The sequence below is a fragment of the Hakea prostrata genome, chromosome 8 (assembly GCF_041222555.1).
Source record: "Hakea prostrata isolate BN-2017 chromosome 8, UWA_Hpros_2, whole genome shotgun sequence".
NCBI classification, from domain to species: domain Eukaryota; kingdom Viridiplantae; phylum Streptophyta; class Magnoliopsida; order Proteales; family Proteaceae; genus Hakea; species Hakea prostrata.
This window is the reverse complement of record NC_142607.1, coordinates 7,791,424-7,863,512: the sequence shown is the minus strand read 5'-3', so window position 1 is coordinate 7,863,512 and position 72,089 is coordinate 7,791,424. Positions and strand designations below refer to the sequence as shown.

The window sequence follows — 72,089 nt, the reverse complement described above, 5'->3', positions numbered from 1 at the left end:
CTGAATCTGTGCTTCTCGTGGTTGGCTTTCTACCTCTCTTCTGCTTGGTGCTCTCTCCTCTCATTTGCATCCTCTTCTCGCTCGGGTGTGCCTCTGCGCTTCATTTTGGGGGGCTCGCTCCTTCTTCTTATCTTCTTCGCTCGCTTCGTGCTCTTTCTCTGCTTCTCCCTGTATCGGTTCGGCAGTTTTGTTCATTTTGGGGGACTCGGTTGTCCTCGTTTGTCCCTCTGTTCCCGGGTCTCGTTCGCTCCGTCTTCGGGACTCCTTCTATGTGGTGGTTACTGCTCTTCATGATGTCCTCTTTGCTCGTTGCTCAATTCTCTCTTGGTGGTCTTTTGTCTGCTCCGTTGTGCACTCCGGGGTCTCGAGGCATCTCATCTTCTCGCCTTGCTTCTTCTAGGGGTTCCTTTGTTGGTGGTGTTGCGGCTGGGTGCCTGGGTTTGGTGTCGTTTGCTCGGTGCTGGTGAGGTGTCGTCTTTTTTGTCATTTTGTGTCGGCGGCCCACCCTCGTTTTGTTTTCGGGTTGCTTCGGTCTCCTCGTTTTGGCTCATCTGCTGCTCTCCCCCGTTCACATCTGCTGCCGTGGGTTCCGACTGGGGCTTCTCATCCCTTCTTCTCTTCTATTCATTCACCCGTGGTTTCGTGTTGCTCGTTATGTTGGGGATGGCTCGGGTTTGCCTTCGCCTTTGGTCTTCTTCTTTTCTTTATGATAGTTTGTTCAAGATGTGATGTTTTTGTGCCTTCGCTTCTCTTGTTGTCTGTGCGTTTTGTCTTGTTGTGTTCTTTTTGTTTCATTTCTCGCTTTTATATCAGGATCTGTCCTCGGGCCTTTCTGCTGGGTCTCTTGCTGGTGTTTATTCTCTACCTCCTGTGCGCATGTTATCTGGTTTGCCTTTCTCGCTGTTGGTGACCTCCGTTTTGGCATCTTAGGCTTGGTCTGCGCTTCCCTGTCTCAAGATTCTTAGTACTTTTCATTTACCTGTGTTGGTCCTCGTAGTGTTTGTTTGCTCCTCTTGTCAACTTGCCGTCACATAGTTGCCTTTTCTGCTGTTTTGCTCCCTCTGCTCCTTTGCAAATCATCTATTCGACTTTGGGGTCCTCACTGGGCTTCGTTGGGGTCCTCTTTCTCTTTTGTTGATGATTTTTCTAGATATACATGGCTATATACTATCTCTCATAAGTCCGATGCGTGGGTTTTTCACATTTTGTCTCTCGTGGAGATCAATTTTCAACTACAATTAAATCTTTTCGATCGCTGGGGTGGTGGTTTCTGTTTTTCTACTTTTGGACACTTCGGTTTGTCCTCGGCTCTCTTGTCCTTATCTTCGGTGGGGTTGGGCGCATGCATTGTGGAGTGGGTCTTGCTCTCTTGGTGTCTGGGCTTCCTTTATTTTGGTGATGCTTTCTACACTTCTTTTTTATATTGTCGGCTTCCTTCTTCTCGCTATTCGGTTTGCTCTCCATTTCATAGGCTTTATCACGGTGGTCTGTTATCATTTTTTGGGGTGTTTGGTTGTTGTTGTTACCCTCTTCTTCGTCCTTTTAATTCTCATAAAATGGATTTTAGATCAGCTCCTTGCACCTTTATTGGGTACAGCCCTAAACATCATGGATACGGATGTTTTAATCCTCCGGGAAGACTATTGTATCTCCCTGTGATTTTTGATGAGTCATTTTTCCTTATAAGCACGGTTGCCTAGTTTTTTGGCTTCTTCTTCAACTTCACAGAGCTTCCGCATCTCTTTGGGCCCCATGTATGTCGTCGATTCTAATTCACCGTTGTTGAATCTCCATGCTATTTCTCTCTCGTTTTCCCCATGATGTTTCTACTGCTCACCTCCGAATGGTGTTCCAAGAGTTTCCGCTACTATCCAAGACCTTACTCCATCCGAACCATTTGTTAATAATAATGAGTTTTGTAATAATAATTGTACTACTCTTGGACTGTATGATAAGTCTTCGACTTGGCGTGTAATTCTTTTAATAATGGGTCATGTACTCCTGCTGTTGGTGTAGAATTCCTAATGAATTGCTTCTGGGGTATTGCTGTTGGGCCTTCTATTGTTAATGATGGGCCTTCTCTGTTCTGTTGGGCCTTCTAATATTGCTGTTGGGTCTTCTAAAATTGATGTTGGGCCTTCTAATATTGTTGTCGGGCCTTCTAAAATTGTTGTTGAGCCTTCTACCTTTGTTGTTGGGCCTTCTAATATTGTTGTTGGGCCTTCTATAGTTGCTCTTGGGCCCTCTAACAATTTGCCAATCTGTTCTAGTACTGAGTTTTTGGATGTTGCACCCTCTTCCATTTTAGAACCGGATGGTTTGCTAGTTCCTCCACCCTCCACTACCAATTCTATAGTAGATGGATCTAATACTACTCGTACCCATTCTATGTTAACTCGGTCTCAAGACGGGACCCGTAACTTCGGTTCCACGGAGTTTTTATTCCACTCGACATCCTCTTCCTTATGCTTTGGTTGCCTCCGTCTCAACCACTTGTGAACCCACTTGTTACACACAAGCATCTAAGCATGCGGAGTGGCGCAATGCCATGGATAATGAGTTTCATGCTTTAGTGTCGAATCACACATGGACTCTTACTCCTCCTCCACCGGGTAGACGTATTATTGGATGTAAATGGTTATCCGTATAAACGGAAGTCCGATGGCACCATTGAACGCTATAAAGCGCGATTAGTGGCTAAAGGATACACCCAGAGTACGGGCTTGATTATGATGAGACTTTTGCCCGTCGTCAAACCAACTACAATTCGTATTTTGCTTGCCATGGCCGTCTCCTCTACTTGGCCAATCCGCCAACTCGATGTTAATAATGCGTTCTTGCATGGGCATTTAACGAGGATGTTTATATGCCAACCGCCCGGTTATATTGACTCTAGCTATCCTTCTCATGTTTGCAAGCTTCACGTTCTCTTTATGGGCTTAGCAAGCCCCTAGAGCTGGTTTCAACGGCTTAGTTCTTTTCTTCGACTCTTGGGTTTCATGGTTCTCGCGACTCTTCCTTATTCTATTATCATGGGCCCCATGGACCTCTTTACATATTGGTTTATGTTGATGATATTTTGATCACCGGTCCATCTTCTAAAGCTATTGAAGAGCTTTTGGTCAAACTTCGGGAAGGTTTGCGCTCAGGATTTGGGTCTGCTCGATTCTTCTTGGGTATTGAGCTTATACCATTCTCTAATGGTCTACTACTTTCTCAAGAGCGATATATTTGTGAACTTCTTCGCTGGTATGTCCGATGCCAGCCCATATCTACTCCTATTATGTCTTCTCATCACCTCTCCCGTCCGGCGGAATGCCCTTGTCCGTCCGACTCTATTTGGAGTCTTGTTGGTGCTTTGCAATATGTCACCCCGACACGGCCGAGTTGCATTCTCCGTTAACAGCTTTGTCGGTTTCTTGCTTCCCCCGATGATCTTGGGTGGCTTTAAACGTCTCTTCGCTATTTGAAAGGTACCATTCTTTATGGTCTTCATATCACTCCATCATCCTCTTGTTCACTAGCTGCTTTTCGATCTTGATGGGCTGGGTGCCCCGATGATCGAAAATCCCGCGGATATCTTATTTTCTCGGGATAATCTAGTATCTTGGCAGTCCCCCGTCCTGTTGCCCGTTCTAGTCGGGTGAGTATCGTGCTGTTGCTCTTGCTACTCGAGCTTACCGGATCCAATCTCTTCTTCCGAGTTAGGCATTTCCCGTCTTCTCCTCCAGTCTTATGGTGTGACAATATTGGGGCTACTTACAGTCTTCGGTCCAAAGTCGCCCCGCCCTTGACTTTGCGGGAGGGTGTTAGAGATACAAGTATTGTATAGTATTGTTTGTGTATTTTCTCTTAGATACCGTATCTGTATTATTCTGTCATACTATAAATACACATGTGTTATTCTCATATTGAGATAACAGAGATTTCACTCAATATTGTCTAATATGCAAGACTCCTAGAAATGAAAGATCCAAAACACTAGAAATGTTGCTCTAGGTTTAGGGTTCTTGTGCTCAGATGACCAAGTTTCAAGAGGACTTCTTATCCTTTAATTTTATTTAAAAGCCCAGCAGTTTGGCTAGCAATAGGAGTTTATTCTTATTTAGTTTTGTCGAATTCTATCCTAGTCTCCAAGTTTTGGAACCCTTTTTTTGCTGAATCGATCCCCCAATGGTTTCTGTGATATGCTGGATGTCAATCAACTAGTTTGGATTCTGGGCACTAACCTACTTTCCTTTTGTACTCTTTTCCCAACTTATGTGAAATTCCTATCTGCCTGATGTAGTTCAATCATTCTGAAAAGAAATTCACTGGCATTAGTGATTGCTCACCTGAATGCTGGAATCTGCAATTATCAAACTCTCAGCTACAACAAATCCTGTTATAGTGTTATACTTCCAGATACTGCCATCATCATATTGAAGAACCAATTTGACAATTGTCACTGTCCTTATTCAAAAGGGAGAAGATCCGAATTGGTTTTCAAATTGCATTTGACAAGTACAATCAGGTTACCATCAAATCTCAAAGTGCTGCTTTTAAGGAAACATTTTATTAGGAGATATTCCAGAACCTGTGGTAATGGTAACCTCTTTAGCTCTAAGGTGAAACTGTAGTCAAAAATTTCAGTATGGGTGAAAAAAAATCTACATGAGTTCTCAGCAAGGGCTTTTAAGAGATTTCGAGCTATGATTATTGGAAAATATATGGATTTCTTATAAAGCACCTCACTACTGATGCTAAGATTTCCAGCTATATAAAATTATCAGTTTTCTTTTGAGGTCTAAGGAAATCACTAATCGATTTTTTTTAATGAATCCATACATTTCTTTGGTTGCTTAAATGAGATGCTGATTCAATCTCATACATTTTTTTGAATTAGCTAATCTCTGACTACTCAATTCAATAGACAGATCCCCCTGATAGACTGCAAAAAAACAATGAAGATTTCAATGATGACAAACTGATTGGACTAGATCCATGAAGAACCACAAGGAAGGAACGAATAACCAAAGTAGTCCTTAAGGTTTTTTTACCCTTCTGTTAATGAACAATTTCTCTAGAAAATAAATTTCACCAAAGTTGCCAAATGCATAACTGCCTTAGCACTTCTTTTTCTCTTCCTCCAAGCTGAGCACCTTATCTTCTTTCTCTGAGTGTGCCGGATTCTCTTCTTGAACTCCCATTAATTGTTTGATGGTTTGACCCTGCCTCTCTACCATGGCAACAACCTTCTCTAATTCTGACTTATGCTTTTCCTGGAGATCTTTATGACTAGCTTTCATTTTTTCCAACCTTGTTTCAAATTCACTGATCATTTGGTTTCTAAATCTTACTTTTCTGTTCTCCCACTCAGGTTCCCTTCTCAGACACTCAGTTATCTCATCTTCAACAGCTATGTCTCTCAGGTACAATTCTTCCACATGTTTGATCATTTTGTCCACATCCCAACTATTACTCAATGATTCTTGATTCAGATCTTCAAGTTGTTTATATTCTGTAGTTAACTTGCAGATTTCATTTTCATGTTCTTTCAGCAAATTCTGCATATCTGAAACCATCCTAGTAAATTCTATGTTCTTAATATCCTGCGTCTGTCTCCCTGCAGCTTCTTGTCTTTCTCCTGCAACCTGCAATTCCAATGGGATCTTCTGGGAGTGTGAGGAGTCCAACCCCTGCATAACCTTAATCAGTGACGTTAAATCTATAATTCGAGCTGACTCTTCATTCTTGTTATCTTCTAGTTTCTTTAAGAGATTAGAAATCTCATCTCGTACTTTTAATAATACTCTGATCAAATTCTGATCATGAAACTCTCTTGTCGTGAGCTGCAGCAACTGGTTTTCTTCCCTCAGGTATGGTGCCTCATGACTATTATCTTTGATCTGTGCTCCCACTTTACCTTTCTGTGTCAATAAAGAGTTCACCTGCAGTTTAAGGTCAGCCACCTGAGCTTTTGGGAAACAATTCTCAAGGTGTAAATTTTCAATCTTTTCGTATTCTAAACTACCAGACAATGCTTCTTCAGAATGTTCAGCTTCATTCTCATTGAATCTCTTGCTCAACTGTTGATCCTCTCCCTGTGATATTCCCTGTTCTTGTTCCACAGGTTGTGAAATTTCAGCATTTTTTGACATCAGTGGCATCTTCTCCTCCTGAGCAGAACCCAGTCCCTGAGTCAAATCAGCAGGTCCCACATTCTCAACACACAATGTTGAATTCTCCTCTTTCAACCGAACAGTTCTGGTTTCAAGGCTTGATTTTTCAATCATATCATATTCTAAACTACCAGACAATGCTTCTTCAGAATGTTCAACTTCATTTTCAATGAATCTCTTGCTCAACTCTTGATCTTCTTCTATGATTTCTTGTGATATTCCCTGTTCCTGTTCCATGTTTTGTGAAATTTCTGCATCTTTTGAAATCAGTGGCATCTTGTCCTCCTGAGCGAAACCCAGTCCCTTAGTCAAATCAGGAGCTCTCACAGTCTCAACCCACAATGTCGAATTCTCCTCGTTCAATTGATCAGTTCTGATTTCCATATCTTCCAAGGATCTCTTCCCCCCCTCATCTACACTACTCAAAGCTTTGTGGATGCCTACTCCCGAAGCTTCTCTCTCTCCATATGCATCTTTCTGCTTCAGGTCAACAGCTTGGCCATTTACAGCTTCAAGTTCTTGTTTAAAGCTTCTGTCCAACTTTTGAAGCTTCTTTCTACATTTTCCGTTTTCAGAAGATATCCCCTTGGAAAAATGATCACCATCTTTTTCTTCTTGGCCATATAATATCTTCTTTATCTCTGTAGCACAACGATCATAATATCTGTAGCGTGATTCATAATATCTGTGTAAATCCCTGAGTTCGTCAACGTGATCTGCCACTCTGGTCATGTTCCCCTCTTCCACATCCTTGATAATCATCTTCACTTTATTCTCAAGATCTCTGCAATAGATAGGATGCTTCATACGTTACTAGACTATCAATCTAATTGTTACTAGACTATCAATCTAATTAATAAAATGAAACGAACAACTTGAGTTCTAAAGGAGCAGATAGTATGCCTCAATGTCAAACTAATAAATATTGTGCAATTTTGTAGACAAAGAATCAAAATTGAAATTCAGAGTTTTTTTCTGTAAAAAGACAAACTGTGTAACTTGAACAAGCAACTTATAAATTTAAAATAGCGGTTATCCAAGAAAACAAACTGAAGTGTTTCAACCAGGTGGCCTTGACACATCCGAAACAAATTAGTAAGATCAAAGTAAATCCATAATAAGAGGAAACCTCAATAGAAAAAACAAAGGGGTGATCTTCATACACAGCTGGAAACCCAACCATACAATCGTTCTTTTCTGCTCTTACAGGCTCATAACACTAAAGAGATGTTGAGAAATGATGATAACGAAATAAATTGACAAGCTTCCAAGTGGGATACAAGATGAAGCCCTGGATCGACAGTGAATAATCACCTGCGTCCTTTTCGTTCTGCCGCTCCATTAAGTGACTTCAAGACTTTTACCAAAAAATGTCAAGACAGTTCCAACCTTGAGTGCTAATTTCAGCTCTACTCTAGAATAGGAAAAGGACATTAAAAAAAAAAAAAAGAAGAGAAAACCAGAGACTCAGAGAGAAAAGAAGAAAACCAAGAACAAAAAGAATCTCAGTCTGAGCGTCATCAGAAAGGAAAGAACAAGAAGAACAATAAAAGAAAGGTATAGATCATAGCTAGGTCATATTTTTCTTCATCAAGAAAATTTAAAAGGGAAAGAGACAGACAGATTCGTGAACCTGTAAATCTTAATGAAACTAATTCATTTCTATTGAACTAAATAGGAATTGAATCAAAACCCAAAGAAATGCAATTGATGAGAACGACTATTCAGAGTAAACTACATTCATAAATCATAAACCTCAACGATTTCCGGTAGCAGCAACTTTCAATCAAGAATTCCGACTAGTTTATCAGAAAAGAGGAAGAACAAATTTAGAACCCAGTGATACCTGAGAGATTTTGAGCCCGGAGTGTTGGATATCGCCGCAGAATAACGAGTCGATCTTGGTGAAAATGAAGAAGAGATGACTTCTGTCTTTGCTTTTCCCCTTCAGTTGTTTCAATTGGAATTCATCTGAGAAGGATGGGGAGGTGGGTTTGAGGTCTTAGTGTTGGGGTTGAAAACCGATTCCTAATAACCAGGGATGACGGTTGAGCTAACTAACGATTCCTAAATACTGAGAAATTTGAAATTTGAATGCTTGGTTATGATGGCATCGCGGCCGTTTATTTTTCCCGCGCTCTTTATTTTGGTTTTAGCAAAGCAAAAGTTATTAAAACGGTTAAAGAATCAACCTCCCACGGGGAGGACTTGGGTCCGCAGCCATTCGGCAGAATTAATATTCTTATTCTCATCCAGGTATATAAGAAGCTCTTAATCCAAAAAAAAAAAAAAAGTCCGTACCTGAACCCCGTGGCCGATGGGTTTTTCACCACAAATACAAGTGGGTCCCATAGGGATTTTTAATTTTTTTTAATGTTTTATGATTTTTACCCTGTGGGCCCCACCTGTATTTGTGGAGTGGTTTTCCGCATACTCTACATGTGATTATTCTACATTTTGATTATTATATTGGTATCGTTATTTCCGCACTCTTGATTATATTATTTGTCTCTTGAATCTTATTTTGATTTCGCTAATTATTGTGGTATAACATTTATTGTCTTGTTTTTTATTATGTTATTGTAAATGTGGGATGATGGTTTCCTCAAATACTGGATCTTTGGGACTGTGGATCACACACTCGGGTATATCAGGTAGGGTACTGATTGGGTGGATGTGACACCGTTGGTCTTTGCCAACTAAACTAATCCTTTGAAGTTAAAGTAAAAATACTTTAATATGAGATAGATGCTACAAGTAAACCAATTGATATTGATTCCTATTCTGCAAAGAATTGCAACTTAGATCCTTTTTTCCTTCAAGAGGCTCTTCATAGGTTTGTTGCCGAAAAAACTAATAGGAGACACTTTTTTCACAGGTGTGTTTTTTTTATTCTAATCATATAATATAACTATCGCCTCGTTATAAGGAAAAAACAAATAAACAAACAAACAAAACCTAACTACATCAGACTCGTGACTTTTTGCTAACCATGCATTTCAGTTGATAAACCACCATTCAAAGAAATATTATTAAGATTAATCTATTGGTTTTGTACAAAAAACAACTTGAATCTTAATTCTCGGACTAGTTTTGTCATGAGCAAAGCCAAGGTTTAAAGTATCGGTATCAAATATCGTATCAGTCAGGTGATTTTAAGAGACGTATTGTCCTGTGTCGAGTATTGTAACGCTCTGACTAATGTATTTTAGTGTAATTCAATGGAGAGACGTATCGAGATGTATCGTATCGGTTGGGTCAAATATGGATACGTATCGGCTAGTATCGTATAGTATCGTGGGATACTTTAAACCTTGAGCAGAGCTACATTGGGGCCATCTCCCCCCTCCCACCTTACTCCAAATTTTTTGAACTTTCTTTTCTTTTTCTTTTTTCTTTTTTCTTTTTTCTTTTTGCTTTTTTCAGCTTCTGAAAATTTTCTTTCGATGTGTAAAATACTAGCATTCCTCCTTCCCAATTTTTTGAAAATTCCCCCATTCCCATTCCGAAAATTTTAAATATTTCCTCTAACCATGTGTGGGAAATGAATACTTGAGCCCTTGAATGGAGAAAATATTTAACGATAAATCTAACAAATAGAAAAATTCATTGTATTCAGTGTGAAGTACCATTTCTTGGCCCATTTTAATGTTAAATCTAGGCTTCACCCCTTAATTTAGTATAGCGAATTGATATACTAATTATGAATGGCCAAAATGTCATAACATTAGGCTTCTTTCCCCCTTGTTATAAGCATGATGACATCTTATACTCAATTTACAATCAGGCCACCCATCTAAAATGTCAAATACATCCCGGCCAATTTTTTTTGTGGATTTATAAATACTCATGCATTCAAGGCATAAAATTATTTTCCTTTTTATGGGAATTCAAGGTATAAAATTATATGCAAGAAAAATATAACATATACTATATTCCACTAGTAAGCCATTTTAACTTATTTGAATCTCACATGATCATATCTATCTAGGGCGAAACTCAAATTACTAGCTTGGATTACTAGGTGAACCAAACAAGTGCAATAGAGCAAACTTCTTTAGAAAACTAGCAAGGACTAAATATATAAAAGAATATTTATTAATTAAAAGAAATAATCCGGTTATAAATTTTGTTTTCAACATGATATAATGTTTCAAAAGAATAAGCCCTAAAATATTATAGGTCAAACGGATTGAATCGGACGAAGAAACAAACTACTGTCATTGTAGGCAGCTTAGTTGGTCGATTGGGTCAGTAGACCAACCAGTAGACCAATGGGGCAGAAAACCTAATTCGGTCATAACTTCTTCTTTTGAAGTCCGATTGCTCCGAAATTTGAAAAGGAGCTTCCTAGAAACATATTAAGACTATTTAAGAAGGTCTAAGTATCAAAATATGGTCAAAAATTAGAATCCTAATTGAACTATAGAATTAGGGTTTTCATTGTGTATGGTCCATGGCTCTCATGGAAAGATTAGGGAGAATAAAGATTCTCCCTAGGTAAAGAGAAACATAAAATATACAATCAAGAAAGTGTTGGGGAGGATCCAACGAATAAAAAGAGGATTAGGGTTCCCCAATTTGGATACCCTCTCATGAGGGTTACCCAATGATTTCCTCCCAAAATCACCCTACTTTTGGTTTCTCGTGGTAAAAAGGAAAATAGGGATCAACCCAACAATCATGGGGATATAAGGAAAGATTGTATCACTGTTGTGAGACCTTTCCCACAATCACCAAGATCAGTAGAAAATAGAGAGGGAGTGATCAAGATCTTAGGTAAGAAGTCAATTTCAAGAATCATCGCCATATGGCTTCAAGAACATAAGTGAATTGGGGGTTTCACTCTAGGGCTAAGAGAATCAGAGAAGAGGGGCCATTACAGTAGTGTAATAACTTTCGCAAAATCAAGAGATTAGAAGAATAGAAGAGAGAATAGATCAAAGAAGAAATGATTCGATTACTAACCTTTTTAGAAGAAGAATCGATGAAGAAACTCGAACGGACGCTTGAGGATCTTCCTTGGCTTTGGAGGAGAGGTTTTAGGGTTCTTCCCACGTTCTTCAAAGGTTTAAAACTGATTGTGAGTGAAAAACACGGAGTTCCTCCCTTTAAATAGCATAAAAACTCTTAAAAATACCAGGATTTCCAATTTTGACCTTAATGACCTTGTTGGTCGATTGGCCAATCGACCAATCAGTCGACCAACCGTGTCAGCAACTCTTGAATAGGGAATTAAGGGTCCTAACTTCAATATCTTTGGATGGGCTTCTCACAACTCATCAAACAATTTACCTAGTATGGAGGGATGCCTTCAAACCATGTCCAAAAAGGCTTTAGGTCCAATAACCAAGCTCTCCTTCATCAATATGCAGTTTCTTCTCCAACTCAAACAAGGTTTCCAAATATGGAATACTATCATCAATTTTCATGGGTTCTGGGTCAAACACCAATGTCTTCCATTAAGATGGTCCATAGTTGTCTTCTACCTTCACTCCAGGTCTTCGGACCTATAGACAATAGGGTTTCTAGGTTAGGGTTAGGGCTGGATTTCACAATTCGGATTCCTAATCAGTGAGAAAAAAAAATCAAAATGAAAAATCCTAACACATGCAACATATATTTAATAAAAATGGCATAGTAAACAGATGCTCGCCAAATCTGAAAAAAAAAAAAAAAAAAAAAAAAAAAAAAAAAAAAAAAAAGAAGAAGAAGAAAAAGAAGAAAAGAAAGAAGAAAAAAAGAAGAAGAAGAAGAAGAAGAAGAAGAAGAGAAGAGAAGAGAAGGTGCTATTTGTATTACTCGGGAACCTCCACCCACACCACTGTTCAATATTTATTGGTCCAGTATTGGCGATATCACTCGAGCGCTGGGCTTTTCAGTCTCATACATTTTTCTTGAATTAGCCAATTTTTGACTACTCACAATTCAATTGACAAATCCCCTGAGATATTGGAAAGAATGAAGATTTCAACAATGACAAACTGATTGGACTAGATCCACCATGAATCACAAGGAAGAAATGAAACACTAAAGTAGTCCTCTAGTTTCTTACTTTTGTATTAATGAACAATTTCTCCAGAAAACCAAGCATCAAATTTGCTATTCAAAATGCACGACTGCTTGATCACTTCTTATTCTCTTCCTCAAAGCTGAGCACCGTATCTTCTTTATCTGAGTGTCCCCGATTGTCTTCTTGAATTCCCCTCAACAGTTTGATGGTCTGGCTACCATGGCAACAGCCTTTTCTAATTCCGACTTATGCCTTTCCTGGAGATCTTTATGCTTAGCTTTCATTTTTTCTAACCTTGTTTGCAATTCAGTGATTATTTCTTTTCTAAATCTTACTTTTCTGTTCTCCCTCTCAGGCTCCCTTCTGAAGCACTCAATCATCTCATCTTCAACATCTATGTCTCCCAGGTACAGTTGTTCTTTATGTTTGATATTTCTGTCCATCTCCTGGCTATAATTCAGTGATTCCTGATTCAGATCTTCAAGTTGTTTGTATTCTATAGTTAACTTGCTGACTCTATCTTCATGTTTTTTCAGCAACTTCTGCATATCGAAAAGCTTCCTATCTATCTCCATGTTCTTATTCTCCTGAGTCTGTCTTCCTGTAGCTTCTTGTCTTTTTCCTGCAACCTGTGGTTCTGATGGGATTTTCTGGGAGTGTGAGGAGCCCAATTCCTGTACATCCTTGACCTGTGCTGTTGAAGCCATAAATTGAGCTGACTCTTCATTCTTGTTATCTTCCAGTTTCCTTAAGAGACTGGACATCTCATGTTGTACTTTCAGTAATACTCTGACAAATTCCGATCATCCAACTCTCTTGTCATGAGCTGCACTACCTGGTTTTCTTCCCTGAATCTCTGTGCCTCATGATTCTTAATTTCTATCTGTGGTCCCAGTACACCCTTATGTGTCAATAGAGAGTCCACCTCTGGTTGAAAGTCAGTCACTTGGTCATTTTCAGCTTCAAGCTCTTGTCTAACACTTTCCTCCTCCTTTTGAAGCTCATTTCTACATTCCCCGTTTTCATTGGCTTTTCCATTGGGAGAATGATCCAAACAGAAAACTTATCTGGGACTAGTTGATAAATCACCGTCTTTTTCTTCTTGATCACCAAATTTCTCCTGTAACTCTGTAGTGAGAACAAACAATATGTCTCAATCTTAAAAACTAATAAATAGTATGCCATTAACAAATTCTGGGCAAAGAATCAAAATGGTAATTCAAGCAAAGAATAATGATTGAAATTCAAAGTTCCATGGAACAAGATAAACTATGAAAATTGGACACAACAAGAAAATAATGTATAAAATTGCAATGACAATATCCGTGAGGAGAACCGAAGAGGTCCAATCATTTGGGTGTAACACATCCTATGAAATTACTGAAATTGAAATAATAATATTAGACATAGCATTCAGCGAAGAAATAACAGAATATAAAAGAGAGTACTTCTACCATGCACTCAGATAATGTTAGTTTACCAGCGAAATGTCTCTCTTGGGAGTGCTGGAAACCCAACCATACACTTTCTTTTTTGTATTTACAAACTTATAACTCTGAGAAAATGTTGAAATAATAATAACAAGATAAAATGATAAGCTTTTAAATGGGGATAAAAGATGAGTTCTGGGATGAAGAGTGAAGAAGACACACCTGCAGCTTTTTCTTCTACTTCATCTTTGGTAAGCTCCAAGATTTTCTTCACTTTATTTTCAAGATATGCAATAGACATGCTTCTTAATCCGTTACTAACTATAAATCAAGTTAGCAAGAATCTTGGAAATTAATTTTTAAATGACATTACAAAGGGATATGGGCCGGAAATCAGAGAGGGAAGAAGCACCTGGCTTTTTGGGAATAAGACAGATGAAAGTTTGCTTCTGATCATCCGATTTCAATCCGATTTTTGGATGATCTCAATCTGAATTTCAAACCTAAGATACCCACAACCAAAGTGTAATACGAAACCTAACAATTAACGCAAATTGGTCACCCAAAATCCTCCCCTAGATTAGATCAATTCTTTTCACGAAAGCATGGTTTTGTTTCCGGATCAAATCTCATCAAGAGCATTAAGAAGGTAGGTACTGTAATAGGATGATCATGAACAACCAAAGAGGAAAACAAATCTACTTAATTCAATGGCTGAGGATAGAGAATGAGTGATCAAAGAATCACTTACCTCAACCAATCAATCAGAAAAGAAAGGAGAAGCTTCCAGACAACAACAAAATAGTATTGTATTTTGACTTGGACATAAATTGCCATACCCTGTTGGAATTAGTGAACATTAAAAAGGATTTTTTTTTCTTTCTAAATGAGGATATTAATCTATTATTGTATTTTGACTTTAATTGTAGAATGACAAGATAGACATTAAATATTCAAGATCCCTTAACATTGTTGGAAGTGAAGGGGGCAACAATAATTTCATAAAAAGTAAGATCATTTTAGTAATTAAACTATAGTATGAAGGAGCAATAGTAATTATCCCAATAAAAAATAAATTTGAGGATAAAAATATGGTTTTTTTATATTATTTCAAATAAATAGAAATTATACAATACATTGCTAAAAAAGAAAAAGAAAAAAATTAGTTGAGTTGAATTGGTAAACCAAGCTATCATATTGTTACACAACCAAGACCAAACCGAACTTTTGTTTTTTAATAAAAAATAAATTCAACAAGTCAAATCAATCATTTTTTTTTTTGGATATGAGGTTTATCCGGGGCAGCTTGACGCCTTTTATATAATTAATGCCGTCGAATGGGTGCCAACCCAAAACCTCCCCTAGGGAGTTTGGGCATTTAACGACTTTACTAACCCATCATTGGCTTAAGTCAAATCGACCATTTTCATGTGTCAAATAACACACACAACGGTCAATGGTGAGTTAGTAGAGCGGTTAAAAGCCCAGATTTCCATGGGGAGGTTTTGGGTTCGCCCCCATCAAGCGACGTTTAATTTCCAATATTAAAAAAGCACTAGTATCAAAAAAAAAAAAAACACTTCTAACTCTCTCTTTTTTCTTAGAAGAAAAGGGAGTTTATATGAATAACAAATAAATTAACTCCAAGGGGTGGCTTAGTTGGCAAAAGATCAATACTTCCACATAGGAGATCAGAGTTCGAATCTCCCCAATGTAGTTGTAGTGCCCAAGCTGACCCAGATGAACCTCAGATAAAATAAACAAATAAATTGTGCAAATATGTTATGTGCTATTACACAAATGGAAGGCCTCAACTACAAAAACGAACCTCCTATATTGATGACTAAATAAAACCAGCACAAGTGTTAATCTCTAGTGATGCATAAAAAACACATTTACGGAGCCAAACCCTTAACTCACTTATATCCACAATCAATTGAAGAGCTCTCTAGGGCATTAGATAAAGCGCTAGGAATCCAGTCTAATCTAAATATGTAATAGTCCAACTCACGAGCCTTCACCAAAACCACACTCAATAGCAAGGCGCTCCAAACAAAGGACATCATTTCAAGAACACCTCTTGCCAAAGCAAACTTGGTCTCTCATGGTGATCCATTGCAACCACTCAGGAAGGGCGACTTTAAATAGGTAGAGTGGTAAAGAAACAATGATTACTCTACAGTTGTAAATGGTAACTGAAATCCATTTCCAAATTTGCATTCACATCCTTGAGGATTCAAATTTACTTAACATTGGTGATTATTTTTTTAGATTTTCTACTATAATAGCTATCAAAGTTGTTAAATTCTTAAATTTTAAACCTAACATTCACAAATAAAACTTGTATTCAATTTGTATTCATACTCATTTAGAATAATCTACTTAAGAAAATAACTATTCAACTATCATCTGAATTCGATCAAATTCATCCGAAAACCGATAGGATATTATCCGAATCAGTCTGAATATAATAGAATGTGGACATGGTATTACTACTATTCAATCCAAATTCGATCTGTTTACATCCCTAAAAAAAATACGTCATTTAAACAATGCAAATAAAAATCTTTATCCACTATGGGGGAGAACAGTAAACTTCAAACAATAATACACCATACAAACAATGCAAATAAAAATCCCCACGTCATTAAAATGTTAAGCAAAATTATAGAGGCCCTTGATCAAAGAGGGTCATCAAAATTATGACCTTAAAGACGGGTCTAGGTTGATTCAAAGTTGCCCTCATTAGTGTAAGGGGACATAAGAGTCATGGTCAATACCATGGTTAAGTGTTTAAGATCACAATTAAGTGTCTAGATAGATTGTGTATAAACTAAAACACCATCTTTTCCTTTTCAGTTTTTTGGAGCAAAGCAAAGGAAGGATTTGATTAAGATGAAATCTAGGAGAGAAATCTCACACTATGCACAAAGTGAAAGGGAATGAACCCCCACGATGACAACTATTGCAGAATAATACTGTATTCAAACGATGCAAATAAAAATTAAAAATCTCCACGTGTCATTAAAATTATAACCAAGGTGTGGGGAGTGTCTAACAAGGTCAGCTCTGAAAATTCTGCACTCATGAATTCATTCTCCTTGTTGATAATAGGCCAAGCAGCCATAGATATCCAAGGCACATGAATCGAGCAATCCATAGCTTTACAGAGCAACATAATTGAACAACTAATCTAGAGGGCTGAGGAATGCTATTGGCCATGGAATTCAATCCATCTCTGCGGACTGCAATTGATCTAACCCATCTAACACTGCTGATACAATGAGCACGAAATAGATCCCGTCGTCGACTAGAAACTCCTTCTGATGCAACAAAGTTCCTTCCTGCTGTAACAGATATGTCAGTCTGCAAGCTAGAACCCAAACCAGCATCCTCGACCTGACCAGGTACTACTTCCCTTCTTCTTGTAGAAGTAACATCTCTGTAACTCGACACTCCTCTCCTAGAATCTTCGATATACTGAGCAGCATCATCACTCCCTCCTGTTGGGCTTTGGCTTGCAATTTCACGGTTATTTAGGACCCTTGCAGCCTTCCTTGCTTCAACTTCTTGTGGAAACAAAAGCTGTGTCATATTCCAAAGCACAGTGCTCACGGTGCATAATCTATCATCGCTGCAATGATGAGATGAATCTAGTTATTGGGTTACTCAGAAGAAGAAGAAGAAAAAACCTCTAATATATATACCTGATTCGTTGTCTACATTTAGGGCATTTGTTCCCGCAATTGACAGCAGCAAAGTCCAGGCATTTCTTACAAAAGCTGCAGTAGAAACACAAAAATCTCTCAGATAATTTCAACTACCCAACTCAAAAAAGAAGAAGAACAACAAAACGCAACTTTCAACAACATAGAAACCAGAAGACATACTATTGAAGATTTCATTTCCTTACCTGTGACCACAAGTAGTGGTACATGGTTCGAATAAAATCTCCAAACAAATCTGCACAATTGATTAGACCAGAGTAAAAAGAATATATAAAGATAAAAGATAGCTAAGATTAAGATCTTTACCGGGCAAGAGAGCTCCTCCTCGAATTGTTTCTTTTTCTTTTCCATCCCCTTCTGTGACTGGTTCTCAAGATAAATTATTCGAATGAAGTACGTACTATGTTACCCAAAAACAATAGTTTACTTTCTAATGGGAATGCTTACGAAAAGCCAAAAAAATTAAAATTGTTGTAGAGATTGAACAATACCTTACTTTGAAAACCCTAATTAAATAGGAATGGGGTGTTAGGTTTAGAGTTGCAGAGTAAATAGAACTCAGCGTTGCAAAATTCTTCGCTATCCTTTACTAAGGATAGAAGCATATATTAATAGGATTTGTTTACTTTTCATGATCCAACTGGTTGGAGGTTACACGATCCAGAGACCAAATGGAGTTGGACTCTCTTTCAACTTACGAGGTGTACAGAAATATATTTAAAACCTCAAAAGAAGATTAAGTTTGTGTTATTTAAAATTCGAATTTCAATTGCACCATAAACAACCAGCTCTCCCAGAACAAACTTACGAGGTGCACAGAAATATATTTAAAATCTCAAAAGAAGATTAAGTTTGTGTGATTTAAAATTCGAATTTCAATTGCACCATAAACAACCAGCTCTCCCAGAACAGAGCCATCACTCTTAAACCCATAGGCAAGCAGTTCCCCGAAAACAAAGATGTAATTGACAAGAGTACTTCCCTTGGATTCTCCACCTCTAGAAGAAACCACACTCCGCCTAGGAATCCACCACCTTACCTTCCACAGCCATAAACCTCATTTGACACTACAACAAAATAGGGCTTTAGAGACATTTATAAAATATTTTTAGAGATATTAATAAATCCCTATGGATGCAAAAAATTCCTGTTGGGAGACTCACTCACCACAGCCAGTGTGTGATGCGGGTCTAGCAGCGGTTTCCAAACAAATTAGTCTCTTCACGATTTCCCATTCGATCAGCATGGGCTTGAGATTCGTGGAAATCGGTTTCCAAACAAAAGAAACCAGTCTTCTCACGATTTTTCATTCGATCAGCAAGGGCTTGAGGTTCGATGCATTTGGTAAGAGTTGCTGCCGTTTAGGTCACTTGATAATTTTTTTCCATCTCTTTCCTTTCTCTTCTCGATTTCACGGCCATTTTAGGGTTTTCTTTGTCCGAGGGAAACGTCGTTTTGGTGAATGGTTTTTTTTTTCTCTCCTTCCCTTTTCCTTTCGATTCTCCCATTTTCAGTGAATTTTTTTTTTATTTCTTCTTCTTATCTTTCATTTTGGATTTTCGTGAAAGTCTGTCTCTCTATTTGTTTTTTCTCTTGAAGAAATTGCCAATCTTTCACAATTGTATCCATGTAGGTGAACAAATAATGGTTTGAGAAAATTAATTTCAGGTTCTGTGATCACCTCAATCAGGTTGTAAGAATCGGCGCCAAAGCAGAGGAACGAGAAGAATCTGCCATTGGAGCAGGTAAGTGGTTCTGCAGAGGGTAAGTAGACATCCTGACAACTGAAGAAACCCCTTGGTATGCATTGTCGAGTGCTTACTCGTGTTTCTTATGTATCTTTCAGAAAAGATAATTTCTGTTCACGGTCTGGAATATTTTGAAGTGATGGGCCTTTTATTGGGATGGGATGAGGTAGGATGGGGGTGAGGGTGTGCTTAAAATTCTGGGTTCTCAATTAACTAATGTAGGTCATGTTTATAGTGGTAGAAACTTATTTTACTGCATAGATACAGTTCACTAGTAGTAAACTTTTTTATGTGATTCATTTTTAGGAAGTAGCACATTTCCTTCTTACTTATGTGATGTGAAGTGCTGTACAAAAATAGAATCTGATGGTTATCCAATTTCTGCTTTCATGCTCTTCAAATACCATATCAATTTTTCTCTGGCTAGACATCTACGCTTGTGTATAATAGTGTTAGGGAAAGCTCACCGAAGAAGACTACATACAAAAGAATAAAGCTGCATGCTAGAAAGGTTTGTTTCTTCTAGTGGCACAGAAAACTGAAGATAAAATAGAAAAGAATGGTTATTAAACTCAGAGGATAATTATCAATATTCAACAGTATAGCATCATCCAACTGAAACTGCACATAAATTTCAAAAGGTAAGAACCTTCTCCTATTGTTTTTCATGTTAAGATTTGTATGTTTTGTTCGCTATACTTGCTTGTTTGATGGTTGAAAGTTATTTCTGGGTGCAGGTGAATGTGTCCAAAGGCCAAAGTGCTTGCGCCCCTGAATCTGAGAACATAATCTATGAAGAAGGACAATCATCAGAATCAGTTACTAATATGTGCAGCTCCTTTGGTCGACCCCAAGATGGCAACGGCTTTAATACCTGTTTGAAGCTGGGTAAGATTGGGTTTTTTTTCTTTGTTATTGTGTTTTGATGTTTATCATTCTTCCATTCTTTCCAACAAATTAACCTTCTAACTGGTCACAAGTGCTGCACCTTGGTGATTACTTGAGCTTAAAGATGTAATTTGATGAATCTTTTCTTGTTTTGGTTTGGATTTCCTTCGTTACCTTTTGGCGTTTACCTTATTGGTACCGTTTAATTCGCTAGAGTTTTATTCGTGGGTAGTCAAATTTTGCAGAGTGTTATTGGGAATTTCAAAACAAGTTGTATAAATCGTATCCAACATGCATCTGATTCAAGTGGAAGAGTTCGAGCAAGCATAAATGACAAATATTATTTATTAGAGCGAATTGCAATGGCACCCCAAAATAGAGGCCTTAAAGCACCGACACCCCACTTTATGTTTAAAAAGTATTGAGACCCCAAAACTGGATTTTCATTGGATATTTTTGTCCCATTTATCACTGAAAAGAATTAAATTACTGTTTATTTTAAAAAATATCCTTATAATAAACAATGTCTGAAAGGTTTTCAGTGATAAATCGGACAAATATTTCCAATGAAAATCCAGTTTTGAGGTCTCAATACTTTTTAAACATAAAGTGGGGTGTCAGTGCTTTAAGGCCTCCATTTTTAGGTGCCAGTGCAATTTGTTCTATTTATTATTATTATTTTTTTTGTAAAATAAATAATATAAATTCGACTAGAAGAGTTTGAGTAAATATATAACAAGTAATTAAATTTAAATGAGTAATATAAATTTTCTCTAATCAAGCATATGTTAGATAACCCAATGAGTATTTTTGTCTTGAAAAATACTAGTAACAATTTTGATTATTTATATTTTTAAGCGTTTCATAAATTTTGTTTTTATAATTGAGTGTTTGATAAAAATAATTATGAGAATAATTTAGTGTTTGATAAACTTATTCTATGAATGGAAAAAAAACACTCATACAACATGTTGTTGTTCGATAAACATGTTACTAAAAATATGTTCTTCTCAACCTTTGGTTTTAGACTTGATATTCAAACCCCCTTCACAACATTGTCAAAATACATACTCAGCTACTTTGGCAAAATCCTCTTGGATGTGGAGATTCATTTATTGGAAAGGGTCAATGAATCAATAATATCTTAGTCAAAAGGCAATTATTTGACATCTTGTTGTTAGGCAACAAAAATTACCACTGCAAGTAATTCTATGGTTTTAGATTAATGCATATGCACAAAATGAGGCAAAAATAGTGATGTGGTGAAACGGATTACTTCTAATAGGTATTTCTAAAATAATATTAGACTTAATGTTAGATTAAATGGGAAAAAAAAATCACCATTCATACTAAGCATCACTCTACAAACAGATACTACAAAAGAGCAAGAGAATCAAATATTAGGCTCCTGCTTGTAGAGTTTGAGTGTGACTCAAGTGGGTTCCTCTGTTGAATACGGAGATGAAAACTCGGAACTTTTAGGCAAGGTACTCAGCCATTTCAATCCCAGCCCCAAAAAAAAAAAAAAATTAATAAAATAGCATTACAAGAAAAGAAGGGGAGAGAAAAAGAATGTACAGAATGCCTTGAGGGATTGCTCAGTTGGCAAAAGACTAATAAATCCATGTAGAGGACAAAGTTTGAATCCCCTTGGGGTCGGGGCGAAGCTTCGTCTCAAATTTAAATTTTATGTAACAACCACATCACCAAGTAGTAGTCAAGGTGCATGAAAGTTGGCCGGATGAACCTCAGTCCCACAACCCCCTCCCCCAAAAAAAAAAAATACAAAAAGGGTGGAAATTGTTAATAGGGAGATGGAGAATCATCTGTAGTTTAGAAGAGATGTCAAAATAGATGGTTTTCCAAATCAACTCCAAGGACCTAGAATTGGAAGTCCATCTCTTCCACAAGTGTTGAATAGTGACTCCAAAGACGAACTTACCAATATAATCACAGATCTTCTACCAAAAAAAATATATATATAATCACAGATCGAGTCACTAGAAAAGGACCTCAAAATCTAGACCTTATCCCAGCAAATCTAAGAAAATCTTGTATTTAGTGAGCCTTGTTTTGTTCATGTGTTCCTTAAATGGCTTATTTGATTTTGTTTGCTCTCTCTTCTCTGAGGTTTGTCTCCTTTCTTGCCTGGTTGTTTTGTTGGTCTTTCGTTCGTCTCTGTCTTTGGACCTTTTTCGTTATATTTCCTTTTTCTTCTTCTTTGTTTGTAATCACCAACCTATGTGGTTGGTTCCCTCGTCCCACGGGCTTCCCTCCGTCCGCTTTTTCTTCTCTTTCTTTTCTTTTTCCCTTGTATGATTGGTCCACGATTAGGTGAGTTTTGACCTTGCGATCCGTTGGCATCGAGCTGTTAATCATGGTCCCTGCTTCGTTTAGGTTTTGTGAAATCAATTAAACCCTAAATTGTGAAGATAGTCTATACGGTTAAGATTGTAACATGTTGTTCTAAATTTTCTTTAATTTCTTTCGCTGCTGACATTTTCTGTTATATGAATGATTATGTTGTTTGTATAATTTCCATTCAAGTCCTCGTCATAAGTATGACGTATGAATTGATTCTCATCTCATATGTTTGGTATGTGATATGACTCGATTCGGGTTATATAAATCTCTCTTATATTTTCATATACCGTTTGTTTGCTCGTTATGTTTAGAATCTTAGGAAACAATCTGAGTATAGATATATGATTCTGATATGTCTTTGGCTGTAATTAATCTCATTTAATCTTGAATTTCTCATTATAATATATGCTGTCTAATTTTTCTGTGTTAGTATTGATCTAATACTTGGTATGTATTGATCTGTGGTGTTAACATCTCGATTATTAGGTCTGCTGTTTTTATAATTTGTATCCGAGACTATTCCTTTTTTGTGATTAATTAATATTGATTATTTAACACTTTGTTAGAATAATCTTCATTTTTCAGATTGATTAATCGGATTGTGAATTGGATTCTTATATATCGATTAGTGTTTTGGACCGGGTTCGTGGAGCCCGGGGTTTGTCTACCGGGGAGGATACACCTCCCGGTGTGGTTAGTGTTTCCACGGCTCTGTAGGCTGTAGGACTAGGAGGGACCCTAGTTCCTAAGTTTGGATACTCCTATGGGGAGTTCCGGGGTGACATTGAGAGTTCATGGCGGGACTTTGGGATTTGGGGGAGGTTCGGCCTTATGGCTCAACGAGCTCCTAAGATCAATTGATGACCCGGATGCTTTCTTTGAGTATTGATCCAGTTGAGGATCGTGTGGAGATGCAATTGGATGCATGCTCGAATATCACGATGGGGTCATCAGTGTCTTGATGATGAAGCAACACCCCTATAGTCCGGAACAGCTTGGCGGATATCCGAGAATCTAGGTCTTTATTTAAAGGAGAGGTTGTATGGGTTTGTGGACCCTACAACTACCCTTGACAAGAACCTAGATATATTTGAAGCTTATTCAAGACTTAGCCAATCAGTGAAAAGGCTAAATTGGAAAATCAGACTTGTCTATTATCCTATTGAATTCATTACATAATGATTACCTTGTTGTGAAGAACTCAATCAAATATGCATGTCAAAACATTTCCCTCGAACAATTGATTGATGCCTTAAAGATAGAGTCCGAACTATTGGCTTCGGTGACTAGGGCTGGGGCCTTTTGTGGCGGGCTCTTCCGGGAGACCGGAGGGTTTTGAGCCTGAGTCTAACAATAGATAATATGGGAACAACAAGTCTAAACAAACCTCAAGAGATGCTTCTTTTGCAAGAGAGTAGGACATTTTAAGAAACTGTTTTGCTTATAAGAGAAAGATGAAGGATTGGAGAATACCCATTCTCGTATGCCTGGACCCAGAATGGTCGCCATGTCTATGAAGACATTAGTGAGGTGCTTACCATTTCGAGGTTAGTGGCGAAGGATGGATTTTAGATTCAGTTGTACATATCACATGTGTCCACACTTACACCGGTTTACACACTTGTCCGAGTTGAATAATGCCAAAGTTATGATGGGTAATGATGATTTATGTGATGTAGTTGGTATTGTTCTTTGAATTGTTAAATCACAATAAATCTGTTTTTACATTACATGATGTTAGATACATACCGACTTAAAGAGAAACTTGATTTCAATTAGTAGCCTTGACAATCTTTGGATTTGTAACTTGTATCTCTCGGGGTAGTCTTCTCGTATCTAAGGGATCTCATGTATGTTTAAAGGGCATTTCTCGGTCTGGTTTGTATGTTTTTGATGGTAGTACATTCCTTAATAATATCTCCAATACTTGTTGTCCGTCAAGTGAATCAAATATCACTAGTGTGTGGCATGCTAGGCTAGGACACATAAGCAATAAAGGAATGCAAGCTCTAAGTAAACAAGGCCTGTTTGGCAAGGATGTCATTGATAACTTAGAGTTTTGTGAGTCATGTGTCTTAGGTAAGCGACCGGTTAGCTTTGGAGCTGGGTCTCACTTATCTGGGGATATATTAGAGTATGTACATGCTGATTTGTGGGGACTGCTTGTCTTGTCTTATGGTAGAAATTCTTATTTCTTATCCCTTGTTGATGACTACTCAGGAAGGTGTGGATCTTCTTATTGAAGACCAAGGATGAAACTTTTGAAAAGTTCAAGTATTGGGTTGCTTTGGTAGAAAACTTGAGTGATAAGAAAGTCAAAACATTAAGGACTCGACAATGGATTAGAATTTGTTAATGAAATGTTTAATGGATTTTGTAATGATAAAGGGATTCAAAGGCATAGGACTCGTTAAATACACCCCTCAAAATGGTTTGCTGAAAGAATGATAGGACAATTTTAAACAAGACTAGATGTATGCTCATCGGTTCGGGTACCTAGGTTTCGGTGAAGTCATTACAACATTGTTCACCTAATCAATAGAGTCCCTCTCGTTACCTTAGGGTTTAAAACCCCAGGAAATGTGGTGGGGTAAACCTCCCGGTCTTAGTTACCTCGGGGTATTTGGGTGTGAATCCTTTGCTCATCGTGTATTGGAAAATTAGAACCCGGAGTAAAAGAGCATCTTTCTAGGTTATCCGAGGGGGTGAGGATACAGCTTGGGATAGGCTGTCCTGTGTTAAGACCTTTATTAGTAGGGATGTTCTCTTTGGGAGAGTGTGTTCCCTTGTCTTTCCATTGACAATACCAACTTGAATCCACTTGATCAAAGAATGACAGACTTCACTCAATTTGATTTAGGGCGCTGATGTTTTCTTAAGTCCCGCTCGACTCTTGATTTTAGTATACCAAAAGTACCCTTGACTTCCCCTCACCTAGCTCGGTAATAAAGAGTCCAGGTTGTGTTTCGAGAGTGAGAGTGGGCCATTGCCCTCTCCCGAGTCTTCTACTGGTAAGGTGGAAGAAGTTCCCGATCCGAGTAGTTACCAATTGGCCGGGATAGAGCTAGGAGAATGATTAGGCCACCTAGAAGGTTTGTAGCCAACTTTGCACATGAGACTGATATTTCTGTCTCGATATTGGTTAGAAGAACCTAATTCCTATGAAGAAGCTTTGGGTTCCAAAGATAAAGATTTATGGGTTCAAGCCATTAATGATGAATTAGATTCATTAAATAAGAACCAGGTTTGGGAATTAGTTCAAAGCCCAAGGATCAAAGGTTATTACCTTGTAAGTGGATATTTAAAATCAAAGATGATGGAATTGATAATTCCAAAAGATATAAGGCCACTTGTTGCAAAAGGTTTTGTTCAAGAAAGGGTGGATTATGATGAAATTTTCTCTCCTTCCAAGTATAAGACTATAAGTTGTTGTTGTCCCTTTTGCTCGAACAAAATGACAATAGAGCAATTGCTGACCGCCTTTCTTCATGGCAATTTAGAGAAAGGATATATATGCAACTACCTTTGGCATCTCCAGTGAGATGAATCACAGCTTCTTGTTGAAGAAATCTCTCTATGGACTTAACGCTCCTAGGCAATGGAATAAACGTTTTGATTCATTTGTGTTGAGTGTAGGGTTTAAGAAAGTGTTTATGACTTGCCTATTTTTCTCATTTCGTTCTGTTGTGTTATATCTTTACTTTATGTTGATGATATATTGATTGCTTGTGTTGATTCTAGTCCATTCATGTTAAGAACAAGCTGAAATCTGAATTTGAGATGAAGAACTTGGACAGCCAAGAAAATTTTAGGGATTGAGATTCTAGGGTGGGGGAGATACTATGTTCATTGGTCGAGGTTATATTTATTGAGTGCTTGAGAGTTTAACATGCTTGATTTAAACATGTAAATGTTCCTTTGGCTTCACATTTTAAACTCTCAAATGATCATTGTCCTAAGAATAATTTTGAAAAAGATGAAATGTCAAAGATCCCTTATTCTAGTCTTTTAGGTTCTCTTATGTATCTTATGATATGTACTAGACCTGATATTGCTCATCTTGTTAGTGTATTGGTAGGTTTATGTCTAACCCTGTAGAACTTGCTTGCTCTTGTGGCTTTTAGGTATTTGAGTCTTTCTAAAGTCTAGTGTTCAGTCCCCCGTGATCTTATTCTTGAGGATATCTCTCGTTATGCTGTAATATAGATACGAATCATTATCTTCTTATTTCTTTCTCGTTTCCTGTAATTGCATCATTGGAGGTCACAACCCTATTTCTCTCCACTCGGCGCTTTTCTCATCTTGTGTTGAGTATTGGTTGATGGTTTGTTTGTGACTTGGTATTTTGAGTTCTTTGTCTTTGTTGATCCTGCTATCTTCTTTGTAGAATCCTTTTATCTGATAGACCAGCATATAGATATTAAATACTTCTTTCTCGGGGATAAAATACTGATGGTTCACTTTTAGTTGAAAAGGTAAGTCTGCATAATCCTCTTGTACTAGTCTTCCTCTTTCTATTTTTACATTGTCTTGTTTTTGGTTGTTGTTTTTGTCATATGTTCTTAGTTTTTTGGTTGCTTTCTTGTTTTGTTGTGTTTTCTTGTGGTTTTTGTTTGTTTATCTTTCTTTGTTCTTTTTCTCCCTTTTTATAACTCTTATTCTTTTATCTCTTTGTATTGCCTTGTCTGTTTGCTCTTCTTGTTGTTGAGTGTTTTTTTTATTTTGGGTTTTCTCTCTTCTCTTTCTTTTCCTTCTTTTTCTGGTTGTGTGTCTGGTTTTTCATTTCTTTATTTGTTTTGTCTATTTTTCTTTTTCTTGTGTGTGCGGTTCGTCTCTCCTCTTCCTATGTTTTCTTTGGGGATCGTTTTTTTCTTCTTTATTTGTTTGCCCCTTTTTTTGGTTCTGTGTTCGTCTTTTTTTTTTTTGTTCCCTTTTCTCTTTTTCTTTTGTTTGCTCTCTCTCGGTTCTTGCTCTTTTTCTTCTCTTTCTTCTCTTCCTCCTTGTTCTGTGGTTGTTGTCTGTGGCTTCTCTCCCTTCTTCTTTGCCTCTTGTTTCTTTTTTCCTTCTTCTTCTTCTTTTTTGTATCCCCCCTTGTGGTTGTTCCCTCTCCCCTCTTTGCCTCTCTCTTTTGTCTTCTCTTCTCTTTTCTTTTTCCCTTGTTGTTGTCCCTTGGGCTTTTCCTCCACAGTAATGTATAAAATTACAGTGACAGTTCCAATAGAACTGAAGAGATTCAATCAGTTGAGTGTAATACATCCTACCAAAATTACAAAACTTGAAATAAAAATATTAGCCATAACATTCAGCAAAGAAGTAACAGAAAATAAAAGAGAGTACTTCCACCATGCACTCAGGTAATGTTAGTTTGCCGGCAAAATGTCTCTCTTGGAAGTGCTGGAAACCCGACTATATACTTTTTTTTTGGGTGAATAATAAATTAAATTACTGGAAGCAAACAAGAGAACATGTACAAAGGGGAAAGGGGGGGGGGAAGAAAGCCAGTCAAGGAGTAGAATAGAAAGGAGAAGATAGACTCCAAGAACTAACAATCAGCTTATTTATTGGAGAATCAACAACAGGGGGTGGGGAAGAGAGCGAAGTCTCGACAAAACATCAAAATAGATGGCATTCCAAATCATATCTTGGGATCGGGATTTGGAAGTCCATCTTCTCAAGTTGCGTTCCCACTAAAGATGGTGGATAATGGCGGCAAAGACAAGCTTACCCACTTGGTCACAGATAGTGGCACCGGCAAAGTTTCTCAGGATCCATTTCTAGTCTCGAGCAAAGCCAAATGAACGTTGCGATCTATGCCAAATGGAGGCCAGGGCTAGGGTCCAAACAGAGTGGGAGAGCGTGCAGCAAAAAAAGAGATGGCCAAGGTCCTCTGAACTATTCATACAAATGGTACAATTGGGGCTAGCGGGGATGTGGTGGCTAATGAAAAATGCTTGGGTAGGTAGGGCAAGGTTAAGGACTCTCCAAAGAGTTAGGGAGTGGCGAGGGATGTGGCCTTTAAACCAAACAAGCTGACACCATGGGACCGGGGGGGAGGGGTTTCTAAGGAGGTTCCAAGCCGAGGTGGTGGAAAAAGAGGTAGAAAGGGAATGAAGCCATGTAATGCGGGCCTAAGTGTGGGATGAGGGGTAGGGGGAGGGAGTTCCAAACCATACACTTTTTGTTTTTTGTGTTTACAAAATCATAACACTGAGAGACTGTTGAAATAATAATAAGAAGCAAAAAAGATAAGCTTTTTAATGGGGTAAGAGATTAGTTCTGGGATGAAGAGTGAAGACTCACCTGTAGCCTTTTCTACTGCATCTTTGGTAACCTCCAAGATCATGTTCACTTTTATTATCAGTATCTGCAATAGACATGCTTCTTAATCCGTTACTAACTATAAATCGAGTTAGGTAAAATGAGATGAGAAACTTAAGTTCTGAAAGAACAGATAATAAGTCTCAATCAAAAATCACAGTTGAAATTCGAAGTTTCACAGAAAGGATAAACTGTGCAACTTGGATACAAACAAGTAATGCATAAAACCAGAATAGCAGTTAATCCAAGAGAACAAACAGAAGAGATTCAATCAGGAGAACAAGCCAATAGGACAGCTGGAAAATTAACCCTACAATGGTTGTTTTCTGTTCTTACAGGCTCATAACAGTGACGAAAGCTTGAAATGATAATAATAAGATAAATGAAAAGCTTCTAAGTGGGATAAAAGATGAGTCATGGGATGAACATGGAAAGCTCACCTGCGCCTTTATCTTTCTGTTCCATGAGGTATCTCTGACGCTGAATGCTAATTTCAGCTCTGCTGTAGAACAGGGGAAGGAAAAGGAAAAGGAAAACCAGAAACAACAACAACTCAGCTCCATGTCATCAGAAAGAAAAGAAACAAGAAACAAGAATAAAAGTGAGGTATAGTTCAAAGCTTAGGTCATATTTTATTTCACTCTGAGGACCAGTGCATCAATAAATTTAAGAGGGAAAGCAACAGACGGTTCACAAAACCGTGAATCTTACTGAGACTAATTAATTTCTATTGAAATAAGTAGGTATTGGACCAAGAATCCTGGAAATTCCACTGAGATTGAAGATACGGAAAAAATTTCAGGCAGAAACTAAGAATGGACCTACCAAAGATTCCCGGAGATGGAGAAGTAAAATGAACCAAAACACTAAGAACCAGCATCTTTCAATCAAGAATTCTGACTTGCTTATGAGAAAAGAAAAAAATCAAGCCAAAACCCATTGATACCAGCGAGTGTTTGAGCCCAGAATGGCAAGTGGTTTTATAGGTTGATGATGCTTATATACCTTTTTTTCGTCAAAATAGTCGAATGGGTTTCTCTACAAATTAGGTAAGTAATCTAAACCCCCTGTTACACATATTATATAACATATTTCCAACAAATCTTCATTGAATATGTGATCCTTTAATTGGCCAGATGTTTGTATTTCTCCAGTCATGTTTAAAGTATTTACCATCTAATATGTGTGCAATGACTCCTAGAAATGCAAGATCCAAACCCCTAGAAATGTTGCTCTTAGGTTTGGGGTTCTTGTGCTTAGATGAAAATTTTTCTAGGGGACATTTTATCCTTCCATCTTTAATTAAAAGCCCAGCAGTTTTTTAGCAATAGGAGTTTATTATCCTGGCTGTAATAAATTTTGCTAACGGATTATTATAGTTCCAGATAGTGCCATTATCATCTTGAAGAACCAATCTAACAATGGTAACTGTCCTTATTCAAAGGTATAAAAGATCCAAACTGGGTTTCAAATTTCATATGACCAGTAAAATCAGGTTACCATCAAACCTCAAAGTGCTGTTTTTAAGGAAACATTTTATTAGGAGATATGCCAGAACCTGTCCTATTGGTAGCCTCTTTAGTTCTAAGCTGAAATGGTAGTCATAACTTTAGAAAGAAATTCCAGCTACAAAGCACCTCAAATATAAGTGCTATAAATTTCCAACTACATGAATATCATATCAGTCTTCTTTTGAGGTCTATGGAAATCGTTAATCAATGTATTAAAGGAGTCTCTTCAGAGATAAATTAAATGATTCTTGTTGTCCACAACAGGTTTTCTGCTGAAATTCTATAGAAATCAATCATGAAGACTATAGTGCTTCCCACTGTTCTGTCTTGGAATTTTGTGGGAATGTTGTTAAAGCTTGGGCAATATGAATAACCTGAAAGCATTCACAGCAATAAAAGTTATGTTGTGCAATACAGCGCAACTAGGCTGGTACTTCCAGAAAAAAAAATGCTTTTCTGTTTTAGTCTTGTATTAAGTGAAATGGCCTGTAATGTTCACTAACTTTTAGAGAAAAGTACCGGGTGCTTGGTTTGTTCCCCTTGTATTTTTATGTAGTCAACTTGAAAGCAGTCATTTTATGTTAGAAAGATAAATTTCAGCATGGAAGGATGAACTCTTTGCATTGAAACTCTTGATAAGTAAGCAGACTATTTATGTCTCATTCTTGAGATTTATTGCATATTTTCAGGTGACAAAATTATAGATGAGAATGACTTGGTATGGTGTCTTTGAAAATCGAGAGAACTGTGCAGGTGAGGGAACCACAAAGAGTAGAGCTTGAAGGTGCCAAGTTTAAGGCCCAAATCAGTATTACTACATCATTCATCCATCATCCATTTATGCTCACTCATAATCAAAGGGGAGGATCTAGTGATATGTAAGTCCAGTAGACTTTGGACCTGTAAGAACATACTAGCCTGGAAGCTTGAATTCAATTGAAAAATCCCCTGAAATTATATTGGACAAAATGAACAATCGCTCCAGATAATCAATTTGATCAACCCAAACACACTACTGCAGTATCACTTCTTTCTTCTCTTCCTCCAAGCTGGGCATCCTATCTTCTTTCTCTGAGTGTCTTCACCAGTTCTCCTGCCTGCTTCTGCCATAAAGCTACACTGATCAACAGTTTATCCTCCTCTACTTCACCGTTGCTTATCTCTGACTCTAGCTCCTGCCCTTTCTTGACTTCTCTCTGACTCTATATGAATTTTCCACAACTGCTCAACGGTTTGCCCCTGCTTCTCTATGAGTGCAACCAACTTGTCTAATTCTGACTTATGCCTTACCTGAAGGTCTTCTTGATTAGCTTTCCTTTTTTCCTACTCTTTTTTCAATTCAGCTTTGACTTGTTTTCCATGTTCTCCTCTTTTTTCTCCTTCACAGCCAACAAGGGTCTCTGCCAGGGATGTTCTATGTCCCCACTATTGTTTAATATTGTCCTTCAGGTCCTCATAGACAGAATTACTTATGGTGCCTTGGATGGGAAGTTCGACTATCATCCCCATTGCAAATCACCCCAAATCACAACTATTTCATTTGCAGATGATCTTTTTGTCTTTGGTGCTACAACAATAAAAAATGCCAAGTTCCTAGGTCATACTCTTATGGAATTTGCATCTCAATCAGGTTTATTGATCAACCCAACAAAATCAGCTATATTATATGGGAATTGCATGATTGATCTTATTCTATCTTTTGAACAACTCCTTCATATTCCTGCAAGGGATTTCCCCATTACCTATTTAGGGGTTCCAATTGAAGCTAAATCCCCTAACTTGGCAACCTTTAATAATCTCATCCAATAGGTTAAGGGCAGAATTCAGAGTTGGAGAAATCAAGCTCTATCATTTGCTGGTCGCCTTGCTCTTATTCAATCCGTACAAATATCCTATGATTCAATTCAATGCGATTTTCTCTTTATTCTGTTGAGAAAACTTAATTTCTCAAATCCATTTATTAACTGGGTACAACAATGTACGATAAACCCTGGATATGCAGCTTTTGAAAGATAACCACACGATCAAATCGCCAAAGCTTTATGCGATTGCTTGACTGGCGAGGTACCGACCAGACCAAAGCCAGTGGTGTGGATCTGAGAGCTAACAAAGCTGTAAAACAAAAAGATCAAATTTCAGAAGCCCTTCCTCTTGAAAAGAAGAGAAAACCCGTCTTTAGCTTAGAAGAGATTGGGCCCTTTCTTCCTACCCAAGCCCATACATGTATTACTAATTATTAGATGGTTGGTAAAGGAGAAAAGCAAATGGGAATAATAATTTCCTAGTAAATAATGCTTTTCTAGAATGATTGGGTTAATCAAATTTCTGGATTGATTAACAGGATTAATTTTCCTCCAGGACAGCGAGTTAATGCATACGAGAAGTACTATTAGGTCATATTAAGTGCAAAGAATGACAAGGAGCGGAGGGTTTTGCTTGTGGTGGGGTTCTTTAAAATCAAGGGCAGTGATTCAAATACCTTTCATACGAGCATCATTACCCATCTTTAGACCCCCCCCCCCCAATTCAGAAGGATCTTTGGCCCGCGTCTTGCTTCCTACCCAAAGCCCATAGCACTGAGATATTTGTGTTTTTTTTTCTAAAAATTTTTAGATGATTGGTAAAAGAGAAAAGCAAATGGGAATAATCCCAATTCATCAACTAGTAGAAGTCCGGATGCTATTCGTACAAGGAACGATTGGGCGGTTCTTCGCTTCCTTCTCGTTCTTGTTTTGCTTCTGGCCGATTTGGCCTCCTTCTCAAGCTTAAGTTTATGACGCAAAGGGGTTCTTTTGTTGATTACAGAAATGAAACTATCCAAACTTGGAACTTATCAAAGACACCAAGGTACTACCCATTTTCAATTTTACCCAATTTACTCCCTCTTTTAACCAGAATTGTTAATGTTTTTCTAGTGTGTTTCACTTTTGACTGCAATATTTATTCGTTTCTGTGACTTCTCCTTGTTGTAAATGCATTGTTTACTTGAAATGTGAGGGGAAGAAATTGAAATTCTGAATAACAGTTAGATTACTTGATCTGATGGTTTTAATAAAATAAAGATGGATATATTTATAATTCTGACTTTTTTAATTTATCTTCAAAAATTTTAAAATTCACCTTTACATAGATAAATAAACCCATTCAAGAACTCTAAGAACCGCATGACCAGCATAAGCAACATCATACAAAGTAATTTTCCTCTTCTTTACTTTGTCCCTCTCATCATGTTGCACATTTCACTAGCTTCCACATCAACTCTATTCACTTATCGTTATCAAGCCTTTGGGACAACCCCTTATTGGTATGCTATGCTCCTTTCTCTTGTTCCTTCTTTCTCTATGGATAGCCAGCAACATTAGTAGAAAACCTTAGAAAAATAATGGACTTTCACTAAAGTTATGAAATGATAATAGTTTTCTTTCATTGGGAAGCTAGAACCTTCACCATTATCAAAGTGATAGTAGTTTATAATAATCGATTACAATTGATTGACAAGGGTGGGGTGCTACTAGGTCCTTGTTGGTGGCTCATATTAAGGTCATCGAGGGTAAATTATATATATTTTTGTTTTTTTAATATATTTTTTTTAGAATTTAGCTTTGTTTAGCCTAGTTTGGGCATAACTTAACTACATCTTAAGGAGGTAGATTTATATAATTATTTAAATATATAATGAAATTTTGTCTTTGATCATTTAAGAGATTTAAACTCTTAACAATCACGTACTATGAAGCGTTAGTTTTTGCCAACTAAACGGATCTTTTGAGGTTAAAATGTTAAATAAAAATGTTTTAATATAATATAGATGTTATAGGTAAATCAATTGATTTCCCAATTATTTTGAAGCTAATGGGGGGCATTTATTTTGTATGGTATCTTTATTTGTCTTATTTTAAATAAATATAATTATCGCCATATTTAGAGGGGGACCCTAAATCAAACCCTTGATTTCTTGGTAACCATGCGTTTCAATTGATAAACCACCATAAACCGTTCAATGGAATATACACCAAGGTTAAACCATTGGTTCTTTACAACAAATGAAAGATGCTAAAATTCCCAAACCAGTTTGTTTATTGGATTAAGATCTTTGATTATTATAAATTTGTGAAAAGAAGATCATAACATCAGGCTTTATTAAAATGTATGATGACATCTAGAGTATTCAATTTACAACTAGGCAAAGTACAAAATGTCATAAATAAGTCGGGTTTTGGCAACCACTAAAACCTCGACATATTGCCCAAATTTTTGTAATATTTGATTTAGGTTTCGTTGGATTTCATACTTGGTAGGTGTTTTTTTTTTTTTTTGGGTATGATACTTGGTAGTTAACTAATTACTACTTTATTTATTAGTTCATTTTAACATGTATAAAATTAATGAAGACAAGGCAATGAGAGAATGAGGACAAGATAAGTTAAAAGATGAATTTTAAATGCTTGTAGATAAGATAAGGTGAGAGGAGATGAATTTTAAATGCTTGTAGAGATAAGGTGAGAGATGATGAATTTTAAATGCTTGTAGATAAGATAAGGTAAGAGGAGATGAATTTTAATTGCTTGTAGATAAGATAAGGTGAGAGATGATGAATTTTAAATGTTTGTAGACAAGACGAGTAACGTGAATGACATATTTGAAAAGGGTAACTATATTGAGCCACGTTTAAATCTTCACCACACATTCTTCCCTTTGTTTTTTTTCAAACTTTGTGGCAGCGAATCCGAGACGAGATGACAAAGAAAGAAGGAGAGAGGATGCATTGCGTTCAAACTTTCCTTTGTAGTCGGCAGAAAATCGCCAAAAAATTGCGAGATTCGATAAAAAAAAAAACAAGAAATTGCCGATGATATTTGTTAAAAAATTGTTTCGATGTTGTTTTCATATCACCAGCTTCCTAGACAGAAACTCGGCGATATTTCGCTGATTTTTACTGCCATGCAACCAGGCCACTTTTCTATAATGTCAAATATATACATGGCTGATATTTTTATGGATTCATATGTTTATGCCTAAAATTACCCTTCTATTTCTTCTTCATTTTTTTTAATGTTTTTTTTTTTTTTTTTAAGACTACAAGGAGGCAAATGCAGGATGGTATATTTTGTTTTTTTAATTAGAATGAGTTGAGTCAAATTTTAGAAGGTTCAAATGAAAGTTACTCCTAATTATTCTATTTACTTGTTGGATTTGTGTTGTTAATTTTATAGAACTTTCAACTTGAGATGATGGACTCTTTTTTTTATTCACGTTTCTATTTAAATGAGTATGTAATAATTCAATGGTAAAAAGAAAGTGCACACATCAAATGTTCAACAAGTGTTGAAGACAGGATAGTTGGTAAGTAGTCCAAATCACAAACCTAACCCTCATTACTAAAATAATGTAATTCAATAATTTATCATTGAATATTGTCCAAATGAACTATTGAACTTGACTCATTTAAAACTGTTCAAAAGTTTACACCTTCTCCCTCCCTTTGGTTTATGACCCCAAGTCGCTAAGATTTATTTTTTTTAATTAAAATGCTATGACTGATTTGATAATGATAAAAAACGATGAAAAAAATATAATATAATTTCATGGGGATTTTGTATTCCAACGTTAAATAGGATTCTTTCTGTGTCATTCGTAATTTAATTATGATGACTCTAGCATTAACCCTGTAAGCACTGGGGGGACCCCCCCCCGCGCCCCCGCCCCCCCCGCCCAGACCCCCCCCAGTAACACTCACACCAAGGTCAAAGAGTACACAACTGTCCAATACAAGAAAAAGAGGAACATAGGAGATTCTTGAGATATAAAATTTACCAAATCACTTGAAGAGTGAGCTTGAAACCACTAAAAAAAATATATCCCTTGTTGTCTCTTCTTCTTGAGGAAGTCAACGGCGTAGGTAGCAGGGTAGGTAGATACTCCACGTAGTCACCTTGTCGTTTGCTTCTTAAAGGTCTCATTTTCGGGTCCCATGCACGTGACATGGGAATAGTGCGCCAAAAGTGGCACTTGTGTGACAGACACTATTCGTGAACACTGAAAGTTGTTGGGTTAATGTGGCCCCAAAGTATATTTAATGTTGACGGCAGGATTTATAGGTTATATTCTGACCGTTGATCTAAGGTACTGTAGCCGAAAGTATCTGAAATTCTAGGGTAATTTTCATATGGACCCCAGGTTTGGTCCAAGTCACTTTTGGTCCAATTTAAGTTTTCTTTTGCATATGGCTCCCCTGTAGTTTCAATAAATAATTAAATAATGACAGACTTAATAGAAATTGTTAATTTAATACTTTTTGTGACAAAATACCCTTGTTATTTTTCCGATTTAGTTGTTTTTTTTTATTTTTTTAATAAACTTCTTTCTTTTCTTCAATCTACCAAAACAAAAAACAATTTAAAAAAAAAAAAAACTTTGGCAAATAACTCCATCTCCAAACGGAGGTTGAGGATTGGAAGCCCTACCCTCTCCAATATCTCAAAATGAAAGCAAAACGTCAACAACTTACTTCATTTGGCTCTTCATTTTCGGTATTGATGTCTTGGTTTTCAATCCTCGGTTTTGAATTCCTCCTGAATCCTTTTTCCGTTTTAATTGATTTGGAGCAATGGCGGTGGTTCTTAGCGGTTTGGGTTTGAGATTTCGATCGTTCTTCGGGGTTTTGCGGCATTCGTTTCAGTCCGCAACCTGGGATATTATTTAAGAGGGAAGATGGCCGATTCGGGATATCAAGTTCAACGGGTATTATGTTTCCGGTGTTGATTCCGTGGGCCATCGTTGATCTCTCTTCTCTCCCATCTTCACCATTCTTCGCTCCCCGATTCTCTCGATCCATACCTTTTGTTTTGTATTTTTTTGTGTTGGGATGGATATTTTCCCTCTTTTGGTTTTGCTTTCTCTTATCGTTTGAGTTTTCTTTCTGGTTAGATTACCTCGGTTCTTCTTGCTTTCCTCTTGTTTTAATTTCTCGGGTTTTTTTTTGAGTTCTGGTTTGGTGATGAAGCTTGTGGGGGTTGTTTTTGATCTAGGCATCGTTCCTAAATCTGAGGACAAACCCTTGGTATCTCATTTTTGGGTTGATTTTCAATTGATTTGTTTGAGTTTTCTTTTTTTAATTGTTTTTTGTTTTGGTAGATTGAATAGAGTAACCTATTGAAAAAGGGGAAAAAACGGGTATTTTCATCACATAGTATTAATTAACGATTTCTGTTAGTTTGTCCTTATTTATCATTTATTGATACCGGGGAGCTATATGCACGAAACTTAACTGGACTAAATGCCTGGACCAAACCTCAAGTGGTCCAGACGATAATTACCCGAAATTCTATTGCATGACAGCCCATCATGGGTTGACGTGATGTGAGGAATAAATAATTTGTCAAAGAACGGATTTGTTCAAAAGAAAACAATACTATCACTAATAATAAAGGTTAATCTATTCTGCTGAAAAGAAAAGCTCTTCTTAGCTTCCTGTAAAACACACAAGCTCTCTACCGGTACTGAAGTATGTTTGATTTCATAAGCCCAGTTATAGGATGGATTCCAACTTATGTGATCGATCCTCTCATAGCAAAGTTTCGGATCATCAAAGACCTCCGGAAGAACATTAGAGAATTAAAGAGCGCACAAGAGAGGCTGGATGGCAGGAGCAAAACCGAACGAGAAAAACTAGATAATAAGAAGAGGCAGGAAGGTGTTGACCCATCACCAGATGCAGAACGCTGGTTCACTCAAGCCGATGAAGCTGTTGCCGACGCCAAGAAGCTGTACCTGGAGCAGCAAAGCAGAGGCGTAGCATGTTCGGACTGGTTCTGCTTCTTCTCACGTTATCAGCTGAGCAAAGAAGCATTGGACCTCAAGGTACGCGTGGACAAGTTGCATGAAGAAGACCCAAAAGCTGGTTGGACTACTGTGGTGGCTTGTACCTCACAGAAAGGGAAGCAGCTCAACACCGTTTCTCTAGAGGGCCAAAGAACAACAGAGTCGTTGAAGCATAAGATCATCGAAGGAGTGCTAGGCGATGAGTATCTCTTTGTTGGATTGCACGGAATGGGAGGGATCGGGAAGACGACACTCCTTAAAAACGTCTACAACCACTTTACAAACACCAAGGACTTCGATTTCGTCATTTTCACTACGTTGTCGGCTACACCAAATTTCCAAGAAATGCGAAAACAAATTGCACAAGACTTTCGGTTGGATGTGAACGATAGCACCGACGACAAAGATGTCAAACAGAAACTTCTCCGACAAACAGATAAGTATCTGTTAATATTAGACGACATGTGGGAGTCGAAGCCGCAGCAGGTTGATCTTAACGAAATTTGCATTCCTGCACCAACCAAGGAGAACGGCTGCAAAATAATAATGGCATCTCGGTCGTCGAAGGTTATTACGAAGTTCGTGACCGAATTTGAAGGAAGGGATTCTCTTCATACAATTCCAGTGGACAAGCTACCACCAAATGAAGCATGGGATCTTTTCGTGAAGAAAGTTGGGGAGACTCTAATTAGATCTCAGCCAGGAATAAAAAACCTTGCCGAACAAATTGTTAGAAAGTGCGATGGATTGCCATTGGCTATAACGGTTGTTGGTGGCACGATGTCAACAAGAAAATCACAAGGGGAATGGAGAGACGCTTTACGGGAAATGGGACGATTGTCAGAAGCAATAAATCTTGAAGATTTCGAAGAAAAGGTATTTAAACTTCTTATGTTTAGCTTTGAAAAGTTGAGTGAAGATGAAAAATCTCTCTTCTTGTATTGTTGTCTTTTTCGGGAGGATGCAAGCATTCATAGAAGCAATTTATACAAGTATGGCATTGGTGAAGAAGCCCTATGGGATAAGATACTGAAGCGGGATACGATGCTGAAGCTTGGGAATATGAGAGACAAAGTTGATGTTCTAGTTGGAGATCTTCAAAATTCATCCATGCTTGAGGATGCGGGAAGTGAATACGTTAAAGTGCACGATGTGTTGCGCGAATTTGGTTTGTGGATAAAATCTCCGGAAATCATTGCAAATGGGGCAGGTAGAGTCTCAGAATGGTCGGAAGCAACAAAGATATCATTGTATTCTGTAGAGTCTTTACCTCAGTTGTCAAATGATTGTCCGCATCTACACACTTTTTTAATAACCTTTATACCTTTCTCCAGTCTATTGGACATGCCCCAATCGCACTTCCTAGAGCACATGCCTGCACTTAAGATACTTCATTTGCCCAATTGTCAAAAAATAAGGAATTTGCCACCTTCAATATCTCACCTTGTCAACCTCCGCTCATTGAGCTTAATTAATTGTATATCCCTGGAAGAATTACCGCCTGAAATTGGAATGCTAGCTCAGCTCATATCCTTAGACTTGATTGCTTGTATCGGGTTAAAAGGGCTACCGGTGGAGATGAAGAAGCTGAAAAATTTAAGGCATCTTAATATCCGAACAACAATTAGCCTTGAGAGGATACCACGCGGAATTCTATCTGAATTGCATAAGCTAGAGGAGTTCGATAGCGCATGGAGCAAATGGAAAATGTCTAGCCAGCGATATAATGGAATTGTGCAAATTGGCTCACTTGACTCGTATCGCTATCGATATGAGGAAAGTGAAGGTGAATCCAGAATTGTTGAAGCCATTAGCTAAATGCTTTACAGGAAATTTACACATGTGGTATTGTGATATTGATCCTTCAGTTTATTCGAACATTCCAGAAACCAACAGTACTCAAGCGTCGTACAAATTTGTGAGCTTCCACTCATGCACAGGTTTAACACGTGTCCCAACTTATCATGGTTTTACTGATCTAACAGTGGTATGTTGTCAAGATCTTAAGACGTTAGTGATGGTAGAGGAGGAGAAAGTCGATGAGAGAAATAATAATATAATTGCTTTCCACATCTTAGAAAAGCTGAGACTTGTAGATCTAGATGAATTGGAGACAATCTGTAGTGGAAGGATTCCTCCACAGCAACCACTTGGCCCTGGATCATCATCATGCTTATTTTCTAATTTGAAGGAAATAACAATAAAGGGATGCCCCAATCTCAAGGTGCTTTTCACTAGTGGTGTGGCGCCACTCTTACAAAAGTTGAATGTGTTAGAAGTGTATGAATGTTCTCAATTAGAATACCTCACTGCAGCAGATGATGAAGACGACCTAGATTCTATCTCCAATGCATTTCCAAGTTTGCAGTCAATAAAATTATGTGAGCTACTAGAATTGACAACCATATGCTACAACAACCATCAACATCTACCGGATTTGATTAAGTGGCCATCTCTCTCTAAAGCATTTGTTTATCTTTGTCCTAAGTTGAGGAGACCCCCATTTGGAGTCAAACATGCAAATATACTACTACATGACGAAGACAACAGCTCAGAGATAAAACGTTACCTTGAGAAGAAGAAAGAGGTAAGACTTACAAGACTGTATACTTACGTCTGTTTATTTCTTGTTTTGGTAATTTCTTTCAATTATTTCCTTTCCCTGGAATTTAAGATGCATGAATTAATGACCATCATCAAATTCTCTAACATTTTTGTCATAAAAGTCGGTTGGTTCCTTAGGTATATATATATTGGTAGAATTTCTAGGATCCTTAGTTGATTAATTAGTTTTGGGTCCAAAGAACCGTTTTTGGGTCACTGAATCACAACTTTTAGGTTCCAATTAAAATAAAATAAAATCTAACCATGACTCTTGCTTCCATCCGATGCTATTTGGGTTTAATTTGTTGAATAGTATATCAATAGTTTTTTGCCATTTAAAAAGATAAAGCGAAAATATTTCACTAATTTATATTGGTAGGATAATTTTATATGAATCTCAAATTAATTAATTTTATAAGAATATGCCAAAGTTTTGCGTTGCTTTTCTGATGAAGATTTCAGATTTTAGATTAATACAATTTCTTTTTGCATTCAAGTTAAATACTTGTAACGTATGGTCTATTGAAATATTGATATCGTGCTACTATAGATTCATGCAATGTCATTCTTTTTATTTTTTAACAAACACATATTTATATTTCTTTCTTCTTAATTTATCCTATGATTTTAATTCATTGGATTCAATTTCATTTTAAGGTATCCTATTGTTAATTATTCCCAAACAAAAATGACCTCTTCTATTATTTTCAAAATACTCCATCAACAGTGACTCATTCGTTGCCCCGATTACAATTCAATCGATTTGCCAATTATCTTACTAGGTTGATTCCTATTCACAAAGAATTACAATTTGATGCTTGTTTCCTCCCAAAAGCTCTTCATAGGTTTGTTGCTAAAGTAGCTAATAAGGGACGCTTCTTTCACAAGTGTGTTTTATTTATTCTATTCATATAATATAATTATCACCTCGTTACAAGAGGGAAAAAAACTAATTATTAGGAATTATTATCACCTCGTTACAAGGAAAAAAAAACTAACTACATCAAATTCCTAACTTCTTGCAAACCTTGCATTTCAGTTGACAAACCACCATAAGCCATTCGAAGAAATACTTACTAATATTAATCTATTGGTTTTGTATGACAAACAACTTGAATCTTAATTCCCCGACTAGCTTGGTCATGAGCAGAGCTACACTGGGCCCATCCCCCACCCCCTCCTCCCAAAAAAAGTTCTATTTTTTTTTCTACTTTTTAAAACTTTTCTTTCCATGTGTAAGATATTAGCACTCACCCCTTCCCAATTTCTTGAATCTCCCCCATTCCCCTTCTGAAAATTTTAAATTTTCCTTCCAACCCTTTTTTCATGTATAAGAAATGAGTACTTGAGTCCTTAATTTTAACGATAAATTTAATTGATAAAACATTCATTGTATTCAGTGTGAAATACCATTACTTGGCCCCTTCTAATCTTAAATCTAGGTTGTGTCCCTTAATTTTTATAGTGAATTGATAAAAGTATATGCTTATTATGAATAGCCAAAAGGTCACAACATTAGGATTTTTTTCTTGTTTTAGGTATGATGACATCTTGTACTCAATTTACAATCAAGCCACATTTTATTTTATTTTTCTCAAGTTATATGTAATACCCCAATTGGTCATGCTATAATTGTGGGATTAAATGTGTGCAGGAAGAGAAGTGCAGAAAAAGAGACGAGGAGGAAGAAAAGAAAGATGTTGATGATGACCTTCAATGGTTAGACTAGGTATTACAATTTATCTCCTCCAAGGTAGTTTATTTTTTCTCAATAGCTGTGATAATTGAATGATCTATTTTAATTCTATTAGATATGCCACGAATTTATACACATAGCTTTCAAACCTGAATCTAGGTATACATATCGCACCCTTCTCTTTCTCCTGAATTATTGATGCAAGTCAAGCTTGTATTTGCTCAGACAATTGACTCTTTATTGTAGAGTTTGCTAAATAACCCACCGTTGATCGTTTATTAATTCTTTGTAAAAATGAGTATTTTATATTTTATTATATACCAGAAAAGTTTTAAACATATGCACCACAGGTGCATCATATACATGGAAGCCTCCTCTTGACAGCTAGAGATACCACCACAAGCAAGTATGTTTCCATCTATATATTTTGCATGTTTAGATACTCAAGGAGATAGAAACAATCTTGTGTGGAGATAGATGAGTTACTCTTTGTTAGAATATTTTCACACGTGCAATTTTCTCTTTCGATAAAGATGATCATCCGTGGTTTCATTTGTTGTCCTTGCTTCTTGTATTTTTCATTTATTTTTTACTTTTTCTTATTTTCATTATATGTTTCTCTTTCTCCACACCCCCCCCCAAAAAAAAAAAAAAAAGAAAAAATTACATCAGTTTAAATTGAACCTGCTATCCCTTGTTTGGTTTAGTGTGCTTGTAATCAGATGCACTATTTAGCATACTATTTAAATCTCTGATTTATAATACTCCCAAGCTTTGTTTTCAGTCGCTATGATAATTGAATGATTTATTTTAATTTTGATTAAATATAAACAGGAATATGCTTTTCGGGATGATATATTACTGCTCAAGAATACTGATTTCCAAAGGAGGTGAACCCATCAATGTTGGAGTGAATGGCCTCTGATTTTAAGAGGATGGCTGTTTGATGTTGGATACTCAACAATAATAAGCACCTCAAAATTAATTAGTGCGTGACATTTGGAGTTTTATGACCATTTGGCAGTGGCTGTATGTAGTAGCTCACTCTTAAGATCTATTATGTTACTTCCTTAATGTTGTAATTCATTTTATTGTGGTTGAAGCCATTCATATGATCTCCTATTGAAGTTTTTTTTGCTATAACTTTTTGCAATCCTCTCTGGTGTTTTTTTTTACTAGTTTGTGTACTATGTATAATTGCTTCAATACAAAATAAGGCTGGGTGGTCCAAATTATTGAAATTAATGGCTATCATCAGTTTTAGTTGAGCCCACTTACATCCTCTTGGACTACTATACCCTTTCAAAAATTGAAATAAAATTTTAATGATTTTTGAAGTAATCTATGAGACAATAAGAATTGAACCTGTTCAGTCACTAACAATGGGATTGTGTGATTGCATTGCACCTTGAATTGGATTGTGTTGAGCCCGCTTCTTATCTGGAGAAGTCTGCTTCAAATCTTCCTTTTGAGGCCTTCAGTGTGGTTGAAGACATTTGAGCTTTGATGAGTAAGCTTAATCCGATGTCCATTACTAAGTGTTCCTAGATATAACAACTGTGTTTTGTAGACTCTCTAGCTAGGAGAGCCCTTTCCATAGCAAGTAAGACAATGGACCAACATCCACACCTTGGATACATCTCTGTAATTAGGACTCCTTAGAGCTTTGCTTGCTCTTTTTAATAAATTTACTTTCTATCTGATAGGGGGTAAAAAAACCAGGAATGGGACTGGGGAGCGGCTAAGAATATTTTTCTATTATAGGGGATATTGAACCTTTCATTTCTTAGGGACCATGTACTCCACTAACTAGTTTTAACCCCCCCCCCCCCCTAAATTAGGATTGTTTCCATCATTCATGGTTTGTATTTAAGGTGACCATGTCTTGTGGTGTACTTTTCATGTTTCGTTTCTACCTAAACGATTAATAACCCTCTCATTCATTTATTGATACTTTAAAGATGTGGTGGTTTTTTCTTCATCAATAATCGACCATAGAAGTAGACGTGCTTCTAGCATGCGGTGGTGGCAACCTATTATATAAAGACAGTAAGACTAAGGAGGTCATAAAAGGTTCAAACATCCGCACCTACACACCTATTCCCCTACTCACTCTACCTCAAAAAAAAAAAAAATTCAACTAGGCCTATGGCCCAAGTCCTGGACTGGTTGAAAGACAAAAAGACATAGAAATTATTTCCTCAGGTTTCCACAGTCGTCTGGCCTTTTCCTTCGGGTTCCCACGGTGTTTAAATGGAAGACGTTACGGTTGCGAAACCTTCCGGTTGTGCGAAAAGCTAATAGGAGACGCATATTTCACAGGTGTTTTTAATTTATTATATTCATATAATATAATTATCGTCTCATTACAAGAAAAGAAAGAAAAGGAAAAACAAACCTAAGTACATCAAACTCCGGACTTCTTCTTAACCATGCTTTCAGTTGATAAACCACTAGAAGTTGTTCAAAGAAATATTTACTAAGATTAATCCATTGGTTTTGTACAACAAACAACTTGAACCCTTGATTGGAGAAAAATTTTGAGGATAAATTTAATTGATAGAAAATTCAAACTCCCCCTTTTAACTCTTCCTTTTCCAATTTTTTGAAATTTTCCCCATTTCCTTTCCGAAAATTTGAAAATTTCCCTCTGACCCTCTTTCCATGTGTGATAAATGAATACTTGAGCCCTTGATTGGAGAAAAATTTTGAGGATAAATTTAATTGATAGAAAATTCATTGTATTCAGTGTGAAGTACCATTACTTGGCCCATTTTGATGTTAATTTAGGCTTTTTTTTTTTATCAATTATCATTCTCAATTTTAAGGATTTTTCATTATTTTAAGTAGTTTGGCATCTATTATCAGTTTTATTTTTATTTAAAATAATAGAAAATTTTCAAAAATCTATAATGAACTTTTTGTCTATTATGGATTATGGTGAGAATTTCATTTTCTTCATTTATGCACAAGTTTACTTAAAATTTTATGATTAAGATGAGGGTAAAATAGTCAACACATATATATTTTTTTATAAAAACCCTACCATACAATTGTTCTTTTCTATTCTTACTGGCTCATAACACTGAAGAAATGTTGAAAGGTAAATAAAGAAATAAATTGATTAGCTTCCAAGTGGGCTAGAAGATAAAACCCAAGATGAACAGTGACCTGTGTCTGTCTTTATCCTTTTGCCGCTCCATGAAGTCACTTCAAGACAGTTCCAACCTTGAATGTTAATTTCAACTCTGCTCGAGAACAGGGGAAGAAGAAAAAAAAAGGAAAACCAGAAACTTAGGAAAAGAAGAAAACCAAGAACAACAACATCTCAGTCTGAGTGTCATCAAAACGAAAATAGCAAGAAGAGTAGTAAAAGAGAGGTACAGATCATAGCTGAGGTCAAAATTTTCTTCATTCAAAAATTCAGGGGGCCAATGCGTCAAGAAATTTTGAAAGGGAAAGAGAGAAGAATTCATGAAACTGTAAATTTTTACTAAAACTGAGAATGATCAAAAACACTGAGGAAGAAAAACAAGATGGACTTGCTTGTAAATTGAAGAAAGCAATATATGGTCTAAAGCAATCACCACGAGCATGGTATGAAAAATTAAGTACAGCTCTTATTAGATTTGGATTCATTAGAAGTAGATTAGATTCCTCTATATTTGTGAAAAAAGCCTCTACTGGCACAAAAGTAATTTTGGTACACGTGGATGACATTGTAATTGTTGAAGATGATCATGAAGGAATCAATACCCTCAAAGAATATTTGAAGAAGATTTGGAACAACTACGATACTTTCTTAGAAGAAGAATATTTTGATTCCTTTTGCTGCCTATTAATGGTTTGGAGTTCACATGTTGCTCAATAATTACTTTCAATTTTGGATTAATAGTGCGAAATGGTTTTGATTCCCTTTGTCGCTGATGGTTTGGATTTATAATTCTGACTTTTTAATTTTATCTTGAAAGATTGTAAAATTCACCTTTACATTGATAAACCCATTCAAGAACTCTAAGAACCGCATGACCAGCATAAGCAGCATCATACAGAGTAATTTTCCTCTTCTTTACTTTGTCCCTCTCCTCATGTTGCACATTTCACTAGCTTCCACATCAACTCTATTCACTTATCGTTATCAAGCCTTTGGGACAGCCCCTTATTGGTAGGCTATGCTATGCTCTTTTCTCTTGTTCCTTCTTTCTCAATGGATAGCTAGCAAACATTAGTAGAAAACCTTAGAAAAATAATGGATTTTCACTATAGTTATGAAATGATTATAGTTTTCTTTCATTGGGAAGCTAGAACCTTCACCATTATCAAAGTGATAGTAGTTGATTATGATCGATTACAATTGATTGACAAGGGCAGGGTGCTACAAGGTCCTTTTTGGTGGCTCATATTAAGGTCATCGAGGGTAAATTATATTGTTGCTTTGAAGGTTTATGAGGACTCGCAAGAAGAAGAGCCAAGGGACTTTCAACCGCCCCTCTATTAGGATATCACTTTGTTACCTCTTTTTTTTGGTTTCCCCTCTTTGGGTTTTCTTTTGTTTCCCTCCTTTTTTCTGCCTTCGTCCTCTTTTTCTTTCTTTTTTTCCTTTTTCTTTTTTTTGTTGATTTTTGTTTTCCTTGCTACTCTTTTTTCTGTGTTTCTTTGATTGTTTCGTTGTTACCACCTACCGTTCTGGTTCCCGTTCCATTGTTCTTTACTTGCTTTCCCCTTTGTTTTTGGTTTCTTTGTTTTTTTTCTCTCATCGCTTTTTGTTGTGCATCTTGTATTCAATTTACACCTAGACAGTACAATGTCGACATGTGGTTTCGACCACTACCTCGACATTTGCCGTTTTTGCTATTTGATTTGGTTTGGTTGGTTTCATACTTGATGGTGTTTTTTGTTTTTTTTTTGGGTACGATACTTAGTAGTTAACTAGTTACTACTTTATTAGTTTATTTTACGGGTATTTAATGGCGGCATATTAAGATGTTTCATGCTTGTAGTGTGGTGAGAGTGATTTTTATGTTTGTAGCAGCCGTAAGGTGTACATATTTGAGGGTTTATTTTCCACATTTAAATCTTCACCACACATTCTTCCCTTTGCTTTTTTCAAACTTTGTGGCAGTGATCCGAGGCGAGTCGTGGGGAGGATGCTTGCTTCGACTTTCCTTGTAGTCGGCTCGCCTTGCATGATTCGTACATCTGCCGATGATTTTGTTAAATAGTTTCGATGTTGTTTTCATATCACCAGCTTCCTAGACGGAAACTCGGCGATATTTTGCTGATTTTTACTGCCATGCAACCAGGCACTTTTCTATAGTGTCAAATATATCCATGGCTGATATTTTTATGGATTCATATGTTTAATTTAAGCGTAAAATTACCCTTCTATTTCTTCTTCATTTTGATGGATAGTTGGTAAGTAGTCAAATCACAAACCTAACCCTTATTAGTTAAATAATGTATTTCAATAGTTTGTCATTGAATATTGTCCAAATGAACTACTGAACCTGACTCATTTAAAACTATTCAAAAGTCAATATCCAACTCTAGACAGAAGCCCTAAAAGGTTATGGATTCAAATTTTTATTTTTTTACGCCTTCTCCCTCCCTTAGTTTATGACCCAAGTCGCCAAGATTTTTTTTTTAATCGGCGAGCCCCCTCGGGGCACTCCTACTCGGTCTTGAAAACCCCTCGGGAGGGCACACTCCCTCGGTGTGTGCTCCTTCCCTCGGCTCGGCCCCCTGGCCCCCCCCCTCGTGCCCCCCTCGGGGGTGTGCTCCCTTCCCTCGTCTTGCCCCTTGGGGGCCCCCCCTCGGTTTCTCCTTCCCTCTCCCTTGGGAGGGCCTCCCCCTTGGGTGTTTTATTTTCCCTTTCGGACTTAGCCCCTTTCGGGCCTCCCCTCTGTTTTCCCTTGGGCCTGCTTGGGAGTACTACCTTCGACTGTTCGGTTGTTGATCGTCGTTGTTCATACTCTCATGCGTTCTTGGGAGTGGTTGCGTGCTCTTGTGGCCCCGCCTCTCGTTTCCCTCCTCTTCCGTCCCTCGGCCCGCTCTGGTGCTTCTTTCCTTCATCTTCTGGGGGTCTTCTCATTTTTTCATTCGTTCTTGGACTCTCTGCTTGGGTCGGTTCCTCGGCTTCCTTTCTTGTTTTCTTTGTGGTGCCTCTCTTTCTTTTGGTGGGCTCTTGGTGTCTCTCGGTCCGCCCTCGTTTTAGCGCCTGATCGATGTCAATTTTTCTGGGGCTTTGTATTCCAACTTTTGGATTCTTTGAGAGTCATTCATGGTTTAATTATCGTGTCTCTACCTTATGGGTCCTTTCTTGCTTTTTTGTTTACTTTCATATGGTTTACATACATAAACTATTGAGACCGAACAGATTTTGTTTATCAGCAGTAGTGGTGTTTTTCTTCTTTGACAATTGATGGTTATCATTGAAAAGTGCTTTCTTTTATTTATTTTGCTTGTGGTGGATTCTCCCATTCAATTATTGAGACTTATCAAAGGACAAAAAAAATACAAGATTTAGTGGATTTTCCTTCGGTGACGATTGTCTGGACTGGTTATCATTTATATGGTTGTAGTTGAGAGGTTAGGTATTCTTGTTGTGGGATGGCGACTCTTGTGGGGCGCATTTACATCCGGCTGTATCTTATGATCTAGTCGATACTAGTCGAATATGTATCCATATTTGACCCTGATCGATCATCTCACTCGTCTCTCCATTGATTACACATATTTGCGGCTCATACTCGTCGCGTCGTCTCTTAAAATTACCTGACCGATACAATACTAGATACGATACTTTAAACCTTGTTTACATCTACATCTTTAATATAAAGAATATATATATATATATATATATATATATATATATATATATATATATATATATATATATATATATATATATATATATATATATATATATATATATATATATATATATATTTATTTATTTATTTATTTATTTATTTATTTATGTGTCTCACCTCACTAGGAAAACACCACAGCCAATAAATGTAGGGTCCAAAGGCTTTTCGAGCATTGGCACTGTAAGTCTGCAACACAAAAGTTCTTCTTGCTTGGTTTCCACAATTGCAAGATGATATATTTTTTAATTAAAAATAACTTGAGTCGAATTTCAAAAAGTTCAATTGAGAGTTACCCCAATTATTCTATTTACCTTGTTGGATTTGTTTATTAATTTTACAGAATTTTAACTTGGCAGTAAGTCCAAAGAAGTTATAAGTTTAGATTTTAATTTGTGGTAGTATTTACAGACTACTTCTGGCAGTCAGAATTTTGTCACGTAAGCAAAATTGAATCGGACAGTTGTGGGAAAACCTGCGGGGAAATATATGTAAATAGAAAATTTTAATTTTACATTTAAAGGTTTAAAATTTTTTAAATCTACAAAGCAAAATCCCTAAGTTTACCTGGCTTGAATTCCCAATTTCTAAACCCTAGGTACTCCTCTGCATCATCTCTGCCTTCCCTATACTCCTCCTCCGGCCATCACCGTCGTTCCACTACCACCACCTGCATTGTCTCCTCTGTGGCTGTCTCCTCTAAGTTAAAATCATCAATATGTAACAAATTCATAGGGAAAAAACTGCAATTTTAACTGGCGGTTAGAGTTCTTCAATTTTTCACATTGTTCTAATACCCAAAGTCTTTGCTACACATTTTGAATTTATTATTTATTTTAATAGATTTTCACTATGTAAGAGTTGGTAGTCATGTGAGTTGATACTAAAATCATTGTAGCTTCGATAATTCATCAAGTCATTATTTAATATGATACTTATTATACTACCACTAGTAGAAAAATTTTGTCGCATTTAGAGGCTTTTTAAGTTGATAAGTTCACGTCGAAATTAATTTATAGTTTAGGTTCCGTGTTTGATCCTAAAAGTACAACTAACCCACGTAGCCACCTTGTCTTTTTCTGGTATCTGAGCTTCATCCGGAGCCACCTTGTCCTTTTTCCGACCTCTACTTGGTGTTGCATGTAATGGCGATCGATCTCAAACCTCGTTTCACATTAGCAATTTCACCTCTTTCCAGCCTGTTTCCACGCAAGAAGTTTAGATAATGATGCACAATAAAAAAACATGTGCGTAGATTGACAAGTCATGGTTGAACCAAATGGGAGATGTGGAGTGGATCTTGATCGTCAACTACTTAATTGGCTGATGGGTTACCCAATGCAATATTGTATCCTTTCCGACGATCGATTGATACTGCAACACTCTTGACAAGCTCTTCCTGTTTGTTTTAGTTCCTGCAAATCTCTCTTTTTTCTTTTATGTAAAACACACTTAAGAAATAAGTTAATTAGATATAAAAAAAATTAATAATAAACAAAAATTATGATTTTGGATTTTACTTGTTCAGAAGTGGAGAATGTATAGAAAACTTAGCCTCTCAATTTTATTTGTTGTTCTCGAGTTAAAAATTTCAATCAATCAATAGAGGAACGTGCATAAATAGTTTGTAGAAGGAATAATCAAGAAAAACCTATGAATGTATAGAAATTGTTTGTAGAAGAATTTTATAGAATAAATTTGTCAAAAAAATATTAACATTAAACCTACTGAGAATGAAAAATCAATAAATTTTTACCTTTTATTCACATCATTATTAATCAAAATTATTCGCATATAATATGGTTTGGTAATTAAGATTTAATGGTGAATTTTATTCATATGAATAAATGACGAGAATTTAATTGAATGAATGGAAAAAAGCGCAGAATTCAAAGAATAAATAGTATTATTCTAATTGGAAAAAATAAATCGTACCACTCGAATTTGGAGAATAATTCACGAATCCATTCTCACGAGTCCATGAAACTGTTTTCATTTCTTCGAGGAAGTCAATGGCGTGGGTAGCCGGTAGGAGTCCGGATCTGCGACCCCGTGGGAGAGACAGCTTTTCCACCTTAAAATACAGGGTCCAGGGGTGGGTGATGGGAATTTTTTTTTTTTTTTTTTCTAAATTTTCAGCTGTAGGACCCACATATTCGATTTTGTGGGGGTGATGATCCGGATTCAGCCGGTAGCTGGGTAGGTACACACTCCATGTAGCTGCCACCTTGTCGTTTGCGCGAGTTCTGCACGTTGCTTCATGAACGTCCCACTTTTGGGTCCCACGCACGTGACGCGGGAATAGTCCGCCGAAAGCAGCAATTGTGCGACGCATGACACTATTATAAAATACTGTAGCCCAAACTATTTTGAATGTTGACGGCAGGATTTATCGATCATATTCTGACCGTTGATCTAAGGTACTGTCGCCGAAAGTGTTTGAAATTATATTGCATGACGGCCCATACTGATGTGAGGATAACCCAGCAAATAAAAAATCAATAGGTCAAAGAATGGATTTGTTCAAAAGAATACAATACTCACTAATTAAAGGTTAAGTTAATCCATTGGCATTGGTGAGAACAGAGAACGGACTGTAGTCTTGAAAAGCTCTTCTTGCTTGTTGCAATTCCCGGAATCTCTCTCTCTCTCTCTCTCTCTCTCTCGCTTCCTGTAGAACACACAAGCTGTCTACCGGTGAAGTATGGTTGATTTCATAAGCCCAGTAATTGGATGGATTCCAACTTATGTGATCGATCCTCTCGTGGCAAAGTTTCGGGTGATAAAAGAGCTCGGGAAGAACATTAGAGAATTAAAGAGCGCAGAAGAGAGGCTGGATGGCAGGAACAAAGCCGAACGAGAAAAACTCGATAATAAGAAAAGGCAGGAAGGTGTTGACCCATCAGCAGATGCAGAACGCTGGTTCAATCAAGCTGATGAAGCTGTAGCTGATGCTAAGAAGCTGTACCTGGAGCGGCAAAGCAGAGGAGGAGCATGTTTGGACTGGTTTTGCTTCTTGTCACGCTATCGGCTGAGCAAAGAAGCACTCGACCTCAAGGGACGCGCGGACGAGTTGCATGAACAAGACCCAAAAGCCGGTTGGACTACTGCGGTGGCTTCTACTTCGCAGAAAGGGAAGCAGCTAAACACCATTTCTCTGGAGGGCCAAACAGGAAGAGAGTCACTCAAGGATGAGATCATCGAAGCGGTGCTGGGCGATGAGTATCTATTTGTTGGATTGCACGGAATGGGAGGGATCGGGAAGACGACACTCCTTAAAAACGTTTACAATCACTTTACAATCACCAAGCAATTCGATTCCGTCATTTTCACTACGCTGTCGGCGACACCAAATTTCCAAGAAATGCGAAAACAAATTGCAAAAGGCTTTCGGGTGGATGTGAACGATAGCACCGATGACAATGATGTCAAACAGAAACTTCTCCGACAAAACAGATAAATATCTGTTAATATTAGACGACATGTGGGAGTCGAAGCCGCAGCAGGTTGATCTTAACGAAATTTGTATTCCTGCACCAACCAAGGAGAACGGCTGCAAAATAATAATGGCATCTCGATCGTTGAAGGTTATTACAAAGTTCGTGATCGAATTTGCAGGAAGTGATTCTCTTCATACAATTCCAGTGGACAAGCTACCACCAAATGAAGCATGGGATCTTTTCGTGAAGAAAGTCGGGGAGACTCTAATTAGATCTCAACCAGGAATAAAAAACCTCGCAGAAGAAATTGTTAGAAAGTGTGATGGATTGCCGTTGGCTATAACGGTTGTTGGTGGCACGATGTCAACAAGAAAATCACAAGGGGAATGGAGAGACGCTTTACGGGAAATGGGACGATTGTCAGAAGCAAATCTTGAAGATTTCCAAGAAAAGGTATTTCCAATTCTTAAGTTTAGTTTTGAAAAGTTGAGTGAAGACGAAAAATCTCTTTTCTTGTATTGTTGTCTATTTCCTGAGGATGAAATCATTGAAAGAAGCGATTTATACAAGTATGGCATTGGTGAAGAAGCCCTATGGGATAAGATGCTGAAGCGGGAAAAGATCCCAAAGCTTGGGGATATGAGAGACAAAATTGATGTTCTAATTAGAGATCTTCAAAATTCATCCATGCTTGAGGATGCGTCCATGCTTGAGGATGCGGGAAGTGAATCCGTTAAAGTGCACGATGTGTTGCGCGAATTTGGTTTCTGGATAAAATCTCCGAAAATCATTGCAAACGCAGCAGGTAGAGTCTCAGAATGGTCGGAAGCAACAAAGATTTCATTGTATTCTTCTGTAGACTCTTTACCTCAGTTGTCAGATGATTGTCCACATCTACACACTTTTTTAGTGCTCTTTGTATATCCTTTCGACAATTTCATGGACATGCCCCAATCGCACTTCCTGGAGCGCATGTCTGCACTTAAGATACTTCATTTGACCAATTGTCAGGGAATAAGGAATTTGCCACGTTCAATATCTCACCTTGTTAACCTCCGCTTGTTGAGCTTATGTTACTGTTTCTCCTTGGAAGAATTACCACCTGAAATTGGAATGCTAGCTCAGCTCATATACTTAGACTTGACTTATTGTCACAGTTTAAAAGGGCTACCGGTGGAGATGAAGGAGCTGAAAAATTTAAGGCATCTTAATATCGAATCAACAAGCAGCCTTAAGAGGATACCATGCGAACTTCTACCTGAATTGCATAAGCTAGAGGAGTTCAATAACACACGGAGCAAATGGAAATTGTCTACCAGCGACATAATGGAATTGTGCAAATTGGCTCACTTGACTCGTATCGATATCCATATGAAGAAACTAAAGGTGAATCCACAATTGTTGAAGCCATTAGCTAAATGCTTTTTAGGACATTTATCCATGTGGAATTGTGATATTGATCCTTCAGTTTATTCGAACATTCCAGAAACCACCACTCAAGGGTCAGACAAACTTGTGAGCTTCCACTCATGCACAGGTTTGACACGTGTCCCAACTCATCATGGTTATACTCTTCTGATAGTGGTACGTTGTCAAGATCTTAAGACATTACTGATGGTAGAAGAGGAGAAAGTTGATGAGAGGAATAATAATATAATTGCTTTTCAAAACTTAAGACAATTGGAACTTGATGAGCTAGATGGATTAGAGACAATCTGTAGTGGAAGGATTCCTCCGCAGCAGCCACTTGGCCTTGGATCATCATCATGCTTATTTTCCAATTTGGAAAATGTCAAAATAAATAGATGCCCCAATCTTAAGGTGCTTTTCACTAGTGGTGTGGCGCCACTGTTACTGAAGTTGATAGTCTTACAAGTGTATGAATGTTCTCAATTGGAATACCTCATTGTAGTAGATGATGAAGATGACTTCGAATCCATCACCAATGCATTTCCAAGTTTGTATAGAATAGAATTATGTGAGCTACCAAAATTGACAGCCATATGCTGCAACAACCATCATCATCTACCGGATTTGATGAAGTGGTCATCTCTCTCTGAAGCATTTGTTTATCTTTGTCCTAAGTTGAGGAGACCCCCATTTGGAGGCCAACGTGCAAATATATCATTACATGACCAAGACGACAGCGCAGAAATAAAACGGTACTTCAACAACAAGGAACCGGTAAGAATTACAAGGCTGAATACTTACATCTCTTTATTTCTAGTTTTGATAATATCTTTCAATTATTTCCCTTTAAGATGCATGAATTAATGACCATCATCAAATTCTCTAGTATTTTTGTTATAAATGTTGGTAGGATCCTTAGGTATATATGTATATATAATTTTTTTGTGATAGAATTTCTAGGATCCTTACTTGATTAATTAGTTTTTGGGTCCGAAAAACCATTTTTGGGTCAATGAATCACAACTTATTGAATATTATGTCAATAGTTATTTACTAAACTATAAGATAAAATAATTCACTAATTTACATTGGTAAAATAACTTAGAGTGATAAAGGAAAAATAAAAAAGTTGAATCTCAACTTAATAAATTTTGTTCTGATACCTTTAGAGTATGCCCAAGTTTTGCCGTTGCTTTTCTAATGAAGACATTTTTTATTTTAAATTAATATAATTTCCTTTTGCATTTTAGTAATACTTTGTAACATATTAACTATTGAGATAATGGTTTTTTTCTTTTATTAATATAAATTAATGCAATGTCTTTTCTTTTCTTTTTTATTTTTCTGAATAAAATATATATTCATGCCTTGTCTTCTTAATCTACTGTAAGATTTTAACTCATTGTATTTAATTTCATTGTAAGTTATTAAGTGTACTATTTAAAATTTTCTTTTTCCTAATTTATTCAATAATTGGACAAATTTTGGCAGTCTCATAGCAATGGCTTAACTTAAAGTTAATTCACACGTTACTATAACTAGTGATGATTAAGTTCTTGAAATATACATGCATTTTAAGGATTAGTATATATTAATCTCCTTGAAGGGTTTATATATTACTTACCAACTTAAAAGAAGGGTTTATGTATCTTGTAAGCAATCCTATTGTTAACTATTTTCCTAACCATAGGGAGTTTCTTTAATCTTTTTGTTTATCCAGAGTTATTTCTAATTTTGACCCCATTAATTCTTTGATCCAAAGGACTCCTTCAACAATGACTGATGCCGTTCCCCAATCACATTTCAAAACCTTTTCTTTTACTTTTCTCTTTTTATATGTAATACCCCAACCTGTCATGCTATAATTGTAGGATTTAATGTGTGCAGGAAGAGAATGATAGTGAAAGAGAAGAGGAGGAAGAACATGAAAATGTTGATGATGATGATCTTCAATGCTTAGACTAGGTATTTCAATTTATCTCCAGCTAAGGTAGTTTATTTTTTCTCAATAGTTGTGATAATTGAATGATCTATTTTAATTCTGTTAGATATGCCATGAATTTATACACATAGCTTTTGAACCTGAATCTAGGTATAAACATCGCACCTTTCTCTATCTCCTGAATTATTGATGCAAGTTAGGCTTGTATTTGCTCAGATGATTGACTCTTTTTTGTAGATTTTGCTAAATAATCCGCTATTGAGTTTATTAATTCTCCATAAAATTGAGTATTTTCTATTTTATTATATCCAAGAAATGTTTTAAGCATATACACCACATGTGCATCATATACATGGAAGACTCTTCTTGACAGCTAGAGATACCACTGCAAGCATGCATGTATGTTTCCATCTGTATGTTTTGCATGTTTAGCTGCTCAAGGGGAAGGAAACAATCTTGTGTGGAGATAGATGAGTTACTCTTTGTTAGATTTTTTTTTGGGATAATTATTGTTGCCCCCCTGTAGTTTGATTTTATTACTAAATAAACCCTGTTATTTACGAAATTACTGTTGCCCCCCTTCCTTATAACGGTGTTAAGTAGCCGTTAAGTTTGAATATATAATGTCTAATTTGCCCTTCATTAAAATTAAGAAATCCAAAGACGATGCTACCCCATTTATAAAAACCCGATTAAATGTCAATTTTACCCTAAATTTAATTTTTTTGAATTAATGAAATGGGCAAAATCTAAATCCGATTTGGTTTCCCACCTTCACTAAACTTCATTTATTTTGAAAATATATTAGGTGATATTCAGTTTTCAATTTGAGTTGAATTCGATTTTCCTTCTTCTTCGGTTTCTATTTGAGTTTTATTTAATCATTCTTTCTTTATTTGGTAGTTTTTTTTTTAAAATAAAACGCATTATAGTTACTTTTTCTCCACAGTTAATTAAGGGTACTACTGTAACTTGACAAAAGGGTAAATAAATAAAGAGATAAGTATAAGGGTATTTTGGGGTTTTTGAGAAAATATAAAGATGCCACATCATCAGTAAACTAATGGAACTTAATGGTAGGGGCAATAGTAATTGCAGACAAAGTTAAAAGTTGAATTAGTAATTTTGAAAAGTACAGGGGATACAGTAGTAATAAAATCAAAGTACAGGGGTTCAATAGTAATTATCCCAATTTTTTTTTTTCATTTGATAAAGATGACCATCGATGGTTTCATTTGTAGTCCTTGCTTCTTGTATTTTTCATTATATTTTTCTCTTTCTCCACCCCCACCCCCCACCCCCAGTTTAAATTGGACCTGTTATCCCTTGTTTGGTTTAGTGTGGTTGCAATCAGATGCACTACTTAATTAGCATACCATTTAAATCTCTTATTTATAATACTCCAAGCTTTGTTCTCAATAGCCATAATAGTTGAATGATTTATTTTAATTTTGATTAATTGTATATACAGGAAGATGTTTTCCGGATGATATATTACTGCTCAGGAAGTCTTGGTTTCACGCATCATTGTTGGAGTGAATGGCGTCTTGGTGTTTATGATATATAGTTGAGGTGTGGCTTTAATTTTAAGAGGTTGGTTGTTTGATCCACAATAATAAGCATTTCACAATTAATTAGTGCGTGACATTTGGAGTTTTAAAATCATTTGGCAGTGGCTGCATGCAGCTCACAGCTCTTAAGATCTATTTTGTTACTTCCTTAATGTCGTAATTCACTTGATTGTGGTTGAAGCCATTCGTATGATCTGCTGTTAAAGCTTTTTGCAGTCCTCTCTAGTATTTTTCTTATTAGTTTGTGTATTGTGTATAGTTATTTCAATACAAAATAAGGCTGGGTGGTCCAAATTATTGAAATTACTGGCATATCATCAGTTTTAGTTGAGGCCACTTACATCCTGTTGGACTACCATGTCCTTTCAAAAATTGAATAAAAATTTTCATTATTTTTGAAGTAATCTATGAGACAATAAGCTCTGAACCGTTCAGTCACTAACAATGGGACCATGTGATTGCATCCTTGAATTGGATTCTGCCGAGCTCGCTTCTTATCTGGAGAATTCTACTTCAAATCCTCCTTTTGAGGTCCTAGGTGTGGTTTGAGCTTTGATGAGTAATCTTAATTCAATGTCCATTAGTAGGTGTTCTTAGATATGACAACTATGTTTGCAGACTCTCTAACTAGAGTTAGGAGAGCCCTATCCTTAGCAAGTAAGAATCTGGCCAACTTTCGGCCCTTGGATACTGAGACTCCTTGAGCTTTGTTTGCTCTTTTCAGTGAATTTACTCTCTGTCTTGGAAGAAGAAAAAAAATTCATGGTGACTGGGGAGCGGTTAAGGTTAAGGATATCTTTCTATTATAACGGAAATTGAACCCTTCATTTTTTGGGGACCATGTTTAGCCTGCAATATAGAAGTATTAAGACCAAGGAAGTCATGAGTATGAATAATTCCTACACCGCCCCTCCCTACCCCCTAGCCCCCCTGGCAAAAAAAAAAAGAAAAAGAAAAATTCATCTGGTTCTATGGGCCCCAGCCCTTGTGACTTGCTTGATAATGACGCAAAAGACCATGGAAAATTGACTTTGCTTTTATATATATATATATATATATATATATATATATATACAAAGATCACATAGATGAAAATTATTGATTTTTCCCTCTCATGGGGTTTTCCATTCTAAGTTATGTCTTTGGCCTTTTTCCTTTAGTGGTTTCTACACAAGAAGGTTAGGTTAGATAATGCAAAATACGAACACGTAAATGCTTACGTATTATTTCCCATTATCCCTTACTTTTGTTTTGCTAATTAAATTCTCTCTTGAGGATTTTCCATGCATTCTATAATGTCATGTCGTTAGGTTTTTTCCTCAGTGGTTTAAGAATAACATAAGTTAGAAAATATAGAATTCGTCAATGGTGAGAAAATAATAAGGATTTTTTTCCTGAAATTGACCTTTGTTTGGCATAATTTACCTGCACTTCAACTACATCTTAACAATATAGTTTTATAGAACTATTTAAATATAGGATATGGAACTTTGTCTTTGATCCTAAGGAGATATACACTCTTAATCCCATCCTATGCCGTTGGTCTTTGCCAATTAAACCAATCCTTTCAAGTTAAAGCAAAAATGTTTTATTATGAGGCAGATGTTACAGGTAGATCAATTGATATGTCAATTATCTTACTAGCTTGATTCCTATTTTGCAAAGAATTGCATCATACTAGCATTGGGCAGGTTTGTTGATTAATCCATGGGTTTTGTACAATAAACAACTTGAATCTTAATTCTTCATGGGCAGCAGAACTACATTGGGGCCATCACCCAACCCAAAAAAAAAAAAAATTTACATTAAATTTCTTTTTGTTTTTCAAACTTTTTGAAATTTCTCTTTCTATGTGCAAAATATTAGCACTCCCCCTTTCCAATTTTTTGAAATTTCTCCCATCCTTTTTCTGAAAATTTTAAATTTTTTCTCTGACCCTCTTTCCATGTGTAAGAAATGAATACTTGAGACCTTGATTGGAAAAAAGTTTTAAAGATAAATTTAACAAATAGAAAATTCATTGTATTTAGTGTGAAGTGCCAATACTTGACCCATTTTTTATGTTAAATCTAGGCTCCACCCCTTAATTTAGTGTAGTGAATTGATATGCTAATTATGAATGGCCAAAAGGTCATAACATTAGGATTTTCCCCCGATGACATCTTGTACTCAATTTATAGTCAGGCCACCTGCACATTCACCCACTATGAAGGAGATTGATATATCCCTGATTTGGATCTACAGAGGTGCAATTTATCTCCATCCTTCATAGCTCTCTAGATCAATGCATTAGAGGTTTGCAGTCCAAGAACCTAATTTTGGATTTTAAATCTAGGGTTTTGGTTGGGTTGGGAGGGTGGAGCTAGCAAATGGTAGTGTTTTTTTCCTCTCTTTTGTGGGGGTGTTTTCAGCAAGGTGGTTTCTAGCCATTGTTTTGGGCCTCTGGCAGGGTGAAGAAAGAAGAATCCTTTCACCCACCTATATGGTTGTAAAATAGGGTATGGGAGTATTTTACTCATATCATATTTATTAAATAAGTTGAGAATATTTTAGTTTTTACAGATTTGAAATATCAATGAGGTTAATGGTTGAAGACAATGTCAGTTGGTTTGGGACCTAGATGTAATATTTTGTACTAAGAAGATCCGACAATATTTTAAGTCAGACTAAGAAAACCCACATGTAAATTTTTCTTTACTTAAAAGGATGTTTTTGATAATTTAAGTCAACAAGGAAAGAGAAAAAAATATTAGAGGAAAAATGAAAACATCATGCATGCATTGTATGTGCCTGTTCATTTATAGGTGTCACATCTTATCCCTCGAAGTACAGTGTTATGAGGATGTCTGGGTCGCCGCAAAAGTATGTTACAAAAAAAAAAAGTACAGTGTTATGAGTTTGGATGCTTTACCTTTCCCCCAAATATTAAGGGGGCTTACCTCTTATCAAAAAAAAAAAAAAAAAAAGAAAAAAGAAGGGGTCTACCTCTAAATTCTAACAATGTGAATCAAGGTAGTATCTTAATTGGATTTCTTATCTAATGTTTGGTAAAAAGATGAAAGAAAAGCACAAACTTCTATTTTGACCAATGTAGGATTCAGACTCGTCACATCTATGTCCTCTACAAATGGATTTGGAACCCCTCTCTCTCTCTCTAATGTGTTATTGTGTACATGAATCTATCGCATGTGTACTTTTCTATTGTTCACATGCACAATACCTTCGGGGAGGCGGAGAGCATCATCATTGTGTTTGTAGGTGCACCTTTTCCATGGCACAACCCTACAAGAATGGATGGATTTCATAGATTTTTGGTTAATTTCAAGCAATCGGGTAATTAATATAGAGTTAGTCTATGCATGCATCGTGGAGATAAACATTACATTATATTGGGTAATTTAGAAAGATCGAAATGCCTTCATTTCTTTCATGTAAAAGTCCCTCAATTCGAAGGTCACTTACTATGTTCTCTTCCCCTTTAGCTGATAAAATGTCAACACAAGGAGATGAAAATTTGAAAATGAAAGGAAGGCCGTACAGACTCTGTATTCTGGCAATCTGGAAGATGCTAATTGAATCTTTGGGTAATTCAAAAGTCTTATAAGTTATTTAGAAATAATACAGTAGCTAGCACTACTATTTAACTTCTTGTTCACCGAATGAGCCTGAACCAAACCAAATATAAGGATCAATGTTATTAGAAGGCTACAATAACAACAAAAAGAAATACAATTATAGATCATCAAAACTCTGTTTTTTAATGTTCTTACCTCTTTTGATTTACCTAGAGACAAATTAGTGTATGTACCAATTACCAAAAAAAAAAAAATTAAAAAAATTAGTGTATGTACCATAAAGTAAAGGTCTTGAACACAATTTGTTGTCGCATGTAAACACAATTTTATTAGAATTCTTAAAAATTAATATGGATTATGTGAGCAGATCAAGATTGTTCCACACACCATACTCGATCATCAAGTGGAGCTTGATCATGATAACTTGTTGTCACATTTGCAGAGCCTGTCCTTCCAAAATTTCTTGCGCTATTATAGGTTTAAAAATTAAACCATTTAAGCACATCTTTCATGTTAGAATGAAGATTGGGATCCAATATTTTAGAAAAACTAAATAACAAAATTGAATAGAGCAATATGATAGGCAAGGCAATGCTTTGAGCAGACCTTATGTAAGGGTGGTTACAACCAAATACTTGATAGCTTCAAATGTGGAAAACTGGTACTGCTAAACTGCCAGTTTGGTTTGAGATCCTGAAGCATGCATGGAAAGTGCAATTAATACAAATTAAAAGGTGATGATGCTTCACAACATATCATATAATCCAAAAAATTGAGAACAAATTAACAGGTTTGGTAAGAACATGCATACAGGGATGTCCAGTTCTCAGTCTATATAGCTGGTTTATTGGGTGAATTGGGTCCTGCAAATGTTTCTTCACATTTCATTTCATTGCAAGAGTTGATCTGCAAAATGTAGATTTATAGAGTTAGTGGAAGTAGTAATCCAAAATGGTCGGTTGGCACATAGTTCCATGAACTGAACTATTAAATAAATTAGAGTGACCACTGGATCAGGGGCGGCATCATCTTGTTTGCAGATCTCCCGTCAAACACCAATCTTAAGCCCTACTGCCATTTCTGCAGCCCAGCGACTTAAAAGGCGGCTCATGCATGAAAGGCAGCTTCTACAGTAGTGTCGTATTCATTCTTAAGATCATTGGAAGAAGATGCAATAATTGTATATACTGTGATTAGTCCATTATTTCAAGGCTTTACCTTTGATAGAATAATGGGTTCTCCTTGAGAAGCATAGAGGTTCTTTGATTTCATCTGCAGGTTTACTATCCTGATTGTAAAGTTTTGCATGTAAAAGTACTGCACAAATGAAAGATTACTTCTCCTTCAGATTTGTAGGATTTTAGCTTTAGTGCTGGCAGTCTCCGAGAGAGTTGGGGATCGATGCTTTTATATCGTGGTAATGGAATATCAAAATTGAAAATATTCTTATACTTTGATCTCTTAATTATTTGGTAATGCTTATTGCCAAATGAGCTCCCTGGCCTTGGTGCTTTGCTGAGATTATAGAGCGACTCTATTTTAGTAACAGCTAAGTAAGCTGAGCATAAACATAGAATGGTTGCATCGATCATATCATATCATTTAGAATAATGAGAACTTCATTGTGGTCTTGTGGTTGAATATGTCTGATTAGTTTTCCTTTCCCTGCAAGTATCTCTAAAGACAGCTTTGTGCTTGCGAGTATGAAGGTGGATGGGTTCAAAATACTAAATATGAAATCTAATGCAGCTTCAACTTCATTTCCAACTCAGGAACAGTAGTAGCATGAACAGGTAGAAGAAGCTGAACATCCACAACAGCCTTCTGCAACCCCATTGGGTATGCTGCCATAAAGAACAGCTGCTCTGAGCTTGTGAAACAAGCAGCCAATCAACCAATAAAGAAGCAAAGCAAAGCAAAGCAATGCAAAGAGAACCACTCCAATCTTCAGAGGATGGGAATGCATATATCCACAGGTGGGTCAGGTTAGAAGTACTGTTGTTGGTTTAGAGAAACCCATGGGTCCACTCACCCATTTGAGCTTATCTCATTTAATATTTGTACTGCTTGGCCAGACCCAGAAACAGAAAGCCAAACTTTAGTTTGGGAAAGGTTCGGTAGGTCAGGCTGGGCCAAGAATTAGGACCACACTATCTTTGCTTGAAGCTCAAATAATCCCCTTAGTAGATATTCTCATTAGAAAAACTCCAACAGTTCAACTACCCATGTCTTAGGGGAACTCCATATCTACATTACAAGTAAGTCTCCCACTACATTAAAAGTTGCTCAACTTCCTTATGCTCTGTAAAATGGGAAAACATGTATATAGCAGGATTGGGTTGGGATTGGGGTGGTGGTCTGGCACGCCCAATGTGGTACACTGGGGTTGGCCTCGATCTGAGGTTGGCCTCGATCTGAGGTTTGCTATATATGCTGGAAAACAGCCCCAGGCTGAGCTAGGGCACAGCTCTTTATGCGTGTTATGGATATAAAGTAGTCATGTTGTGTAGTCTTTTAAGGCTTCAGGATTTATAGAGTCGAACCTGGGTTGCATGACTTGCATCCATTCTTGTTCTATGATTTTTAGATACGTTCCTGCTCCTGCTCCTGCTCCTGCTCCTGTAGAGAGCCTGTTTCTAAACTCAAGACTACAATTTAATTTAAACTGTGTATATTGGATCTTAAGTTGTCAGGCTTATAATATGGAGTGAATTAATTATATTATTTATGTATAAATTTATGGGTGCAATGCGGACTCATCGGCTGGTTCAAGCAAGCCCACAAAGCTGCATCAACTTAAGAAAACGCTATTACTGACTATTACCGATTTGTGATTTTCCTGGCTTGTAGTTGTGGGGTCTTTTTTATATAGTTTTACGTAAAAAAGATAAACCACCTTTTTAATTATTATTGAGACCTTTAAAGGATTTAAAGTAAAAGATGTGGTGGGTTTTTGCTTTTGACGATTGATCATTAAAAAGTAAAAATTTTATTTATTTATTTATTTATCAAAAGATAATAAAAAGTAAAAGATGTGATGGGTTCTCCATTCAATTATTCAGGCTTTCTTTACCAAAAGATCAAAAAGTAAAAGATTTAGTGGATTTTTTTGTCTTGACGATTGATTGTGCTAAACTGACTTTACTTTTTTATGTTTAAAGATCAGATGAATATTTAAGATCAGATGAATATTTAAGATCACATAGATGAAAGTTAATGATTTAGATTTTTTTTAAATTTTTTTTTTGAAATTTAGAAATGCTAATCAATAGTGCAGATGGTTTGATCGTGTCTGTATTTTCAAGGATTGCTAGAGAGGAACTCCTCTTGTTTGAATTGCTTGCTGCAATTTCTCTCCCTCTCTCTCTTTCTCTCTCCCCACCTCTTTTCATTTAATGATTTAATTTTAAGTTTTACGATTTCACTTTCAGTCTTTCACTATTCATTTTATCAAATCAGGGTTAAGGGTTTTCACTTCACTTTACCTGTTTTGCGACTTTCGCATTTTACCTTCTATCATGTTCCCTCTAGGCGATGGCATCAAGTTAATGCCATCACTGGATCTACTTGGAGTCTTCTTCCTCGCTCTTTTGTAGTTTAGTGTGTGAGAAACTAGCACTTGGAGTTGAGGAAAAATAAAAATGAATTTCAATATTGATTTTTAATTTAATCCAAGGACATTAACCCAAACCGAATCCAAATTGTTAGTCTAAACCGTTAGTCAACCCGAACCCAAATCGCATCAAAACAATTATCTTTTAAATGGACTTTGTGTTGGGTTGGGGAGTTTTCAGCCCAAAACTGCACCGTTGACACCCCTAATTAGCTTTAAAACCTTCAATTAAATCCCACAGGTGTTGGCCATTCAACAATTATCCTTTAAATGTTTGATATTCTATCCCTCCTCCCTCAAAGAGAAAAAAGAAAAAGAAAAATCTTTAATTAGACTACAATACATCCGAGAGAGGACTTCATGCAATCAAGAACTCGTAGAGAGTAGCAGATAAGTCCACATGCTATGAGACTAGACGTGTTTTAAATTTTACCTCTAATTTTCTTCTTAACCATTCCCTCCTTGTCTTTATTTTCAACCTCCGTTTCCCTAATAATTTCATTTTTAAGCATGAAGTGATGGTTACTCTTTCTCACAAGCAGTGCGATCAAACAATATAACATCAAATGCCATGTAACCTTGATGTTGGAAAATCAAAAAGTCCTCAAAAAGAAGATGATGATCTCGAACAAAATTGGTCCAACCTTCTTCAGAAGTGAGAGTGAGAGTACTATAACCTCAAAAGCCAAAACCGTACTACAACCACTCCTGAACTCTCAATGCTTCTCTCAATTTCGAAACCCCGTTTCTTCTTATTCCGTTAGACATTGGATTCTATGGGAGAAATTATTGTTATCAGAATCTAGAAATACTACTTCATGGTTTTATTTTTTAAATAATAAAAAAAATAACAATTTTCTTTTGAAATAATTATTGTTGGCCCCATTTTATTATAACTTTATTACTAAAAGAACCTTACTCTTTATGGATGAGATAATTATCTTGTGTTTGATAATTTACAAAGAAATATTAAATTTTATTATGGTAACAAAAATTAAAAAGAACTAGATTTTAGAGCAAATTGCACTGACACCCCAAAATGGAGGCCTTAAAGCACTGACACCCCCACCTTAAGTTTAAAAATCACAGAGATCTTAAAATTGGGTTTTCATTGGATATATCTATCAAATTTATCTCTGAAAACCAGTTAAATTACTATTTATTTTAAAAAAATATCCCTATAATAAACAGTGTCTGAAAGGTTTTCAGTGACAAATTAATTAGACAAATATATCTAATGAAAATTCAATTTTATGGTCTCTGTGTTTTTTAAACATAAAATGGGATGTTAGTGCTTAATTAAACGCCTCCATTTGGGATACTTATGCAATTTATTCTAGATTTTATTATGTCAACAAAAGGAAAAAAGAATAATTAGATTTTAGGAGAATAACTTTACAAATAAGGAATAGATTTCTAAAATTTTGGAATAAAAGAATTTGAGAATTTTTATTATTCTCCTTTACAAAAAAGGTTAGTAGAAGTTCATGGTTTTCCCGGGGAGAATAAAGGAATTTGAAGATTTATGGGTATTAATGGTTTCCATAAAGAACGGTGTGAGTGAGACGAACATGTACCCTAACTTTAATTAACACTATTTCCATCACCTTGTGGTCTATTTATGGCAATCATGGTTTATGAGGTCCTTTCATATGCTCCCACATAAAAGATAACCCTCCCATTTAGTTTTTGAGACCTTAAAAGATGTGGTGGGTTTTCCTTCAAAAGTTGATTCTGAAAACTGTTTTTACTTTTAGGAATTTTGGAACGAAAGAATTTGAGAATTATTATTATTATTATTATCCTTTAAAAAAAAAGGTTAGTAGAGGTTCATGGTTTTCTCATTGAAAAAAGAAATGACAGGGAGAATAAAAGAATTTGAAGATTTATGGGCACTCACGGTTTCCATAAAGAAGTGTGTGAATGAGAATAAAAAAAATGAGACGATTATCTTTGTTTTGACAAAATAATAATAATAATCTTAGATAATTAATGTTTTTCATTTTTGTCCATTAGAAATTAAAATCATAATACTTACTTTCTAATATTAGTCTGATGAGTATTTTTATGAAAGAAATTAAACTATTTTGTCAAATGGAAGATTTATACAAATGGAAGTATATATATGTACTTTTATATAATAGTCTGACATAATATGATTTATTGGGAACATGTACCCTAACTTTAATTAAGACTCTTTCCATCGCCTGTGGTCTATTTATGGCGATGAACATGTACCCTAACTTTAATTCTCTCTTCTGTTTTTTGATAGAAAGAAAGAGATTTAGAAATGCTAATCATGAGCTTCTAACTTGTATTGATATTTCCAAAAGGAGAGAGATACGTTTTTGCTCAGATAGATAGATAGATAGATAGATGGGGCCGGCCATCGATCCATCGATTAGAAAAAGAAAAAACGAACCCAAAACACATGGGTTTGATTGATTCCCTTTGTCTATCTCCTAGCTAGCTAATAGTGCCGATGGTTTGGAGTCCACATGCATCATGTGTATTGAGTTATCTGTATTTTCAAGCATCGACACACACTGCAACACACAAGTTCTACTTCTTGCTCGATCGCTTCCCACAATCTCTCTCTCTCTCTTACTGTAAGTTGTAACACAAACACAGTACTAGCGGTGAAGAATTGAAGTATATATGTTTGATTTCATAAGCCCAGTAATAGGATGGATTCCAAATTATGTGATCGATCCTCTCATAGCAAAGTTTCGGATCATCAAAGACCTCCGGAAGAACATTAGAGAATTAAGGAGCGCAGAAGAGAGGCTGGAAGGCAGAAACAAAGCCGAACGAGAAAAACTGGAAAATAAGAAGAGGCAGGAAGGTGTCGACCCATCACCAGATGCACAACGCTGGTTCACTCAAGCCGCTGAAGCAGTATCCGACGCCAACAGCTTAAGAACTAAGTACCTGCTGGAGAGGCAAAGTAGAGGAGGAGGAGGAGGAGGAGGAGGAGCTTGTTCGGACTGGTTCTGCTTCTTGTCACGCTATCGGCTGAGCAAAGAAGCATTGGACCTCAAGGGACGCGTGAACGACTTGCATGACGAAGACCCAAAAGCCGGTTGGACTACTGCGGTGGCTTCAACCTCGCAGAAAGGGAAGCAGCTCAACACCGCTTCTCTGGAGGGCCAAACAGGAAGAGAGTCGCTAAAGGATGAGATCATCGAAGTGGTGCTGGGCGATGAGTATCTCTTTGTTGGATTGCATGGAATGGGAGGGATCGGGAAGACGACACTCCTTAAAAACGTCTACAACCACTTTACAAACACTGAGGGCTTCTTTGAGTCCGTAATTTTCACTACGCTGTCGGCTACACCAAATTTCCGAGAAATGCGAAAACAAATTGCACAAGGCTTTCGGTTGGATGTGAACGATAACACCGACGACAATGATGTCAAACAAAAACTTTATCGACAAACAGATAAGTATCTCTTAATATTGGACGACATGTGGGAGTCGAAGAAGACGCAGCAGCAGCAGGTTTATCTTGACGAAATTTGCATTCCTCCACCAACCAAGGACAACGGCTGCAAAATAATAACGGCATCTCGATCGTTGAAGGTTATTACAAAGTTCGTGATCGAATTTGCAGGAAGTGATTCTCTTCATACAATTCCAGTGGACAAGCTACCACCAAATGAAGCATGGGATCTTTTCGTGAAGAAAGTCGGGGAGACTCTGATTAGATCTCAGCCAGGAATAAAAAACCTCGCCGAACAAATTGTTAGAAAGTGCGATGGATTGCCGTTGGCTATAACGGTTGTTGCTGGCACCATGTCAACCAGAAAATCACAAGGGGAATGGAGAGACGCTTTACGCGAAATGGGAGAAGCAATAAATCTTGAAGATTTCCAAGAAAAGGTATTTCCAATTCTTAAGTTTAGTTTTGAAAAGTTGAGTGAAGACGAAAAATCTCTCTTCTTGTATTGTTGTCTATTTCCTGAGGATGAAATCATTGAAAGAAGCGATTTATACAAGTATGGCATTGGTGAAGAAGCCCTATGGGATAAGATGCTGAAGCGGGATAAGATGCTGAAGCTTGAGGATATAAGAGACAAAGTTGATGTTCTAATTAGAGATCTTCAAAATTCATCCATGCTTGAGGATGCGTCCATGCTTGATTATATGGGAAATAAACCCGTTAAAGTGCATGATGTGTTGCGCGAATTTGGTTTGTGGATAAAATATCCCAAAATCATTGCAAATGCGGCAGGTAGAGTCTCAGAATGGTCGAAAGCAACAAAGATATCATTGTATTCTGATGAGTCTTTACCTCAGTTGTTAGATGATTGTCCACATCTACACACTTTGTTAATACACTGTCAATATTCTTTCTCCAATTTGATGGACATGCCCCAATCGCACTTCCTGGAGCACATGCCTGCACTTAAGATGCTTTATTTGACCAATTGTCGGGGAATAAGGAATTTGCCACCTTCAATATCTCACCTTGTCCACCTCCGCTCGTTGAGCTTCCGTTGTTGTGAATCCCTAGAAGAATTGCCGCCTGAAATTGGAATGCTATCTCAGCTCATATCCTTAGACTTGGCTTTTTGTCACAGTTTAAAAGGGCTACCGGTGGAGATGAAGGAGCTGAAAAAATTAAGGCATCTTGATATGTTATGGACAAGAAGCCTTAAGAGGATACCACGCGGACTTCTATCTGAATTGCATAAACTAGAGGAGTTCGATAACACATGGAGCAAATGGAAATTGTCTACCAGTGACATAATGGAATTGTGCAAATTGGCTCACTTGACTCGTATCGGTATCAATATGAGGAAAGTAAAGGTGAATCCACAATTTTTGAAGCAATTAGCTAAATGCTTTACAGAAAGTTTAGGAATGTGGAACTGTGATATTGATCCTTCAATTTATTCGAACATTCCAGAAACCACAACTCGAGGGGCGTACAGATTAGTGAGCTTCGACTCATGCACAAGTTTGACACGTGTCCCAACTCATCATGATTATGTTTACATGAGTGTGGTACGTTGTCAAGATCTTAAGACGTTAGTGATGGTAGAGGAGGAGAAAGTCGATGAGAGGAATAATAATATAATTGCTTTTCAAAACTTAGGAAGGCTGGAACTTGATGAGCTACATGAATTGGAGACAATCTGTAGTGGAAGGATTCCTCCACAGCAGCCACTTGGCCCTGGATCATCATCATGCTTATTTTCTAATTTGGGATATATAACAATAAAGAGGTGCCCCAATCTCAAGGTGCTTTTCACTAGTGGTGTGGCACCACTGTTACTGAAGTTGAAGGAGTTAAAAGTGTATGAATCTTCTCAATTGGAATACCTCGTTGCAGTAGACGATGAAGACGACTTGGATTCTATCATCAATGCATTTCCATGTCTGCAGTCAATAGAATTATGTGAGCTACCAAAATTGACAGCCGCATGCTGCAACAACCATCAACATCTTCCGGATCTGATGAAGTGGCCATCACTCTCTAAAGCATTTGTTTATCTTTGTCCAAAGTTGAGGAGACCCCCATTTGGAGTCGAACATGCAAATATACCACTACATGACGAAGACAACAGCCCAGAGATAAAAAGTTACATTGAGAACAAGGAAGAGGTAAGAAATACAAGACTGAATACTTACGTATGTTTACTTCTTGTTTTGGTAATTTCTTTCAATTATTTTCCCTCCCTTGAATTTAAGATGCATGAATTAATTGACCATCATCAAATTCTCTAGCATTTTTGTTATAAAAGTTGGTAGGAAGAATCCTTAGTTGATTAATTAGTTTTTGGGTCCGAAGAACCGTTTTTGGGTCAATGAATCACAACTTCTTGGTGGTTCCAATTAAAATAAAAAAAATCTAACCTTGAATGTTGCCTCCATCTGCAAGTCGTAGTTAAACAGATTCTTAGTTGTTCGGCCCATGACCCACCCGATGCTATTTGGGCTTAACTTGTTGAATATTATGTCGACGGTTATTTACTATATGAAAATATAAGAGAAAATAATTCACTAAGTTACAATGGTAAAATAACTTAATTTCTACCCAGATTGATAAAGAAAAAAATAAAAAGTTGAATCTCAACTTAATAAATTTTGTTCTGGATAATTTTTGAGTATGCCCAAGTTTTTGCGTTGCTTTTCTAATGAAGAAATTTCTGATTTTAAATAAAAATAATTTTCTTTTGCATTTCGATAATACTTTGTAACATATGATATATTGAGATAATGAAATCTTTTTTATTAATACAAATTCATGCAATGTCTTCTTTCTTTCTTTTTTTCTTTTTTTTTTTTCTTTTTTTCCTAAATAAAACATATATTCATATACCTTGTCTTCTTAATCTATTGTAAGATTTTAATATTGGATTTTATTGTAAGTTATTAAGTATACTATTCGAAATATTCTTTATCCTAATTTATTCAATAATTGGACAAAATTTTGCTATCTCATAGCAATAGTGTAACTTAAAGTTAATTCACACGTTACTATAACTAGTGAAGATTAAGTTCTTGAAATATACATGCATTTTAAGGGTTATTATATATTAATTTCCTTAAGGGTTTATATATTACTTACCAAATTAAAAGAAGGGTTTATGTATCTTGTAAGCAATCCTATTGTTAACTATTTTCTTAACCATGGGGACTTTCTTTAATCTTTTTGTTTATCCATAGTTATTTCTAATTTTGACCCCATTAATTCTTTGCTCCAAAAGACTCCTTCAACAATGTCTGATGCCATTCCCCAATTACATTTTAAAACCTTTTTTTTTATTTTTCTCTTGTTATATGTAATACCCCAACCTAGTCATGCTATAATTGCTAGGATTTAATGTGTGCAGAAAGAGGAAAAGAGAAAAAGAGAAGAGGAGGAAGAAAAGGAAGATGTTGATGATGATCTTCAATGCTTAGACTAGGTATTACAATTCATCTCCTCCAGGTAGTTTATTTTTTCTCAATAACTGTGATAATTGAATGATCTGTCTTGATTCTGTTAGATCTGCCATGAATTTATATACAGCTTTCAAACTTGAATCTAGGTATACACATTACACCCTTCTCCATCTCCTGAATTATTGATGCAGGTTAGGCTTGTATTTGCTCACATGATTGACTCTTTATTGTAGAGTTCGCTAAATATTCCGCCATTGAGTTTATTAATTCTCTCTAAAAATGAGTATTTTCTATTTTATTATATCCAAGAAAGGTTTTAAACATATGCACCAGAGGTGCATCATATATACATGGAAGCCTCCTCTTGACAACTAGAGATACCGCCATGAAAGCAAGTATTTTTTTTAATTTATTTTGACTTTTTATTGTTTTCATTATATGTCCCTTTCTCCACACAACCCCCCTCAAAATAATAATAATAATAATAATAATA

The 72,089-nt window shown here is 36.5% G+C and overlaps 4 protein-coding genes and 1 long non-coding RNA gene across 5 annotated transcripts; 4 read left to right on the top strand and 1 right to left on the bottom strand.

Annotated features, from left to right (window-relative positions):
* Positions 1–4,976: 4,976 nt before the first annotated feature.
* On the bottom strand, positions 4,977–8,159 carry LOC149006611 (uncharacterized). Its single transcript, XM_089166796.1, has 2 exons — positions 8,008–8,159; positions 4,977–6,945 (listed from the first exon to the last, which is right to left on the bottom strand). Exon 2 carries the CDS (start codon positions 6,921–6,923, stop codon positions 5,106–5,108), a length of 1,818 nt encoding a protein of 605 aa, XP_089022922.1. The 5' UTR covers positions 6,924–6,945; positions 8,008–8,159; the 3' UTR covers positions 4,977–5,105.
* Positions 8,160–18,480: 10,321 nt separating this feature from the next.
* LOC149006610 (uncharacterized) lies at positions 18,481–20,441 on the top strand. The gene is made up of 3 exons (XR_016175344.1): positions 18,481–18,676; positions 19,001–19,721; positions 19,818–20,441. It is a non-coding gene; the product is annotated as an uncharacterized LOC149006610 (long non-coding RNA).
* A 17,226-nt stretch (positions 20,442–37,667) lies between these two features.
* On the top strand, positions 37,668–39,800 carry LOC149006609 (putative disease resistance protein At5g63020). The gene has a single exon (XM_089165491.1). It carries the CDS (start codon positions 37,668–37,670, stop codon positions 39,798–39,800), a length of 2,133 nt encoding a protein of 710 aa, XP_089021617.1.
* A 12,758-nt stretch (positions 39,801–52,558) lies between these two features.
* LOC149006608 (putative disease resistance protein At5g63020) lies at positions 52,559–57,999 on the top strand. The gene is made up of 3 exons (XM_089167284.1): positions 52,559–54,775; positions 55,889–55,966; positions 57,415–57,999. Exons 1-2 carry the CDS (start codon positions 52,568–52,570, stop codon positions 55,964–55,966), a joined length of 2,286 nt encoding a protein of 761 aa, XP_089023410.1. The 5' UTR covers positions 52,559–52,567; the 3' UTR covers positions 57,415–57,999.
* A 9,361-nt stretch (positions 58,000–67,360) lies between these two features.
* LOC149006607 (putative disease resistance protein At5g63020) lies at positions 67,361–71,619 on the top strand. The gene is made up of 2 exons (XM_089165490.1): positions 67,361–70,312; positions 71,545–71,619. Exons 1-2 carry the CDS (start codon positions 67,361–67,363, stop codon positions 71,617–71,619), a joined length of 3,027 nt encoding a protein of 1,008 aa, XP_089021616.1.
* Positions 71,620–72,089: the final 470 nt, after the last annotated feature.

Bases quoted from the DNA above. Each gene is read 5' to 3' on its own strand.
- LOC149006611 (XM_089166796.1), bottom strand. From the start codon at position 6,923: ATGATTATCAAGGATGTGGAAGAGGGGAACATGACCAGAGTGGCAGAT.
- LOC149006609 (XM_089165491.1), top strand. From the start codon at position 37,668: ATGTTTGATTTCATAAGCCCAGTTATAGGATGGATTCCAACTTATGTG.
- LOC149006608 (XM_089167284.1), top strand. From the start codon at position 52,568: ATGACAATGATGTCAAACAGAAACTTCTCCGACAAAACAGATAAATAT. The intron at 54,776-55,888 runs GTAAGAATTACA...TAATGTGTGCAG, and splicing joins ACTTCAACAACAAGGAACCG to GAAGAGAATGATAGTGAAAG.
- LOC149006607 (XM_089165490.1), top strand. From the start codon at position 67,361: ATGTTTGATTTCATAAGCCCAGTAATAGGATGGATTCCAAATTATGTG. The intron at 70,313-71,544 runs GTAAGAAATACA...TAATGTGTGCAG, and splicing joins ACATTGAGAACAAGGAAGAG to AAAGAGGAAAAGAGAAAAAG.